This window comes from Pongo abelii, chromosome 20, assembly GCF_028885655.2.
Source record: "Pongo abelii isolate AG06213 chromosome 20, NHGRI_mPonAbe1-v2.0_pri, whole genome shotgun sequence".
Lineage (NCBI taxonomy): Eukaryota > Metazoa > Chordata > Mammalia > Primates > Hominidae > Pongo > Pongo abelii.
In genome coordinates, this window is record NC_072005.2 from 57,093,574 (window position 1) to 57,162,872 (window position 69,299).

The 69,299-nt window shown below is 49.4% G+C and overlaps 4 protein-coding genes across 7 annotated transcripts in view; all 4 read right to left on the reverse strand.

Annotated features, from left to right (window-relative positions):
* Nucleotides 1-13,380: 13,380 nt before the first annotated feature.
* LOC100434254 (peptidyl-prolyl cis-trans isomerase A) lies at nucleotides 13,381-13,911 on the reverse strand. The gene has a single exon (XM_002829626.6). It carries the CDS (start codon nucleotides 13,894-13,896, stop codon nucleotides 13,402-13,404), a length of 495 nt encoding a protein of 164 aa, XP_002829672.5. The 5' UTR covers nucleotides 13,897-13,911; the 3' UTR covers nucleotides 13,381-13,401.
* Nucleotides 13,912-29,644: 15,733 nt separating this feature from the next.
* Nucleotides 29,645-39,574, reverse strand: KLK5 (kallikrein related peptidase 5). The gene is made up of 6 exons (XM_024238016.3): nucleotides 39,466-39,574; nucleotides 39,105-39,188; nucleotides 36,376-36,637; nucleotides 35,224-35,480; nucleotides 35,005-35,138; nucleotides 29,645-30,133 (listed from the first exon to the last, which is right to left on the reverse strand). Exons 2-6 carry the CDS (start codon nucleotides 39,175-39,177, stop codon nucleotides 29,978-29,980), a joined length of 882 nt encoding a protein of 293 aa, XP_024093784.1. The 5' UTR covers nucleotides 39,178-39,188; nucleotides 39,466-39,574; the 3' UTR covers nucleotides 29,645-29,977.
* Nucleotides 39,575-44,797: 5,223 nt separating this feature from the next.
* KLK6 (kallikrein related peptidase 6) lies at nucleotides 44,798-55,696 on the reverse strand. Of its 3 annotated transcripts, none has more exons than XM_054541057.2 (7): nucleotides 55,551-55,696; nucleotides 54,574-54,661; nucleotides 54,098-54,145; nucleotides 53,219-53,375; nucleotides 49,348-49,595; nucleotides 47,814-47,950; nucleotides 44,821-45,482 (listed from the first exon to the last, which is right to left on the reverse strand). In XM_054541057.2, the coding sequence occupies exons 3-7, from the start codon at nucleotides 54,135-54,137 to the stop codon at nucleotides 45,330-45,332; spliced, it is 735 nt and encodes a 244-aa protein (XP_054397032.1). In that variant the 5' UTR covers nucleotides 54,138-54,145; nucleotides 54,574-54,661; nucleotides 55,551-55,696; the 3' UTR covers nucleotides 44,821-45,329. The 3 variants fall into 3 exon arrangements, with proteins under 3 accessions (XP_024093786.2, XP_054397032.1, XP_054397033.1); XM_054541058.2 differs by lacking the exon at nucleotides 55,551-55,696 and adding an exon at nucleotides 54,758-54,866; XM_024238018.3 differs by lacking the exons at nucleotides 54,574-54,661; nucleotides 55,551-55,696 and having other exon boundaries at nucleotides 44,798-45,482; nucleotides 54,098-54,319.
* Nucleotides 55,697-62,192: 6,496 nt separating this feature from the next.
* Nucleotides 62,193-69,299, reverse strand: part of KLK7 (kallikrein related peptidase 7) — a 7,950-nt gene continuing 843 nt past the window's right edge. The window contains exons 1-5 of one of the 2 annotated variants that reach the window (XM_054538441.2): nucleotides 69,168-69,299; nucleotides 68,608-68,755; nucleotides 66,013-66,260; nucleotides 65,523-65,659; nucleotides 62,193-63,404 (exon numbers count right to left, since the gene is read on the reverse strand). The exon at nucleotides 69,168-69,299 is cut by the window's right edge and continues 1 nt beyond it. In XM_054538441.2, the coding sequence (XP_054394416.1) occupies nucleotides 63,249-63,404; nucleotides 65,523-65,659; nucleotides 66,013-66,260; nucleotides 68,608-68,755; nucleotides 69,168-69,240 (762 nt within the window). In that variant the 5' untranslated portion in view covers nucleotides 69,241-69,299 and the 3' untranslated portion in view covers nucleotides 62,193-63,248. 2 annotated transcript variants of the gene reach the window in all.

Below are 69,299 nucleotides of genomic sequence, written 5' to 3' on the forward strand. Positions count from 1 at the left end.
TTTTATTTTTTTATTTTTGTAGAAACAGGGTCTCACTAGTTGCTTAGGTTGGTCTTGAACTCCTGGGCTCAAGTGATATGCCTGCCTCAGCCTCCTAAAGTGCTGGGATTACAGGTGTGAGGCACTGCACCTGGTCCAGGTTTCTTCTTAAATGTTTCCTCCTGACCACCTGTCTAGAATGGCGCCACCTCTTTACCCTGATTTTATTGTTATCAAGTATATAAGTCTGTATTCATTTCATTTCCCATTGCTGCTGTAGTAATTACCACACATTTAGTGGCTTAAAACAAAAGAGATGCATTCTCTTACAGTTCCAGAGGTCATAAGTCCAAAGTGTCTAAAGTGGGCTAAAGTCAAAGTGTCAGTAGAACTGATTCCTTCTGGAGGCTTCAGTGGAGGCTCTGTTTCCCCCTTGTTTCCAGCTTTAAGATGTCACCTGCGTACCTTGGCTGGTGGCCGCATCCTCCATCTTCAAAGCCAACAGTCGCCTGCATCATCCTGACCTCCGCTTCATGTACTCACCCTCCTTCTCTGACTGACTCTTCTGTCTCCCTCTTATAGGTGATCAAGGTGATCTTTGTGGTCACCTGGAGCCCCCTCAGGTAATCCAGGATCATCTCCCCATCTCCAGATCCTCCACTTAATCACATCTGCAAAGTCTGTTCTGCCATGTGAGGTCACATATGCACGGGGTCTGGGGATTGGGACATGGACATCTTTGGAGAGGGGGCATTATTCTGTGTACTCAAAAATCACGGCATATCAGTGATTTGCTCGTTTATTGTGCCTGCCTCTGCTAGACCATAAGCTCCATGAGGAACAAAACATGACTCTGTCAGGGTCACCATTGTATCCCCAATGCCAAGGACGATGCCTGGCACATAGTAGTTGATCAGTAAACATTCACTGAGGACTGGCCGGGCGCGGTGGCTCATGCCTGTAATCCCAGCACTTTGGGAGGCTGAAGTGGGCAGATCACGAGGTCAGGAAATCGAGACCAGCCTGGCTGACACAGTGAAACCCCATCTCTATTAAAAATACAAAAATTTAGCCAGGCGTGGTGGTGGGCGCCTGTAGTCCCAGCTACTCTGGAGGCTGAGGCAGGAGAATGGCGTGAACCCGGAAGGCAGAACTTGCAGTGAGCCAAGATCGCGCCACTGCATTCCAGCCTGGGCAACAGAGCGAGACTCTGTCTCAAAAAACAAAACAAAACAAAACAAAAAAAACCATTCACTGAGGACAAATGTTCCAAGGACAGAAAAATTCATGCTCTTATGAACAAGTGATTCACAGTAACAGAAACCGTTTTGAAATTGGCATTGCGTTTTACACTGATTAAGAGACAGACTCTGGAATACACACTGTCATAGTTCAAATCTCTGCTCTGCCATTCACTAGCCTGGCAACCTTAGGCAAATTGTACTGTCTATGTGCCTCGGTTCCTCATCTGTGAAATGGGGATAGTTACAGTACTTGTCTCGTAGAATGTTAGAAGGATTAAATGAATTAGTACATACAAGGCAGTTAGAACTCTGCCAGGCGCAAAGGAAGTGCTTCATAAGCGTTAGCTTTCATTGTCATTATTAATATTATTCTGCAAATATCTGAAATGATATTTAACAAAACATGATGCAAACCCAAGCATAGGGGATTCGTTTGTAGTTCCAAATAGATTAAAAATCTCAGCAGCACTTTGGAAGATTCTCATTGTTTCCACCTTGAGCTCACCATGAACTCAAGGAGCGAGAGAATACAGTCCGTAGAAGTTGTGAATCCTGAAAATCTGAGACAGGTCTCAGATTTTTTAGAAAGTTTATTTTGCCAAGGTTGATGACGTGTGCCCATGACACAGCCTCAGGAGGTCCTGATGACACGTGCCCAAGGTCAGCAGAGCATAGTTTGGTTTCGTACATTTTAGGAAGACAGGAAACATCAATAAACATATGTAAAATGAACATTGGTTTGGTCTGAAAAGGTGGGACAACTCGAGTGGGGAGGGGGCTTCCGGGTCAAAGGTAGATAAGAGACAAATGGTTGCATTCTTTTGAGTTTCTGACTAGCCTCTCCAAAGGAGGCAATCAGCTATGCATTTATTAATTATTATTATTATTATTATTATTATTATTATTATTTGAGATGGAGGCTTGCTCTGTCACCCAGGCTGGAGTGCAGTGGCGTGATCTTGGCTCACTGCAATCTCCACCTCCCAGGTTCAAGCGATTCTTCTGCCTCAGCCTCCCGAGTAGCTGGGACTACAGGTGCCCGCCACTAAGCCTGGCTAATTTTTTTGTATTTTTAATAGAGACAGGGTTTCACCATGTTAGCCAGGATGGTCTCAATCTCCTGACCTTGTGATCTGCCCGCCTCAGCCTCCCGAAGTGCTGGGATTACAGGCATGAGCCACCGCACCCCAGCCAGATATGCATTTATCTCAGTGAGTAGAGGTTGGGTTTGAATAGAATGGGAGTCTGGTGGGCTCTAAGCAGTGCCCAGCTGGACTTTTCCCTTTAGCTTAGTAATTTTGGGGGCCCCAAGATTTATTTTTCTTTCACAAACTCATTTCAAAACTGAGTGTGGATTTCATTCTCCTTGCTTGACAAATTCAGCTGCCAAATTGCTGATTAAAAGCAGATTTCCTTCTTAAAGAGGAAAGCCGTGGTTTCTTTCTGAAAGGAGCGGAGAGAGCCTTATCGTTTCTGTTTCATAAAAGGAAACTTTCATGAACCGCTTCCTGGCTCCTCTGGTTATGGAGTCAAATTCATTGCAATTTCTTAGGATCTGTACCCGGGCCACCCACAGAGGGCTCTTGAACAACATGCAGGCTGCAGACACATCTGGCCTGTCTTGTAGAGTCTGGACTTTTTTGTTTGCTTGTTTGTTTGGTTGAATGGATCACGAGCATTAAAAGGTCAAGAGATTACAAGTTTCTCTTGAAAAGGCCACGGTATCAGTCAATATCACGCCTGCATTCCCACGTGGCCATAATCTAGCATCAGCAGGTGCTGAGTGGCCACCCAGGGGGCACCCTGCGGTTTTCCTTGGCCCACACACAGTCAGCTTCCCTCATGTATACTTCCTGCCTGGCCCCAGGAGGTAGCTGAGTTTGTGACCTCGGTGGAGAAAAAAGTGGAGGCATGGACACACAGAGACATGGATATAAAGAGATCAGAGGGAAAGAAAGTCACAAATAATGAAACAACACAACAAAAGGAGTCATCCATCATCCTGATCATGAATGTCATCATCATCATAGCTACTCTCGTAACGTACTTTATCTTGTGCCAGGCATTATTCTGAGCTCTTTATACATGTGAACTCATTTAATCTGCTCAACATCCTATGAGGTAGGAACTATTATCACCCCCACTTTATAGATTTAAAGAGTCACAGAGAAGCTCCCGGGTTGTTTGCAGACAACAGCGGGCAGGTGAGAGCGCTGGGCTCTGCACTCCCCAAGCTCGGAGCAAGTGCGCCTACCACTGTGCAATACTGTCACCTAGTGGAGCCGGAGAGACATACTGGGAGAGAACGAGAGGTTGTGGGCCCAGGGTTCTCTTGCGCCAGTCACCCTGGGCCGCAGCATCCGGCTCTGGCTCCAGAAACGGGAGCAGAGGTGGCAGGAAGCAGGGCTGGCCGCCACCAGAGCTTTCCACCTGGGGACACCAAGTCCTGGTCCTGACTTTGGGTCTCTCAGATGTAAAGGGAAGGGTTCAAGAGTGACATCAGGCAAGGGCTGAGTATCTGGCCTCAGGGTCGGCTTTCCTCAGCTGAGGATAGCGACATCGCATGGGTTTATGTGAAGTTTCAATGGGGACGTCCACACAACACGTTGGACACACAAGAGCCCGGCAAATGGTATCTGCAATTATTGCTATGAATACAATGAAGTCACATGGTGACTATGGTTGTCCTTCGCCATCTCCCGCTCCTCTGTGCACCCATATACTCAAATAACAACCATGCAAATAATAATAATAATTAACTTCTCACATATATTGAGTGGCTATAGTCATTTTTTAAAAATAGAGACAGGGTCTCACTACGTTGCCCAGGGTGGTTTTGAACTCCAGGCCTCAAACATTCCTCCCACATCGGCCTCCCAAGTGCTGGGATTACAGGTGATTCACTGTACCCAGCAGATTCTTTAACTTGAGTTATTGTACTTAATCTTATAGGACAAAATCATAAGCCTGTCTTAAAAAAAAAATGGTGCAGGGCCGGGCACGGTGGCTCACACCTGTAATCCCAGCACTTTAGGAGGCAGAGGTGGGTGGATCACCTGAGGTCGGGAGTTTGAGACCAGCCTGACCAACACGGAGGAACCCTGTCTCTACTAAAAATACAAAATTATCCGGGCATGGTGGTGCATGTCTGTAATCCCAGTTACTCGGGAGGCTGAGGCAGAATCGTTTGAACCCGGGAGGCAGAGGTTGCACTCCATCCTGGGCAACAAGAGCGAAACTCCATCTCAAAAAAAAAAAAAAAGTGCAGATCCCAGCGCTCTCACCTGCCACTCTGTTGTTTGCAAACAATCAATTTCTGAATTGATTTATTTCCCCATTTGGAAAGGAAATCAGCTTTTCCCAGCAAAATTCTCACTGGCTAGATTTGTTAGATTGGGGAAAGGTGAGAAGAAAGCAAATCTTTCTTTGGTTCCACACTTACTCAAGGGGGAGAACACTGCCACTAATTGGTAACACATGCTAAGTGTGTGCTGTATAAAACAGTTTTAAGGGATTTGCAGAAATTAACTTGTTTATATTCCCAGCCACTCTAGGAAGTTGCTACTGTTTCTATCGCCGCTATAAATAGGGGGAAACTGAGGCAAAGGGAGGTTAAAGTCATTTTCTAAGTCAAGGTGCCATGGCTCACACCTTTAATCCCACCTTTAATCCTGGGAGGTGAGGAGGGAGGATTGCTTTAGTCCTGGAGTTCGAGGCCAGCCTGGGCAATATAGTGAGACCCCTTCTCTATTAAAAAAATTTTTTAAGTCATTTTCCAAGGTCACACAGTAAGGAGCAGCCAGGTTTGGACCCAGGGACTCTGGCACGTGTGTGTGTGTATGTGTGTCATCATTTCTATTTAATTTTTTGAATAGAAAATATTTTCGGCCGGGCATGGTGGCTCATGCCTGTAATCCCAGCACTTTGGGAGACCAAGGTGGGCGGATCACTTGAGGCCAGGAGTTCAAAACCAGCCTGGCCAACATGGCGAAACCCTGTCTCTACTAAAAATGCAAAAGTTAGCTAGACATAGTGATGCGTGCCTATAATCCCAGCTACTTGGGAGGCTGAGGCAGGAGAATCGCTTGAACCTGTGAGGCGGAGGTTGCAGTGAGCTGAGATCGCGCCACTGGACTCCAGCCTGGGCGACAAAGTGAGACTTCATCTCAGAAAAAAAAAAAAAAAAAGAAGAAAGTATTTTTACATGGTATAAAAACAAAATATGTTTATAAAAAATACAGAGTGATAAACCTCCACCTAACTTTGTTCCCCACCCTGTCCTGTCTTCATCCCTCTTCAAAACACAAAAACTAGAATATGTTTTTTTGGATCATCTTCCAGGGTTTTGTGGCACATGAACAAATGCATACAAAGTTGTGTTTTTATTTTTTTTCTCTTGCCTTTAGCCACCAGGCTGGATTCCAAGAAAGGCATCTCCTAGAGCTTAGACCACTTGGTGAATTCTTTTTCTTGTTATGAACATTGAAGACCTGTAATGCCTGGTTAGTGTCAAGGTTTGTGAAACACTGTTTGGATAATTACACAAGTTATAAAACAATAGCTGGTGTGAAAATTACAGGTGATTCATAATTACACATATGGCTGTCAAGCTTTCTGCTAGAGAGTCTTTCAGTCTGGGAGAACTCAGTGGGAGGAACATTTTTTTTTTTCCTAAAGGGATCTCATTGCTCATTCTGCAATGATTAGAGCTGGCCAGAAAATAGACACTGGCAATAAAGCAAATAAAATCAAAGGGAAAATGCAGTCAGAGAGATTTAGGAGGATGACAATATTTTTTACTGAGCACTTCTGATATGCCAGACACATTTTTATTATGACATTTTATTTTGAAATACTTCAAAACTCATAAAAAGTTGCAAAATAGTGCAATAATGCCCATGTACCCTTCATCCAGATTCTCCCAATGGTAACATTTTTTTATAAGGATAGTACACTGTCAAAACTAGGAAAACGACGTTGATACCATGCTGTTAACTCACACAGAGATCTTATTTGGATTTCATCATTTTTTACATCTCTCTCTCTCTCTCTGTCTCTCTCTCCACCCCATCCCCACCGTCTGTTTGTCTCTATTTCTCTCTGTCTCTCTTTTCATGTATATAGTTCTTATAGCTCTATAGATAGAGGTAACCATCACCACAGTTGGGATACAGAACTATTTCATCACCATAAAGAAATTTTCAGGCTGGACGCGGTGGCTCACACCTGTAATCCCAGCACTTTGGGAGGCTAAGGTGGGTGGATCACTTGAGGTCAGGAGTTCAAGACCAGCCTGGCCAGCATGGTGAAATCCCATCTCTACTAAAAATACAAAAAACAGCCAGGTGTGGTGGCATGCACCTGTAATCCCAGCTACCTGGGAGGCTGAAGCATGAGAATTATATGAGGTACCTAAAATAATCAAGTTCACAGAGACAGAAAGTAGTATGGTGGTTGCCAGGGGCTGCTGGGAAAAGGAAACGGGGAGTTGTTGAGTGAATACAGATTTTCAGTTTTGCAAGATGAAAAGGTCCTGGAGATTGGTTGCATAACAATGTGAATACACTTAACAATACTGAAGTATACACTTAAAAATGAATAAGGCCGGGTGTGGTAGCTCATGCCTGTAATCCCAGCACTTTGGGAGGCCGAGGTGGGCAGATCATCTGAGGTCAGGAGTTCGAGACAAGCCTGGCCAACATGGTGAAACCCCGTCTCTACTAAAAATACAAAAATTAGCTGGGCGTGGTGGTGGGCACCTGTAATCCCAGCTACTCGGGAGGCTGAGGCAGGAGAATCGCTTGAACCCGGGAGGTGGAGTTTGCAGTGAGCCGAGATCATGCCACTGTACTCCAGCCTGGGCAACAGAGCACTCCATCTCAAAAAAAAAAAAAAAAATAAATAAATAAAATAAAATATGGGAAATATTTTTAAATGGCAATTTTAAAGATAGTTTAAGTTCTGTGGACTATATGGTTTCTGTTATCAACCAGTCAACTCTGGTTCATTGAACAACTCATACTCACTCAATACATACATGAATAAGCATGGCTGTGTTCCAATAAAACTTTATCTACAAAAGCAAAACAAAACAAAACAAAAGACCACCTTTGAGTTGGTTACAAACTTTGTGAAACATCATTTAGTCAGTTGCATAAGTTATACAACAGTGACTAAGTGTGAGAACTAGTGATGACTCCCTTAATTGTTATCAGTGGAGATAGATGATGCAGCCCTGGCTTATTTCTTAAGGTGCGCTGTTTCAAAAAGCTACAAAAACTGAAGACAAGCTCCTAATTGTGAAGATGAACAATTTCACTCATCTTCATCTACTGCCTTGCAGGGGTGTTTTGGTAGAGTGGTTTCTCGACAGTTTTTCTTGAGACCCAAATCCAAATCCAAAGCTTTGCTGAGTAATCCATTATCCTTGAAATAACTCTGTGAGGTTATACTATTATTCTTGCATTTGTACTATTATTCTTGCATTTTGGCTTGGAAGACTGTGTGCCTAGCTGCTCTGCTATCCTGTCTCTGTCCAGCACACACACACACACACACACACACACACACACACACACACACACACACACACACGCACGCACAAAAACGTCAACATTGGTTTCCTCTGGTTGGTGAGATCATGGGGTGTTTTTTCATTTTTGTTTTTTGAGACAGAGTCTTGCTCTTTCGCTCAGGCTGGAGTGCAGTGATGTGACTTCGGCTCACTGCAACCTTCGCCTCTGGGGTTCAAGCGGTTGTTCTGCCTCAGCCTCCCCAGTAGCTGGAATTACAGTCTCCTGCCACCATACCTGGCTAATTTTTGCATTTTTGGTAGAGACAGGGTTTCACCATGTTGGCCAGGCTGGTCTCGAACTCCTGGCCTCAAGTGATCCGCCCACCTTGGCCTCCCAAAGTGCTGGGATTACAGGCGTGAGCCACTGCGCCCAGCCCAGGCTGGGGTTTTTATTATCAGAAATGCTTTCATGGAATTTAAATCCACCTTTTACATGTAGAGGGAAGCGGGAGGGGCGGTCAGCTACCCCATAAAGGGGAGGCCCCTGTCCAGGCTAGAATTCAGTTTCTGACCATGGTGCTGAGTGTGGGGCTTCCATAACAGAAGCTCACAGACACACACACAAACACACACTCACATACTCTTTCATGCTCACTCACGCACGTCTCACACTCACACACAAAATCACAGACCTACATAAAACACACGCCTACAAGCACACACTCACACTCTCACAGCACACTCAGACACGACCTCACACTCATATCCACGTACACACATTCACACTAACTCGCCATGAAGACCCACAGCTTTCGGGGCCAAGATCAGAATCAACCTGCCTCTTTCTTCTGTACTATTTCCAGAGGTTCCTGGATGACCCCTGGGCTGAACTTTCTATTTTATTTTGGTCCCAAGGAAATATAACACTATAAGATCCAACTGCTGCTTTAATCCAGGCTTAGTTGCAATGAAAGAAAACCTCAGGTCACATGCTAGGATGGGACTAATGAGGAAGTTTAGGAGGGACAAGGTTGATTAAGTGCCTTGGGAATATGGAGCGTGGGTGTCCTCCTTTGTTGAAAAGATAAGGTAGGTGGTTGAAAAGTATATTCAAACCAGTTATTAAGATTCAAAGAGAAACAAAGGCAACAATAAAACAATTTCACCAAATGGAATGAAGATCTTGGTTAAGCTGGATGTATTTATATTCAATGTCTTGCCATCACAAAATTATTTCCTGGATCTTTATTTGTTTGAAGCTCCCTGGTGAGCGTAGGTTTATTATTATCATCTATGAAACGTGAATGATCAATAATGATGGGGCCTGGCACGCTGGCTCACCTCTGTAATCCTAGCACTTTGGGAGGCCTAGGTGGGTAGATCACTTGAGGCCAGGAGTTCAAGACCAGCCTGGCCAACATGGCAAAACCCCATCTCTACTAAAAATACAAAAATGAGCCAGGCATGGTGGTGGGCGCCTGTAATCTGAGTGACTAGGGAGGCTGAGGCAGAATTGCTTGAACCTGGGAGGTGGAGGTTGCAGTAAGCCGAGATCGCATCACTGCACTCTAGCCTGGGCAACAGAGCAAGACTCTGTCTCAAAAAATACTATTACTACTACTAATGATGATGATTATGAAAACTTTGTCAGCATGCTCACTTTAGATAAGGACTTAACTGCTTGTGCCTCAGTTTACTCATCTCTACAATGAGCTTTTTCATGGTATCTTATTCTACAGTTTTTAAAGTGGTGGTTTTACAATATTTTATGTTTTCTGAAAGTTAAAAGCTATGTTTTTAAGCTAGTTTTTAGCTACTTAAAAGTGAAAAGAGCCTCAAAATCCTGAACAATCAGAGAAATGAGAGTTCAATACAGCAGAATATTACTTTACATCTGTTAGATTACAATGGAAAACTGGGCAATATTATGTAGTAGCAGAGACGTGAAAATTCACATATAGAAACCTAACCCCCCAAGGTGATGGTGTTAAAGATGGGAACTTTGGGAGGTGACTGGCTATGAGGGTGGGGCCCCCATGATGGGATTAGTGCCCTTAGAAAATAGACTCCAGAGGCCAGGTGCGGTGGCTCATACCTGTAATCCCAGCACTTTGGGAGGCTGAGGCAGGCAGACCACCTGAAGTCCAGGAGTTCGAGACCAGCCTGGCCAACATGGTGAAACCCTGTCTCTACCAAAAATACAAAAATTAGCTGGGCGTGGTGGTGTGCGCCTGTAATCCCAGCCACTCAGGAGGCTAAGACAGGAGAATTGCTTGAACCCGGGAGGTGGAGGTTGCAGTAAGCCGAGATTACGCCACTGCACTCCAGCCTGGGCCACAGAGCGAGACTCCATCTCAAAAAAAAAAAAAAAAAAAAAAAAAAAAAGTCCCCAGAGAGCTCTCTCCTCCTGTCTACCATGTGAGAACACAGTGAGAAGGTGTCATCTGTGAAACAGAAGGTGGCCCTCACCAGACACTGAATTTTCTGGCACCTTGATGTAGGACTTTCCAAATTCCAGAACCATGAAAAACAAATTTCTGTTGTTTACAAGCCACCCAGATTGTGGTATTTTGCCATGGCTACCTGAGCCGACTCAGACTGCTGGAGAAGTGAGATGCTAACAGGGCCCAGACCACATCAGCCCCTGAAGACTGCGGTGTTCAGTTTGGGCTTTATCTTAGAAGTAGTGGAAAGCCATCAAGAGCTTTGAAGCAGAAAAGGGACTTCCTCCAACCCTTCCCCTAATCCACATGAGGTTGAAATCCAAGTTTCCCACCCCTGGCCACCTAGAGCCCCTCAAAATCCTGCTGTCACCAAAGGAACACCCCTTCTGATTTCCAAACGAAATGCACCTCCAGGAAGTCCCAAATGCAGGTGGACGGAGGTAGCAGGGGGTGGTGTTTGCCAAAAATGGTCGACTTTGAAGTAGGGACTTTGTTCTTGAACTCTCAGCATTCTGGTTCTCGAAAGACAGTCCATAGGTAGAGTCCTCCCCTTCAGCCCTAGTGCTGCCTCTTCTCTCCTCTCCTGCTTCCCTCTTTTCCTCCTCCACCCTGCCTTCTGTGAAAGCCCCCAAGAAATTTGCAGCTCTTCTCATTATTAAGTGGAGTGATCCAGGCTTTTCCAACCCTATCACCATTGCAAGCCCTACTGAGCCAAACACCCCCTGCTGTTGACAGTCACAGCACAAGGCGCCTTCTTCCCCAAGAGCAGTACTCACCCTCCCCTGTTTGCTGTGTAGGGAACAGCTGAGGGACAGAGTAAGGCAGGAGGAAATAGAGACCAGTGCAGGGGCAAGTGGAGAGGTCTTGCAACCGTCCAACGTGTCTGCATTTGCTGTTCCCTCTGTGCCCTTCCCTCTATTACCTGCCTAACCTTCTCCCTTGATGTCTGCAGTCTGTGATCTGATTGACTTCCCTACCTGGCCTCTCCTGACCAGCGGATGTAAAATAAAACCCCTTCCAGGCACTCTCTGTCCACTTTTCCTGCTTTATTTGCCTTCATAGTATTTAACACCACTGTTGAGAGATAATATATTTATAGGTGTTTATTGTCTTTTTCCTCCACTAAAAAAAAAAAAAACAAAAAAAAAAACCTATATGAAAAAAGAACTTTCTCTTTCTCACCCGACTTGTTCAGTGTTGCGGTCAGGGGAGCTATTGTGCCTGGCACATAGTAGGTGCCCAATAAGTATTTGTTAAATGAAGGTGTGAATAAATGAATGTCCAGGGGAGAGAGGATAGTGGCTTGGGCTAAGGTGGTGGAAATATTTATTTATTTATTTATTTATTGAGATGGTCTTGCTCTATTGCCAAGGCTAGAACGAAGTGGTGCAATCTCAGCTCACTGTAACCTCTGCCTTCCGGGTTCAAGTGATTCTTATGCTCCTGAGTAGCTGAGATTACAGGCACACACCACCACACCCAGCTAATTTTTGTATTTTTAGTAGAGATGGGATTTCACCATGTTGTCCACGCTGGTCTCAAACTCCTGGTCTCAAGCCATCTGCCTCCCTCAGCCTCCCAAAGTGCTGGGATAACAGGAGTGAGTCACCACACTTGGTCTAATGTGGTGGAAATAAAGATAGGCAGAACTTAGCCATTGTGACGCAACCAGACACATGTCTGACTTTTTCCTTCAACATTTGATTGTGAACATTTTCAAATATACAGCAAAGTGAAAGAAATTTACAGTGAACACCCATATATCTAGATTCTACCATTAGCATTTTACTGTACTTGCTTTATCATAGTTGTTACTCTTTCATCATCAGTCATCCATCCATCTGTCCATCTGTCTATTTTTGATGCATTTTAGTGTAAGTCACAGACATATGTACACATTACACTAAACTCTTAAACTTATATCATTTATTATAATTCAATCTTCATTTTTATATAAAAGCCACATATCATGAAATGCACCAAACTTAAATTGCTCTTTTCCCTTCCTTCCTTCCTTCCTTCCTTCTTTCCTTCCTTCCTTCTTTCCTTCTTTCCTTCCTTCTCTCTCTCTCTCTTTCTTTCTTTCTTTCTGACGGAGTCTCACTCTGTCACCCAGGCTGGAGTGCAATGGTGGGATCTCAGCTCACTGCAAGCTCCGCCTCCCAGGTTCAAGCAATTCTCCAGCCTCAGCCTCCCAAGTAGCTGGGATTACAGGCGCTGGCCACCATGCCTGGCTAATTTTTGTAGTTTTAGTAGAGACAGGGGTTCACCATGTTGGCTAGGCTGGTCTCAAACACCTGAACTCAGGCGATCTGCCCGCTTCGGCCTCCCAAAGTACTGGGATTATAAGCATGAATCGCCACGCCTGGCCTAAGTTGCACTTTTCAATTAGTTTTGACAAATACTTACATCTGTGTAACCCAGACCCTTGTTACCATGCAGAACATCGACCATCACCTTCATACTAGTTCCCAGTCAATCCCCACCCCTACTGCAAGAGGCAAGCAGCATTCTGATTTCTGTTTACCATAGATTAGTTTTACTTGTTCTGGAGCTCTATATAAATGGAAACATAGGGATGTACTCTCTTGGTGTAAGGCTTCTTTCACCTGGACATTCACTCATGTTGTTTTTCATTTAGCAGCAGTAAAATTACTGGTAATGACCGAGGCAGATACTATTATTTGACTACACCGCAATTTGTTTCTCTGTCTTCCTGTTGATGGACACCTGGGTTGCATCCAGTTTGGGGCTGCGGCAAATAAAGCTGCTGTGAACATTTGTAACAAGTGTTTGTATGGACGTGTCCTTTTTTTTTCCATTGGAAAAATGCCTGGGAGTGGGCCATAGACTAGATCCTGTTTAACATCATCAGAAACTGCTAGACTTTTTCCTGAAGTGGTTGAACCATTTGACACTCCCTTCAACCAGGTACGAGAGTTCGAGGTGCCCCACGAAGTGTGCAACATCTTGGAGTTTTCATCTTATTTATTTGCTGAATTTATTGTAGTTTTTTGTTATTTAGTTTTTATTTCATAATCATAAACTTAACTCTGCAATCCAGCTAGGCATGGAAGGGAACAAGGAAAACATGCGACCCAAAGGGAACTGCAGCGAGAGCAGAAAGATTCTAGGACACTGCAAGCAAGTGGGGTGGAGGGGTGCTCTCCCGAGCTACAGAAGGAATGGTCTGGTCGTTAAGATAAAATACAAGTCAAACTTAGAGTTGTTCACAGTCAGCAATGGTGATCTCCTTGCTGGTCTTGCCACTCCTGGACCCAAAGTGCTCCATGGCCTCCACAATCTTCATGCCTTCTTTCACCGAGCCAAAGACCACCTGCTTCCCATCCAACCACTCCATCTTGGCAGTGCAGATGAAACACTGTGAACCGTTTGTGTTGGGTCCAGCATTTGCCATGGACAAGATGCCAGGGTCTGTATGCTTTAGGATGAAGTTCTCATCATCAAATTTCTCCCTGTAGAGGGGCTTGCCACTGGTGCCTTTATGGCGTGTGAAGTCACCACCCTGACACATAAACCCTGGAATAATTCTGTGAAAGCAGGAACCCTTATAACCAAATCCTTTCTCTCCAGTGCTCAGAGCACGAACCTTTTCTGCTGACTTTGGAAACCTGTCTGCAAACAGCTGGAAGGAGATGCGGCCTAAGGGCTCTCCGTCAACGGCGATGTCAAAGAACACGGTGGGGTTGACCATGGCTGATAGTACAGGGCTCGCGGCGGCAGCGTCTGCAAAGCCTATTTTAATTTTTTAAAGCCGATCTGATGGGTGGGTGGTAGCGTCTAATTGTGGTTTGAATTGGATTTCCTCTCATGATGAAAGAAGTTGAGCATTGTTTCATGTGCTTTATGGCCCTTTGTATGTTTGCTGTTGTCAAGTGGACCTGTGTACACCGAGAGCTGACCCGTTCATGTGTATCAGTTCCACGGGGCTGCTGTAACAAAGTAGCACAAACTGGGTGGCTTTAAACAAAATAAATGTATTCTCTCAGAGCTCCGGAGACTATAAGTCTGAAATCAAGGTCCCCACGGTGTCAGCAGGGCCACACGCCCTCAGGCTCTGCGTAGAGTCTTTCGTGGCTTCTGTTGATGGCTGCTGACCACTGGCCTTCCCTGGCTGGCAACTGTAATACTCCAATCTCTGCCTCTCTCTTCACATGGCCTTCTCCCTTTGTGTCTGTCTTCATATTTTCTTCCCTCTTTTTATAAGGACACCAGTCATACTGGATTAAGAGTCCACCATACTCTAGTAAGACTTCAACTACTTATACCTGAAATGACTGTATTTCAAACTAAGATCACATTCTGAGGTCCTGGGGATTTGAACCTCAACATATCAGCTGGGCACGGTGGCTCACGTCTGTAATCCCAGCACTCTGGGAGGCCGAGGTGGGTGGATCACCTGAAGTCAGGAGTTCAAGACCAGTCTGGCTAACATGGTGAAACCCCATCTCTACTAAAAAAAAAAAAAAAAAAAAAAAATACAAAAATTAGCCAGGCGTGGTGGTGGATGCCTGTAATCCCAGCTACTTGGGAGGCTGAGGCAGGAGAATTGCTTGAACGTGGGAGGCGGAGGTTGCAGTGAGCCGAGATTGCACCATTGCACTCTAGCCTGGGTGACAAGAGCAAAACTCTATCTCAAACAAACAAACAAACAAACAAAATCTTCAACATATCTTTTTGTGGGGGAACACTTCAACCTATAACTATGGATTCAGTAGCTTGCCCTTTAAATAATGTCCAGGCTCTAGACTGGCTCTAGGCTATATCTCAGATGCATCGGTGATGCATCCCAAAAGTGGTAGTGTTACCATGCAACAAGTGGGCTCACAGCCCCATGTGCATAGAGGCCAATACCGTAGCACTGGCTTTTGAGAAAAGAAAAACTTAATTGCACGTTGACCAGCAAAAAGACACAGGAGGAAACACCTGAATCTGTCTCCCTGAGCTGGGGGCTGAAGCAGGTTTTATAAACATGGAGTAAGGAGGCGTGATCTGATTGGATCTGGCAATAAGGTGATGCTGGAGAAGCACGATCTGACTGGATCCTGCCATGGGGTGACACCAAGGCTGAAATCTGATTGGATCCTGGATCCTGCCATGCAGTGTCCGCTTCTTAATTCAGTCCCTGCTCCTCCATCCAAGCACTTTGGTTCCCCCTGTGGTTGCATGCATGGTTCACCTGGGTGTACTCAGGTTATATGACCTGAAATACCATGGCAACTGAAGAACATCTCACAACTTTGTTACATAAAAGTGGAATCAGGCTGGGCACGGTGGCTCACACCTGTAATCCCAGCATTTTGGGAGGCTGAGGCAGGTGGATCACCTGAGGTCAGCAGTTTGAGATCAGCCTGGCCAACACGGTGAAACCTCGTCTCTACCAAAAATACAAAAAAACTTAGCTGGGCATGGTAGCACGCACCTGTAATCCCAGTTACTCGGGAGGCTGAGGCAGGAGAATCGCTTGAACCCGGGAGGTGGAGGTGGCAGTGAGCTGAGATCGTGCCACTGCACTCCAGCCTGGGCGACAAAAGCGAAACTCTGTTTGAAAAAAAAAAAAAAAAAAGCGAAACCAGATTGGTCTGTGCTAACTCTGGTGCAGGCACTGTGCATGAGGTGGAACTGTCATCCTGGTGTTACAGGTGAAGAGTTTGACCTATACACCATGGCTCAGAGAGGTCAAGGAACTTGCCCGAAACTAGACAGCTGGGAATGGCTCACAGGATTGTAGGACTCCAAATTTCTTTTTCTTTCTTTCTTTCTTTTTTTTTTTTTTTTTTTTTGAGACGCAGTCTCGCTCTGTCACCCAGGCTGGAGTGCAGCAGCACGATCCTGGCTCACTGCAACTTCTGTCTGCCAGGTTCAAGCGATTCTCCTGCCTCAGCTTCACAAGTAACTGGGATTACAGGCGCCCGCCACCACGCCCGGCTAAGTTTTTGTGTTTTTAATAGAGACGGGGTTTCGCCATGTTGGCCAGGCTGGTCTTGAACTCCTGACCTCAAGTGATCCACCGGCCTCGGCCTTCCAAACTGCTGGGATTACAGGCGTGAGCCACCGTGCCCGGCCCTGGACTCCAAATTTCACGCCCCTCCCACAACTTTCCCAGGTCCCAGCTCAGTTCTTTCAAAGGCCTCCAGGTGGCGCGATAGAGCAAATGGTGGATTCCGCTAACTTGGGTTTACAATTTCTTCCCCGGAGCCTTGCAGGGTGGGGCACTCGAACGTGCACACGAAACACCAGGGGATCTTATGGAAATGCTGCTTCTGGTTCAGTTGTTCTGGAGTGGGATTGTGTTTTTTAATATGCTCCCAGGGCATGTTGTTTCAGCTTTGAGCAGCAAGAGCTTCATTCAGTGGGATCAACAGCCCTCGCCACACCTGTGCAGGCAGCCAGCTCCAGAACGGTAACTAATGACGTTCATCACAATCACAGAAACAACGATTTCCACATGTTTATTCTGTGCCGGCCTCTGTGTTCTTGTCTTTGCCTTTAATGCTCAAGGCAGTCTTGTGAAGTAGCATCATTTTACAGAATAGGAAACAGGTAGGATTGAACCAGTGTGTGTCGACTGCACTCCTTCCATTTTTCCTACAGGATAGATGCCATCCCTGGGGAACTCAGCCCAAGGCATGGGGGAAGAGAGGCCCGGGCTCTGGGGGATTGGCTGCAAGGCCAATCGGTGGGACGAGGCCGCTTAGGCAGCGGGATTGTGGGGATTAGGAGGAAGAGTGAGATCAATAATATGCAAAGGGCCGGGCGCGGTGGCTCACGCCTATAATCCCAGCACTTTGGGAGGCCGAGGTGGGCAGATTGCTTGAGGTCATGAGTTCGAGACCAGCCTGGCCAACATGGTGAAACCCCGTCTCTACTAAAAATACAAAAAAAATTAGCCGGACATGGTGGTGAGCACCTGTAATCCCAGCTACTGGGGCGGGGGGTGTTGCTGAGGCAGGAGAATCGCTTGAGCCCAGGAGGCACAGGTTGCAGTGAGCCGGGATCGTGCCGCTGCACTCCGGCCTGGGCAACAGAGCCAGACTCCTCTCAAATAATAGTAATAAAAATAAAATAAAATAAAAATAAAATAAAATAAAAAGATCTGCAAAGGAACCCCAGATCCTGCACTACCTCCCTTACAACTCTCACCAAAGGAATCCTTTCTGTTTCCTTTTTTATTTCCTTTCTATTTCCCTTTTTATTTTAGAGAATAATCTGAAAAGAGAGCATCTGAACGCTCTCTCTTTCTCTCTCTCTCCCTCTCATTTCTCCCTCTCTGTTTGCCCTTCTCTTTCCAGATCTCTCTCTGGGTCTCTTTCTCTTCATCTCTCCTCCTCCTTCCCTCCTTTTCTTCCTCAATCTCTCTTGCTCTCCCTATATCCTTCTTCCATCACTTTCTCTATGATCAGTGTTTCAGTCTCTCTCTCTCTCTTTGTTTCTCTCTCTCTCTTTGAATGTCGCCAAAGCTAGCTCTTCCTCTGTTTCTGAATCTTTCTCTACCCTCCCCACCAACAGTCTCTTTAAACTTGAGTATTTCCGGTGAGGTGGTATGAGCCTACAGTCCCAGCTACTCCAGAGGCTGGAGTGGGAGGATCCCTTGAGCCCAGGAGTTTGAGTCCAGCCTGGGCAATACAGCAAGATTCTGTCTTAAAAAAAAAAAAAAATCTGAGTCTGTTTGTCTCTCTCTCTCCAAGTTGCTCTCTTTAAGTCTCTCTGAGTCCATCTGCCTTAAATCTATTCCAGTATATCTCTCTGTTCCTTTCTTTCTTCCTTTTCCTCCCTTCCTCTCTCCCTCCTTCCTCTCCTCTCCAAATCTGTCTCTCTCCATCTCTCTCTGTCTTTACATCTCTTTGAGTCTCTTTCTTTTCTTTTCTTTCTTTCTTCTTCTTCTGTTATTTTTTTTTTTTTTTTTTTTTTTTTTTTGAGATGGAGTCTCACTCTGTTGCCTAGGCTGGAGTGCAATGGTGCAATCTCAGCCCACTGCAACCTCTGCCTCCTGGATTCAAGTGATTCTCTGGCCTCAGCCTCCTAATTCACTGGGATTACAGGCACCCACCAACATGCTTGGCTAATTTTTGTATTTTTAGTAGAGACAGGGTTTCACCATGTTGGCCAGGCTGGTCTTGAACTGCTGACCTCAGGTGATCAGCCCGCCTCGGCCTCCCAAAGTGCTAGGATTACAGGTGTGAGTCACCGCACCTGGCCGAGTCTTTCTTTCTTTAAAGTTCTCAGAGTCTCCCTCCTTCCCCCCTTCCTACCCCTTCACCTCACATCCTTATGGCTTTGGCCCTATATACCTATGTTTGCTTTCACTGGCTCAATCTAGTGTTGTGGTTACCGGCACGGGCTCAGGACTCCTACGCCCTTGACTCAAATTCCGGCTCTGCCAAGTACCAGCTGCAGAAATTGAGCCAAATGCACCAAACCTCCCTGCTCCTCAGCCTCCTGCTGGCTGAGGGCCTCCCTCCTAAGGTTTCTGTCAGGACCAGGAGGAATAAGCATGCAATGAATGCAGTGAGGTGTCTGGCACTGGATGAATGGTAGATGTTGTCATCATCATCATTATTATTATTACTAATAAAAGGTAACCCACAGCCAGCCTCTCTGTAGCCAACAATTAGATGCTTATCTGGTGTGTGGAATGCATGGGGGGAGGGCCCTCCCACCAATAAAATTGGGGCCACTCCCTGACCTCGGTTTCTCACCAGGATCAACCACCCCAAGAGCGAGGACTGGGTGGAAGATGTGCCAGCTTTCTGAGCCACACCCGCTGACACTTTTCGCCCTCAGTCAAAGCCTATCTGAGATCTTCAGCCAATTCTGTGCATTTCATTTTTTTTTCTTTTATAAAAAGTGATTTATCTATTTCCCTTTTTATGTTAGAGATAGGTCTTACTATGTTGCCCAGGTTGGTCTTGAACTCCTGGGATCAAACGATCCTGCTGCCTTGGCTTCCCAAAATGCTGGGATTACAGGTGTGAGCCACAATTCTGTGTATTTCAGAGAGAGACGTATTCAAGTGAGAATCAGCCACCGCTGGGTTACATTAAGTGTCTGGTGTAACAAGGCAGGGATATAAAACAGCATCAGAAGGTGGCCACAGTGAGCAGGAACCACAGCACACACACACACACACACTCTCTCTCTCTCTAGTCTCTCTAGTTGACACAGGGGGCTCAGCCCCAGGTCAACATCCATGCAAGCTATGGCTTGACAATTTGACAAGCTACTTTTTACTCCGTTTATAGCTTAGGTGAAGAGGTTGAATATTAAATGTATTATTATCATCACTGGTTCACACAGATTCCTTTCTTCATTTTCTTTTCTTTTTTCTTTTCTTTTTTTTTTGAGATGGAGTTTTGCTCTTGGTGCCCATGCTGGAGTGTAATGGTGCAATCTTGGCTCACCACAACCTCCGCCTCATGGGTTCAAGCGGTTCTCCTACCTCAGCCTCCCTAGTAGCTGAGATTACAGGCATGTGCCACCACGCCTGGCTAATTTTTTGTATTTTTAGTAGAGATGGGATTTCTCCATATTGATCAGGCTGGTCTCGAACTCCTGACCTCAGGTGATCTGCCCACCTCGGCCTCCCAAAGTGCTGGAATTACAGGCATGAGCCACCATGCCTGGCCCGTTTCTTCATTTTCTCTCTCTCTTTGCCTGCCTTCTTATCCTCCCTCCCACTCTCCCTCAGTCTTACAAAATGTGCAGTGTGGTTCTTATGTATGTGTGACTTTAATTTACGTAATTGGCATTGGATGATATTCTTACTCTATCCTAAGCCACTTTGCAAATAGCACTATGTTTTTCAGGCCCATCCGTGTTGTTACGTGTTCATACATGTGTTCGTTGCATCTGACTGCTGCATAGGAACTTCATGGCGGGACATCCACCACATTTACACAATTCCCCTACTGATGGGCACTTGGTGGCTTCCAGTTTCTGGCCACTGCAAAGAACACTGCAAAGCACAAACTTGTACGTGTCCCCTTGTGGGTGTGTAAGAATTTCTTCGGGATGTATAGCCAGGAGAGAAATCGCTGAGTCATTGGGTGTGTGTATACTTGTTTGATGAAATAGCATCAGCTCCGTCTTCATAATTGGAGACACCACACTCAACCCAGCTGCACTTGAACATTTGAATGTCTACACATCCCTGACAGCCCTTGACCTTGTCTGCCCTTCTCAAAATGAGAAGACTACTTGATGTAAAGTCACATCTCAAGTTTCGGTATCTAAAAAGTTTGAACATCTCTCTCTCTCTTTTTAGAGACCAGGTCTCACTCTGCGATTACGGCTTATGGCAGCCTCCCAGGCTCAAGTGATCCTCCCACCTCAGCCTCAAGAGTAGCTGGGACCACAGGCTGACACCACCATGCCTGGCTAATTTTATTTTATTTTATTTTTTATTTTTTATTTTTATTTTTTGAGACGGAGTCTCGCTCTGTTGCCCAAGCTGGAGTGCAGTGGCGCGATCTTGGCTCACTGCAAGCTCCGCCTCCCGTGTTCACGCCATTCTCCTGCCTCAGCCTCCCGAGTAGCTGGGACTACAGGGGCCCGCCACCACGCCCGCACGCCTGGCTCATTTTTAATATTTTTTTTTATAGAGATCGTGTTTCGCCATGTTGCCCAGGATGTTCTTGAACTCCTGAGCTCAAGTGATCCGCCTGCCTCGGCCTCCCGAAGTGCCGGGATTACAGGCACGAGCCACCGCGCCTGGCCTTGAACATCTCTATGTGCATGTTAGCTTTTGGAATTCTGCTTCTGCAAATCACCTCTTTGTAGCTTTTATCCATTTACCTATAAGGATATCCATCTTTTTACTCATTAATTCGCAGGTGCTTCTTGCATATTATAGGTTCTAGTTCTTTGCCCGTTTTGGATGTTACAGATAACTTCTCCCATTCTGATAAATGCCTACGAATGGTCCTTACCTTCTCTTAAACCAAAATGTTTAATTTTTAAATAATCAAACTAATCAATGTTTTGTCATATGATGTGTGTTTTTTGGGTCTTAAGAAGTCATCCCTTATCACAGAGATTCAAAAATAGGCCGGGTATGGTGGCTCATGCCTGTATTCCCAGCACTTTGGGACACTAAGGCAGGCGGATCACTTAAGGTCAGTAGTTCGAGACCAGCCTGGCCAACATGGCAAAACCCCCATCTTTACCCAAAAATAGAAAAAGCAGCTGGACGTGGTGGCATTTGCCTGTAGTTACAGCTACTTGGGAGGCTGAGGCATGAGAATCGCTTGAGCCTGGGAGGCAGAGGTTGTAGTGAGCTCAGATCGTGCCACTGCACTCCAGCTTGGATGACAGAGTGAGACTCTGTCTTCAAAATAAAAAAATTATAAAATAAATAAATAAATAAAATAAATATCTATTCACCATGATTTTTTCTATTAATTTTATAATATTATCTTTCACACAGTGGTCTTTAATACAGCTGGAATCCAATTTCATGTGTAGTATGAGAAATCTAGGTTTCTTTTTCTCTGCACAGCAGACCAGTTTTTCTAATGCCACTTACTAAATATACCATCATTCTCCCATTAATTTGTGTTGATATTTTATCTTATATTAACTCCCTAATATATTATACGATGATACATCAGTTTCCTATGATTCTCTTTCTGGGAACTCTCTCCTGCCTCTCTGGTCTACTTGTCTGTTCTTGCACTGATCCCACCCTTTTTAAAAAACATTAATTTTGTCTTGTAGAGTGTCTTAATATCTAGTAGGGCAAGGAGCTTATTTCTCGCACCACCACAGCCCCATTTTTCTCACCACTTACATCACCGTGCGGGAAACACACTGATCTCCTCCACCCTTAATGGGAACAATTTACAGACATCTGTCCCCTCCTGGTTCTGGATCCAGCCTCCATGTTAAAAAGACATCTTCATCCAGGAAAAGAAAGTCAAGGCTGCCCAGGAAAATCTGCACAATGTCTTAGCTCATCTTTCAGTTTCTAGAAGCTTCATTTCCCATAGCATCCTCTCTATATCGGCATATAGAAAACCAACTACGGTAGCCCAGACACCCAAGATTGTATTTCGCCTGTTCCAAGCCCAGATGGAAGAAGTCCATGCATGGAGCTATTAAGGAAATCATCAGAAATGTGAGCTGCCTTTTGTAATCCCATCTTTATCCTGCGGCTTTTATTCTCATCGTGCAAGGTGGCTGGTCCGCCTCCAGGCACCCATGTTCCAGGTGAGAAGAGGTGGAAGGTCCAAAGGTCCAAACATTACTCTCTCTCCTATTTATTTATTTATTTCTTTATTTATATTTTTTATTTTTTAAAGACAGAGTCCTGCTCTGTCACCCAGGCTGGAGTGCAGTGGTGCGATCTCCGCTCACTGCAACCTCCACCTTCCGGGTTCAAGCAATTCTCTTGCCTCAGCCTCCCGAGTAGCTGGAATTACAGGTGCCCGCCACTGTGCCCAGCTAATTTTTGTATTTTTAGTAGAGATGGGGGTTCATCATGTTGGCCAGGCTGGTCTCGCACTCCTGACCTCGTGATCCACCCACCTCGGCCTCCCAAAGTGCTGGGATTATAGGTGTGAGCCACCGCACCCGGCCTACTCTCTCTCTTTTATCAGCAAAACAAAAACTTCCCCAGAAACTCCAGCCTTGTCTTATTGCTTATAACTGGATGACATGGCCACCCGGATGTATCCAGGTCATGTGCCAATCTGAGCAATACTCGGGCTCGTCAGTAATGCAGTGGGAAGAATGATAAGCACATCTCAGTTGCACCCAGCTTGCCCTGTGCCAAGTCTGACAAGTCACAAAACACCAACTTCTGCCTCTTAGTCCACACACATCTTCCCTCTGCTCTCCTGTTTGCCCTTGAGCCTGAACTTGATGGGAAAATGCATCCAGGCTCTGCCATTAGCAACAATCAGCGTGGGGATAGTGCTTGCATCTTTGGTGGGCAGAGAACCAAGCACACTGCTTCTCCTAAACTCTGTTGATTTTTCTTGAGACAGGGTCTGACTATGTTGCCCAGGCTGGTCTCGAACTCCTGGGCTCAAGCAATCCTCCTGCCTCAGCCTCTGAAGTAGTTGGGATTACAGGTGTGAGCCACCATGCCCGGCCTGTCTTCTTTTCATCACGGTTGTAGCAATTGTTCCACAGGCGTATTACCTTTACAACTGTTAAAGAAACTAGAAACTACCCAAATGTCTCCTCATAGTAAAAAAATGGATCAATAAATTGGAGTATATTTACACAATGGTATACTGTGCAATGATGAGAATAAAACATTTGCAACCATAAACAAAAACCTGGGTGAACCATACAATATATAATACTGAGAAAAAAAAAAAGCCCAACACAAAATAATATAAGACACTTTTTTTTTAGACGAAGTCTCACTCTGTCGCCAGGCTGGAGAGCAGTGGCGTGATCTCAGCTCACTGCAACCTCTGCCTCCCAGGTTCAAGCGATTCTCCTGCCTCAGCCTCCCAAGTAGCTGCGATTACAGGTGCATGCCACCACACCCAGCTAATTTTTGTATTTTTAGTAGAGACGGGGTTTCACCGTACTGGCCAGGATGGTCTCGATCTCTTGACCTCGTGATCCACTTGCCTTGGCCTCCCAAATGATTTTTTAATTATATAAACTTATTATACTTCTATATGTCTATGTAAATAAATTTATATTTATATGTTGTTCATAAATGGGCAAAATTAATTTATGGTGATAGAAGTCACAAAAGTTGCTACACTTGGGGAGAAGTCATGAAAGTCGCTACCCTTGCAGGTGAGGGAGTTAGGTAGTAATGGAAGCGGCTACACTTGGCAGGGGAGGTAGTGACTGCAAGGAGGACCCCACTGGTTTTTCTGAGGAGCTGCTTAGGTTCCGTGGCTCTGTCTGAATGCTGGTTACAAGGGTGTGTTCTGTTTTGTGAAAATTCACTGGCATTTATGATACTTCTGTGCAGGTTTCTTTCTTTCTTTTTTTTTTTCTTGAGACAGTCTCATTCTGTCGTCCAGGATGGAGTGCAATGGCGTGATCTTGGCTCACTGCAATGTCCACCTCCCGGGTTCAAGCGATTCTCTTGCCTCAGCCTCCCGAGTAGCTGGGATTACAGGTGCTCACCACCGAGCCTGGCTAATTTTTGTATTTTTAGTAGAGACGGGGTTTCGCCACATTGGCCTTACTGGTTTCGAACTCCTGACCTCGGGTAATCTGCCCGCCTTGGCCTCCCAAAGTGCTGGGATTACAGGCGTGAGCCACTGCGTGCGGCCCTGTGCACGTTTCTTTATATTCATTATCTTTCAATAAAAGTTAATTTAAAATATTGCTGCAAGGGCACCCATGGGGCAGACATCATTGGTTGTTCCTCTTCTTCTTTGATGTCAGAATCCTGATTTCTCTCAAGGAGCAGCTCTACATGCTTTAGGGGAGGTCCTCCACTCCGCCGTGAAGGAATAATCCTGTTTGGTTCAAATCAACCATGTTAACCTCTCCACCCCACTCCCCGCCCCACCCCACCAGTCTGTGACTGGTTTAGGAAAGGACACGTGACCCAATTCTGGCCAGTAAGAATAAGATAAAATTCTGCTGGGGTGGTTTCTGGAAAAGCATCATCCTTCTCAAAGACAGACCCACTAGGGGTGTTGATCTTAAGGATGATGACCCCCCACCGAGGAGAACCAAGAGAAGCAGAGAGAAACGGGACCGGAGCCCTGACGCCCTGTGTCTGGAGCCGCCCTTACCTGGATTTCTTGATATGTGAAATTAAAACTTATTTACTATTGAAGAAAGAGTGAATCTTCTCTTACTTGTTCCTCAAAGCAGCTTAACTGGAAACATCATTTTGGAAAACGTGCTCAAGACTGCTCCTTAGCTAGGATTCTGCTCCTATCTAGATTTTTTTAAGATTAAAAAAAAAATTGAGGCCAGGTGGCTCACGCCTGTAATCCCAGCACTTTGGGAGGCTGAGGCAGGTGGATCACCTGAGGTCAAGAGTTCGAGACCAGCGTGGCCAACATAGCGAAACCCTGTCTCTACTAAAAATACAAAAATTAGCCAGGCATGGTGGCTCATGCCTATAGTCCCAGCTACTCAGGAGGCTGAGGCATGGCAATCGCTTGAACTGGGGAGGTGGGAGTTGCAGTGAGCCGAGACTATGCCACTGCACTCCAGCCTGGGTGACAGAGTGAGACTCCATCTAAAGAAAAAACAAAAACGAACAAACATTGAATTACAACTGTCACCCAGTACTATCTGCCCCTATTTTCACACCACACCACACACCCTGGCACCCCAGCCTTTCTGGAACGTCCCCTAAAAAGTTGTGAGGACTTGTAAATGGCTAGGCACAAAGGGGAAGATAATGGTGACAATTATTGGATCATTTTGATGTTTGTGTCCTTCTCTCACACCTTTGACTGTTCATCAGGCAGACAGTTCTTATCTTTTCTTCCTTGCTGGTAAGGGCTGCACCCGTGACAGAGAAATGTCAGAAACTCACCATCTCAGCTTCTCTTAAAGCTAGAGTGTCAGCATTGGGACCTTCTCCAATGAGTGGTCATCGAGACCCAAGAACAGATCCAGGGCTGTGGGGGGACTCTGGAAAAGACTTTCTTTCCTAATGAAGAGAGCTCTGCCAACAGAGTCTCTCCTTCCTGCCTTTTGTCACGGTGCGTGAGGATGTGATGTCTGGAGCTGTGGCAGCCATTTTACGGCCACGAGATTACAAGCCTAAAGGAGAAAGCTGACATATTTTCTTCTTCCTGCTAGAACATAAGCTTAAGGAAGGCAGGAGTTTGGTGTCTGTTTTATTAATCAGTCTATCCCAAGTGTCTATAATATTACTTGGCTCTCATAGGTGCTCATGAGTTGAATAAATGGATGAATGAATGAATGCAGAGGGCAGTAGAGAAGAAAGATGGGTCCCTAATGACATAATGTAGGAATCACCAAACCACAGTACTTCCCTTTTTTGGGGCTTCTTATTATGTGAAATAATACACGTCCTTATTGCTTAATCCACTTTGAGTTGGGCATTTTGTTACTGATAAAATTTTCTAGTGTAATTCCTTTTCTAGAGTGCTCAATTTCCAAAGTATTCCCTGGAGTGACTTTCTATAACCACCCCTGAGTATCTTGAGGAATCTCAGAGCTGGATTGGCATGTGGGCATCATTACGTTTCAATCCTCCCATTTTACAGGTAGAGAAACTGAGGTCCAGAAAAAGTACAAATGACCTTTACACAGGTCACTCAGAAAGTGCTGAAGACTAAAATGTCCGTCCGTTGATGTGTTGTCCATTTCAATGACTACCATGCCCACAATCTTCTTAGGGGCCCTGCCCTGCCCCACTGCTATGGATGAAGGGGTGGCTGGGGGATCCATGTTGCACTCTGTGGGCCCACCTTTCAGACTGGAGACAGAGTCTGCATCTGACCCTAGGGCAGCTAACCAGGTTTTTTCTGTAGGGGCTATGAACTAAGAAAACCCAGTAACTGGAGCCAATTATGGGGGAGAGAAGAGATGCTTTGATAGGCAACAGGCAGTCAATGTAATGAGAAAACAGGTGGGATGAGAAGAGACCATGAAAGACACATAACTAGGGGAGAAGGGATAGAGATCCCACAGGCAGCTGCTTCTACCCTGACATTTTCCAATTTAAATTCATGGATATTCTTTTGATAACTGATATGGCCTGGCCCTGTGTCCCCACCCAAATCTCATCTTGGATTTTAATTTGAATCATAATCCCCACGTGTTGGGGGCGGGATCTCATGGGAGGTGATTAGATCATGGGGGCAGTCCCCCCATGCTATTCTCGTGATAGTAGTGAGTTCTCACAAGATCTGATGGTTTTATAATTTTCTCCCTTCAGTCTGACCTTCTCCTTTCTGCCGCCCTGTGAAGGACACGTTTGGTTTCCCTTCTACCATGATCGTAAGTTTTCTGAGGCCTCCCCAGCCATGCTGAACTATGAGTCAATCAAACCTCTTTCCTTTATAAATTACCCAGTCTCAGGTAGTATCTTTGCAGCAACTTGAGAATGGACTAATACAATAACCCACCTCCAGTTTCTACCCTGGCCAAGAAGCAGCTCCAGTTTGTTCTCCACAAAGAGCCAGAATGATCTCCTTTGTGCATGAACCAGATCTGGCTGAAAAACCTCCAATGACTTCCCAAATTCTCAGAGAAAACAAACAAATGTCCAGATCTATGGGTCTTCTTTCAGCTCCTGGAGAGCGTCCAGCATGCTCCCATCTCAGCACTTGGCACTTGACCTCCTCTCTGTCTGGAACATCAGTGCCCCAGATGTTCATGGGGCTGGCCACTTTTTTTTTTTTTTTTTGAGATGGAATCTCCTTCCATCACCCAGGCTGGAATGCAGTGGCGTGATCTTGGCTCACTGCAACTTCCGCCTCCCAGGTTCCAGTGATTCTCCTGCCTCAGCCTCCCGAGTAGCTGGGATTACAGGTGTGCGACACCACGCCCAGCTAGTTTTTGTATTTTTAGTAGAGACAGGGTTTCACCATGTTGGCCAGGCTGGTCTCAAACTCCTGACCTCAAGTAATCCACCTACCTCAGCCTCCCAAAGTGCTGGGGTTACAGGCATGAGCCACCGTGCCCTGCTTGGGGCTGGCCACTCTTTATCCCCTTAGTCTCAAATGCCACCTCCTCAGCAAGGCCCTTTGTGTTTGTTACAGTGGCTGCTGTAACAAATCACTGAGAGTCTAGTTGCTTAAACCAACACAGATTTGTTCTCTTGTAGTTTGGGAGGTCAGAAGTCCTAAAGATCTCACTGGGCAGAAATCAAGGTGGTCGGCAGGGCTGGTTCCTTCTGGAGGCTCTAGGGGAGGGTCCATTCCCATGTCCTCCTGCCTTCCAGAGGTTGCCCATATTCCTCGGCTCATGCCCCTTCCTTCATCTTCATTATTATTATTATTATTGTTAGAGATGGGGTCTTGCTCTGTTGCTCAGGCTGGAGTGCAGTGGTGCAATCACGGCTCACTACAGCCCTGAACTCCCGGGCTCTAGTGATCCTCCTACCTCAGTCTCCTGAGTAGCTGGGACTATAGGCACACACCACTACACCTGGCAAATTAAAAAAAATTTAATGTTGCCCAGGTTGGTCTTGAACTCCTGGCCTCAAGCCATGCCCCTGCCTTGGCCTCCCAAAGTGCTGGGATTACAGGCATGAGCCACCAGGCTCATCTTCCTCTGTCTTCAAAGCCAGCAGCATAGCATCTTCCAGTCTCTCATTCTGATCTTTCTGCCTCCCTCTTATAAGGACCCTTCTGATCATATTGGGTCCACCCAGATAATCCAGGATCATCTCCCTATCTCAAGACCCTTAATCACATCAGCAAAGCCCCCTTGCTATAGAAGGTAACATATTCACAGGCTCCGGAAATTAAGATGGCATTTCGAGGTGGGAGGGAGGCATTATGCTGCTTCCCATACTCTCCTTGATCATCCAATGTAGAGACCCCCCCCCCACCAACTCACGACATTTCTTCTCTTGCCTTATGCCCTGCTCTCATTGTGTTCATGTCACTTACATAATTACTATGGCACATACAAGTTTATCTCTCTCTCTCTCTTTTTTTTTTTTTTTTTTGAGCTGGCATCTTACTCTGTCACCAGGCTGGAGTGCAGTGGTGTGATCTTGGCTCACTGCAATCTCTGCCTCCCAGGTTCAAGCGATTCTCCTGCCTCAGTCTCCTGAGTAGCTGGGATTATAGGTGCATGCCACCATGCCCAGCTAATTTTTGTATTTTTAGTAGAGAGGGGGTTTCACCATGTTGGCCAGGATGGTCTCGATCTCCTGAACTTGTGATTCGCCCGCTTCCACCTCCCAATTATCTCTCTCCCTTTGTTGTCTGTCTTCCACTCCTGGAATGTGAGCTCTACAAGGCAGGAACTTTTTGGTCTGTTTGGCCCAATGCCTTATCCCCAGCACATTGAGCCATTCCTGGTGCAAAATAGCCACTTGGGGTCGGGTGTGGTGGCTCACGCCTGTAATCCCAGCACGTTGGGAGGCTGAGGCGGGCAGATCACTTGAGGTCAGGAGTTCGAGACCAGCCTGGCCAACATGGTGAAACCTGGTTTCTACTAAAAATACAAAAACTAGTTGGGTGTCGTGGCGGACACCTGTAATCCCAGATACTTGGGAGGCTGAGGCAGGAGAATTGCTTGAACCTGGGAGGTGGAAGTTGCAGTGAGCCGAGATTGTGCCACTGCACTCCAGTGTGGTTAACAGAGTGAGACTCCATCGCAAATAATAATAATAATAATTAATAAATAAAAATAAAAAATAGCCACCTGGCCAATATTTATGAAGAAGGTGAAAAGTAGTCCGACTGGACCTCTCTTTCTCACAACCCAAGTGACCTCATAGACAAAACACATGAGCCTGGAGGCGGAGATGTGACTTGTTCACAGCCACCCTGCACAGGGAGGAGACATAGGAAGATTCCACTTCTCAGTTTATTTCTGGGACTAAATTTGGGTCAGAGCTGCAGAGAAGGGATGGGCCCTGAGCTTGAGGATGAAAGTGCCCCAGGGAGGTTGAGATGCAACCCCCGCCCTGGACAGTTTTGGAAATTATTCCCAGGGTTCAACTAGAGAGACAGGGTCAGCCCACTGTGGGGGAAGCGGACTCTGAGTCCAGGAGACATGGGGTCAGGGGCTGGAGAGATGAACATTCTCAACATCTCTGGGAAGTAATGAGGTTCTGAAAGGAGTGTCAGGGCTGTCCCTGCAGCAGGTGGGGATGCTGGTGTGCTGAGTCCTGGGATGACTCAGGAGTTGGCCTGGATGGTTTCCTGGATCCACTTAGTGAACTTGCAGAGGTTGGTGTAGACACCCGGTCTGTTGGGCTTGGCACATGGGTAATCTCCCCAGGACACGAGTCCCTGCAGGGAGCCGTTGCAGACCACAGGCCCCCCAGAATCACCCTGCGGGAGAGAAAGGGAGGCACAAGAGAGGCAGAGGTTTGGCAAGGTGGGCAGAAGGAGACACGAGAGACCCAGAGACGCCCACAGATGGAGAAGGAGATGGAGACAGACACACAGAGATGGAAAGTACAGAGATGAAGAAATGCAGAAAAAGACAGAGATGGAGACGCAGGCAAAAACAGAGAGAAGGAGAATGTTATTAATATTTCACCCCAAATCCAACTTTTTTTTTTTTTTTTGAGATGGAATCTCACTCTGTCGCCCAGGTTGGAGTGCAGTGGCCTGACCTCAGCTCACTGCAGCCTCCATCTCCCGGGTTCAAGCAATTCTCCTGCCTCAGCCTCCCAAGTAGCTGCGACTACAGGCGTCCATCACCACACCTGGCTAATTTTTTGTATTTTTTTTGTAGAGATGGGGTTTCACCATGTTGGCCAGGCTGGTCTCGAACTCCTGGCCTCAAGTGATTCGCCCACCTCAACCTCCAAACTGTTGGGATTACAGGCGTGAGCTACCACGCCCGGCCTCCAAGTTCAACCTTTAGACCCCATTTGTCACTCTCCACTCCATCTTCCTCTTCCAGATTCCTGTTGTCCACACATCATTTCGGGGGGTCTGTGACCCTTCCTCTCCACATCTCGAATCTTTGTCTCTACTTTCTGTTCCAGCCTGTCTCCCTCACTGTGTATCTCTCCGCCTCCCTTTCTCTCTCACTCTCCCCTCCAGCCTGTGCAGGCTTTATTTCTCTTACTGGACACACACCTTCCTTCCTCATTCTCCACCAACCCATCCTTATACCGCCCTTCTGCAAAAATACAGTTCTCAGCCCCTGGATGAAGGCTTCTCGATCTGGGCTTTGTGGGCATCTGAAGCTGGATAATGGTTTGTTGTGGAGGCCTGCCCTGTGCATCATAGCACGTTGAGCAGCACCCTTGGCCTCTACCCACTAGATGCCAGTAATGCCCCTCCATAGAGTTGTGACAACCAAAAATGTCTCCTGGTATTGCCAACGTCTCCTAGGGGCAGAATCACTCCTAATAGAAATCCATTCGCTTGGACTAATTTGTGTTTCCTGTCCTCAATTCTCCATACCTCCCTATAATTACCCTCCTATAATAATAATAATAATACTCACTGCTCTTCAACAGTTATTTTTTTCCTCTTTTCCTTCCTTCCTTCCTTTCTTCCTTCCTCCTTCCTTCCTTCCTCTCTTTTCTTTCTTTCTTTGTTCTTTCTTTCTCTTTCTTTCTTTCTTCATTCTCTTTCTTGCTCCTTTCTTTCTCTCTCCTTCCTTCCTTCCTTCTTCACTTCCTCCCATCCTCCCTTCCTCCCTTCCTCTTTTCCTCTCTTTCTTTCTGACAAAAAGGTCTGCTTTGTCACCCAGGCTGCTGTCTGGAGTGCAGTGGTGCAGTCATGGCTTACTGCAGCCTCAAACTTTTGGGCTCGAGCAATTCTCCCACCTCAGCCTCCCAAGTAGCTGGAACTACAGGTGCTAGCCACCACACCCGGCTAATTTTTTTTTTTTTAATTTACTACATATTTATCTATCTCTTTATTGCCTGTCTTCCACTTGGGGAACATAAGGTCCATGTGGCAGGAAGTTTTTGGTCTGTTTTGCCCGATGCCATATCCGCAGCACCTGGAACCATTCCTGGCGCAAAATAGCCACTCGGCTAATATTTATGAGGAAAATGAAAAGTAGCTTGAGTGGACCTCTGTTTGAGGTGGAGAGAAATATCTATCTCCCAGCTGGGCACGGTGGCTCACACCTGTAATACCAGCAATTTGGGAGGCCGAGGCAGGCAGATCACTTGAGGTCAGGAGTTCAAGACCAGCCTGGCCAACATGGCGAAACCCCATCTCTACGGGAAAAAGAAAAAAAAAATAGCCAGGCATGGTGGTGGGTGCCTGTTATCCCAGCTACTTGGGAGGCTGAGGTGGAAGAAATGCTTGAACTCAGGAGGCGCATGCTGCAGTGAGCTGAGATGGTGCCACTGCACTCCAGCCTGGGTGACAGAGTGAGACTCCATCTCAAAAAAAAAAAGAAAAGAAAAGAAAAGAAAAGAAATAAATATGTACATACTACAATAATGATGTAAGTGGTATGAATAAAATCTACTAAAATAAAAACAATTAGTATTTTTATTTTTTTAATTTTTAGTTGCCCAGGCTGGTCTTGAACTCCTGAGCTCAAGTGATCTTCCCACTTCAGTCTCCCAGAGTGCTGGGATTACTGGCATGCGCCATTGCACTCGGCTTCATCTCTTACTCATATGCATGCAAAATATGAATTACAGAGTCCTGGTATCAATTATTAGGAAAGCCAAGACTTGCCTTTTTCTCAGTAGCAGACACTGTTTCAAGGCAAACAAGCTTAGCTGCCTGGACCTCTAAATTTCAACTTTCTTGTGGTTTAATTTCTCTCATTATTTTTTAAATTTAATATCTCTGCAGAGTTTCTTTTGAGAGGCTGTTAGTTAACTGCTCTGAGCCTTGGCTCCTTGTCTGTAAAATAGGGCCAATAATAACAGGTAAATGAGTTAATGAGTTGAGGCATGCAAACCACTTAAAACAGTGTCCAGCAATTAGCCAGATGCTATTATTTTTATACTATTAGTATTAGTATTGTTGTAGTTGTTATTATTTCTTGCTTGTAGCTTTTAGTGGCCACACCCAGACCACACACCGGTATGAAAAAACAAACAAAAAAACACCTTGAGGTCTGGAAAAACAAGATACTAACCTTGCCTACAGAAAGGCTAAATAGTTTTAAATGCCACCACTCGAATGAGATGTGCTTTCTTTTTTTTTTCTTTTTTTTTTTTTTTTGAGACGGCATCTCACTCTGTTGCCCAGGCTGGAGTGCAGTGGCGCAATCTCGGCTCACTGCAAGCTCCGCCTCCGGGGTTCACGCCATTCTCCTGCCTCAGCCTCCCCAGCAGTTAGGACTACAGGCGCATGCCACCACGCCCGGCTAATTTTTTGTATTTTTAGTAGAGACGGGGTTTCACCGTGTTAGCCAGGATGGCCTCATCTCCTGACCTAGTGATCCACCCGCCTCGGCCTCCCAAAGTGCTGGGATTACAGGCGTGAGCCACTGCGCCCGGCGGAGATGTGCTTTCTTCTGTTAAAAGTTTTTCCCCTCGCAACCCACCCCTACACCCAGGGCACAGAGAAGAAATGGGGAGAGCTGGGAAGGTGTTGCGTTTGTCAGGTTTGTACAATCTGGGGGGAGCTTTTCATAGCCACGGGACTGGAGTACTCCTGAATCCCCAGCTTCCTAACTACTGTTGAAACGCACACCCTGCTAATGAGAGCTTGTTAACTTACGTCCTTCTAGATTCCTTGGGAGCCTGAATACAGAGGAGGGTGCTGGTTGATGTAACAGTTTGATTTTAAATTCTGTCTTCCTCAACAGATACAGCTTCCATTAGAACATAGGGAAGCTCTGTGTTGGTGACCAAGAAATACTTGCAGAACATTCACCCCTGCCTACACCTCCAGCCTCACTTCCTACTGTTCCCCCTACTTTTGTTCTCCAGTCGCATTGGTTTCCTCTTCTTCTTTGAATCAGCCAAACTCCTTTCTGCCTCAGGGCCTTTGCATGTGCCTTTTCTTTCCCCTTAAACTTCACGAGTTTAGCTTCTTTGTGTCATCCATTCTCTGCTCAAATGCCACCTCTCCAAGGAGGCTCCCCTGACCACCTTTTTGAATATTGGCCCTTATTGTTTACTATCCTAAAACCATGTTTTATTTTGGGGTTAACCCTTACCACTCTCTGAAATTGCCCTATTTATGCAGATTCTTGACCACAGAGTTTTTTATTTTTTAACCTTGTTCCTCCAGCCCTTCCAGCAGCTTTGTAATTAATCCCCTGTATTAAATATTCTCTTGTAAAAATACCTACCAGGTTTCTCTTTTCCTTCCTCAAGATATTTTACCAGCACTTGCTAGAAAACTGTCATATTACAGATTTTGTTGAAACAAGACACTTAACTACCACATGCCTGAAAACTGCCAAAACTGACATCTGTAACATGGAGTGCCCCTATTAGATATGGTATCTTTATGCAGTGCACACCCTGCCCAACCATAGAAAACAGCCTTGATCTTTCCCTCTAGACCCGTGCCATCCAATACAGTAACTGCTAGCCACATGTGGCTACTGAGCACCTGAAATGTAGCTAGTCCAAATTGAGATGTGTTGTCAGTATAAAATATATACTCACTTTCAAAGACTTAATATGAAAACAAGAAAAGAATGTAAAGTATCTCATTCATAATTGTTTTATATTAATTACACTTTGAAATGATTGTATTTGGGATACATTGGGTTATTAAAGTTAACTTCACCTGTTTCTTTTTTACTTGTTCTTTTTTTTTCTTTTTGAGACAAAAGTGTCACTCTGTCTCCCAGGTTGGAGTGCAGTGGCATGATCTCAGCTCACTGCAACCTCCACCTCCTGGGTTTAAGTGATTCTTGTGTCTCAGCCTCCTGAGCAGCTGAGATTACAGGTGCCCGCCACCACGCCTGGCTAATTTTTGTATTTTTTTGTAGAGATGGAGTTTCGCCATGTTGGCCTGGTTGGTCTCGAACTCCTGACCAGAGGTGATCCGCCCGCCTCAGCCTCACAAAGTGCTGGGATTACAGGCATGAGCCACCGCGCCCAGCCTTTTTTACTTGTTTTAATGTGGCTGCTAGAAAACTGGAAATGACATAAGCAGCTCAGCATTATTTCTACTAAACACTGCTCTGTGAGAACGGGGTCCTGACTGTCTTGGCAATTGCTGGATTCTCAGAATTTGGCAACGCTCCATGTTATCGAGTTGGCACTCAGTGTGTATCTGCTGAATAAAGAGAGAGGTGTCCTCACCTGGCAGGAGTCTCTACCTGCTTTGTCACCGGCGCAGAACATGGTGTCATCTATCTGTCTCGGGTAGGCATCCTTGCACCTTTTCTGACTTAGCACACTGATGTTCAAGCACTGGAGGACCTTAGGGAAGTGCACTGTCAAACAGGAACACAGTGAGAGGTGGAGAAAGATGGAAGGCGGCAGAGATGGGTCGGTATCAAGAAGAACCTGGACACTCACCTTGGGGGCTCTTGGTTGTTCCCCAGCCAGATACCAAGCACTTTGTCCCAGCAGAGGGACAATGAGAGGAGACGTTGATGGGTCTGACATCTTTAGTGGAACGAATTCTTCTGTTCAGTTTGATGAGCATGAGGTCATTAGAATGGCTAGGGTGGGAGTAGCCAGGGTGGGGGATGGATTTGATCCCCTGGAACATCTGCTGCCCAGATTCATAAACTGGTGACAGGGAGTAGTGGCCGAGACGGACTCTGAAAACTCTGAGGAAGATGGGGCAGGTCACCACCAATCTCGATCTCTATCTCCATGTCCAGTGCCAATCCCAACCCCACACCCAGCCCCAGCCGCACCCCCATCCCCACCCCCAGTCCCCAAACTATCCTCAACTCCATCTTGGTCTCCAATCCCATGCCTGTCCACATCCCAGTCACAATTCCAAAACCATTCCGTTCCCAACCCTAATTCTTTCCCTACCCAGAAGCCATCACCATATGCATTCTCAAGTCCAAATCCAACCATCTCCAACCCCACCCAAAACTCCAATCCCCATCCTTCATTCTATATCTGCTCCCAATCCCAACCCTATCTCCATGCCATCTTTATTTCCACCCCAGCCTGATTTTCACCCACCCCCCAATTCTAAAGCCAATCCCCATTCCACCTCCATCCCAAACCATTCAACAAACATACACTCCTAACCCCAAATCCAACCCATCCTTAGCTCCTTCCCATTCCCTACCACAAAAATCTCCCCTCTCCAACCTCATCCTCCTACCTCGCTCCCCGGCAAAACTCCACCCTTAGTCCTATCCCCAACTCGACCTCCTCCTGCTCCCACATCCCCAACCCATCCCCACCAGCCCTCACCTCCATGCCCCCCAACCCCACTTCCCCGTCCCCACCAGCCCTCACCTCCATGCCCCCCAACCCCACTTCCCCGTCCCCACCAGCCCTCACCTCCATGCCCCCCAACCCCACTTCCCCGTCCCTACCAGCCCTCACCTCCATGCCCCCCAACCCCACTTCCCCGTCCCCACCAGCCCTCACCTCCATGCCCCCCAACCCCACTTCCCCATCCCCACCAGCCCTCACCTCCATGCCCCCCAACCCCACTTCCCCCTCCCCACCAGCCCTCCTCTTGGAACTCCCACTCACTTTTTCCTGCAGTGGGCGGCCGTGAGCAGCCACTGTGGATGCACCAACACCGCCCCGCAGTAGAGCTGGTTGGGCCTTAGCAACAGCGCAGCCTGCCACGGCTGAGTGTGCTCATCACAGTCGGACCCATTGATGATGCGGCTGCTGCTGTCATCCGACCGGGCGTCTTCCTCGGCCCCAGCTCCCGGGTCCTGGTTGCTCCCAGAGGGCACGGTGTTAGAGGGGTTGTCACAGGAGACATCATTGTTGGCGAGAACATGCTCTGGGAACGGAAAATGGGTTGGGCGGGGCTCAGAGGCGGGGCTTGGGCTGGGGGTGGTTTTCAGACTCAAGAGGCCACACCGGCTGGAGGGTGGGTGTCTGACCCTCTGAGGGCGCGGGGCCAGGGCTTAGGGGCGGGGCCTGGAGAATGAGAGTGGCATCGCTCAAGACCAGGCTCAAGCTCAAGGACAGAGCCCAGGCTCAGGTAGGGTTACTGGACTCTAACTGGACCTCACAGATTCCTGGAATTGGCTAGAACTAAATGGGAGGGTAAAATTGGGTACAGGATTCCTGGACAAGCTCAGGGGTAGAGCCAAAGCTGTGGGGGCTGGAGCCTGGGGATGGGAGGGAGACCAGGGCTTTAGGGATGGAACTAGTCTCAAGAAGTGGGGTCAGGCCTCAGTGAGTGGGGTCAGGGCTGGAGGCAGGAAGGGGTTTGGAATTGACTTGGTTAGGGCCAAGGCCAGGGTTACATGTTAGAGTCTCCTATAAAGAACTCTGACTTTGGACTGGAGGCAGTGGCTCACGCCTGTAACCCCAGCACTCTGGGAGGCCGAGGTGGGAGGATCACCTGAGGTTGGGAGTTCGAGACCAGCCTGGCCAACAAGGTGAAACCCTGTCTCTACTAAAAACACAAAAATTAGCCAAGCGTGGTGGTGCGCACCTGTAATCCCAGCTACTCAGGAGGTGGAGGCACGAGAATCACTTGAACCCGGGAGGCAGAGGTTGCAGTGAGCCGAGATCACGCCACTGCACTCCAGCCTGGGAGAAAGAGCAAGACTGTCTCCAAGAAAAAAAAAGCTCTGACTTTGAAGGGGGTTCTAGAAGGTACCCAGAGAATAGGGGGTGGAGCCTGGCCCAAAGGGGTGTGGCCTGAGGCGGGGTCGACTAGAGTCTGGCCTAGGGGCGTGGTTGAGGAAAGGAGGTGGGGTCAGAGCTCATGGGCGGAGCTAAGGTTCCGAAAGCAGGACCAGGAAAGAAGGGCTCAGCTTAGGGGGCCACGTGGAGGAGAAGAGCAGGCCTAGGTTTCTGAATTCTCAGATGAAAACATGCCTTCTCAATCCTGTCAATCCCCTCCTCCCACACACAGACCTACAGACTACATACATGCCCCACTCCATCATCAGTCCTCCCGTGCCCATTCACTAGTTCTTATCCCTTTTTTTTTTTTTTTGAGACGGAGTTTTGCTCTTGTTGCCCAGGCTGAAGTGCAATGGCGCGATCTCGGCTCACCACAACCTCCACCTCCCGGGTTCAAGCGATTTTTCTGCCCCAGTCTCCTGAGTAGCTAGGATTACCGGCACGCGCCACCACACCGGCTAATTTTTTGTATTTTTAGTAGAGACAGGGTTTCTCCATGTTGGTCATGCTGGCCTCGATCTCTCGACCTCAGGTGATCGGCCTGCCTCGGCCTCCCAAAGGGCTGGGATGACAGGCGTGAGCCACCGCGCCCGGCCTGGTTCTTACCCTTGCTGATGGCCCTGGCACCACCATCATTCACGAACTCACCCCAAGAACCACGCGCACAACAGCAGTAACAGCCAAGCACGCACGCAGTTCTGCAGACACGCACATGTTGCCTCCACAGGTGCAGCTAACAGTACAGCTCTGTCTCCAGGTACACACGCTCCTGGGCAGCCTTGCGGGATCGCACACCCTCATCCACAGTGTCTCAGTGCCACGCACAGATGCCGTGTGTGCACAGATGTTCAGACTGCCACATACTCTTCTGCACACAGGCACACACTGCAAGTCAGTCACCTAGCACCCATCTCCCAGAGACAGCTACCCCTGCACCCTCTATCCCTCCAGGCAGAGACAGAAACTCCAGACACACAGCTGCACCATCACACATACAGTAGCATTTACACGGCCTCACACAGACACACACAGTCACATACAGTCATCCCTACATAGAGCTTCAGGTAGTCACACGGTCACAAATATAGGCATCCATAATGTCACACTCAGCCACAATCACATAATCGCCTGCAAACACACAGTCACACCTGTCCACGGTGATGACCACTTTTGTTGCACACAATCCCGGGACCTCAGGGACAGGAACTGCAGATACCTGCAGTCATATACAATGCCAAGTCACCACACACAGCCAAACACACAGGAAACACCCCCAGTGCTACATGCATTCACCCACATAGCTGTGGAGCCACACGCAATCTTAAATGCACACACAATCAGAAAACCACACATACAGCCTCAAAGGGTCAGTGCCACCTGCTGCACAGTCACTTGACATGGGAAAGGGCATCCCCCTCCCCGACACACATCGTGGCAATCACAGAGCCACACACAGTCACACAACCACAAATACAGACAGAGACTCACATTCACCCGGTCCCGGAGTCATGCCCAGGCTCACACAGTTCCCCAGGGGACAGGCACTCTAGTGCCACAGAGGCAGTCCTCCCAATCCCACACCCCTCCTACCCCAGAGTTCTGGTTACCTGTAGCCCCCAGAAGCAAGGCTGTGATCAGAGCACAGAGAACCCACATCCAGGGGGGTCTTGCTGTAGCCATGGCTGCTGCACCTGGATGGGGAATGTCAGAGGGTTGGGAGGCCCAGGCGATCTGGGGAGCCCTTAACCCACTTCCCCTTCTTCCCCTACCTTATTTCCCCAGGTAGAGAGGAACCACAAGGACGGGCCACCATCAGCACTGTGCTGAGACCCAGGCACTATGGAATTCAGAAGATAGGAGTCTAGCAGCCTCCAGACAGGGCAAGGAGGGGACAGAGAAAGATGTGGGTGCAGGAGGCACAGACACCTCTCCTTCCCTGCCTGCTGAGCCACCCTCCCCAGGTCTCACCTGCCCTGTCCCCCAGGTAGGGGGTGGGGGATTTGCTCCCAGCTCAGCCGCAGACTTCTCAGGCCTGTGCCTTCCTGGCCGTCTCCTCCTGGGCTCTGGGCACCAGGCCTGAGTTATAACCACCCACTGCTCCCTGGGGCACATTCCCGGGCAATGAGGTGCTTATCGGGCCTTAGCAATAGCTCCTCCTGCTCCCCCTATCTCCACCCCCAGAGCACCCCCCACCCAGTCCGGAATGTCACTCCCTACCTCCCTGGCCTGGAGAATGGGGAGGGGTCTCGGGAAGCCAGGCCAGCCCCTTTCCTGCCTCCCCCAGCCTTAAGGATCTGGCTTCTCACCAACTCTGGGTCACTATTCTTGGCGCCTGGATTGCTTGCTTTCTTCTCTGCATTTTGCTCATTCCACCACTGTCTGTTCCCCCTCAATACTCCTCTTTCCATCTTTGTCTCTGGTTATTTTTCAGAGTCTTCTTCCATCTCTCTGTGGTTCTCCCTGGGCTATCTTTCTGAGTATCTCTCAATATCTTGTGTCTCTCTCCACCCCTCTCTCTCTTTCTGTCCCTCCCTCTCACCTCTCTGTCTCTCTGTCTCGCTCTCTCTGTCTTTTTCTCTCTCTGTCTCTCACTCTCTCTCTCTCTCTCTCCTCTTGTCTGTCTTAGGAGCCTTGTTTTTTTCTCCTTGGGCCACAGGTGTTTCTGTCTCCCTGTTCCTCCCTCTCTGTCTTTCTATGCCTCTGTGATTCTTTCTTTTTTAAAGGTTCTGAATGATTTGTCAAATATACCTTAGAGTTCTCAGCCCATTTATTTTCCTTTATTTCACTTCTGCTCTATTTGTTGACAGCATTTTTTTTTTTTTAGGTGTAACTAAGGTACAACAAACTGCTTGTTCGTTTGTTTATTTATTTATTTATTTGAGACAGAGTCTTGCTCTGTCACCCAGGTTGGAGGGCAGTGATGTGATCTCAGCCCACTGCAACCTCTGCCTCCAGGGTTCAAGTGACTCTCATGCCTCAGCCTCCAGAGTAGCTAGGATTACAGGTGTGCCCCACGACACCCGGCTGAATTTTTTTTTTTTTTTTTTTTTTTAGTAAAGACAGGGTTTCACCATGTTGGCCAGGCTGGTCTCGAACTCCTGGCCCTAGTGATTCACCCACCTCTGCCTCCCAAAGTGCTGGAATTATAGGCATGAGCCACTATGCCTGGCCCAAACTGCATATTTAAAGGGTAGAGTCTGATGGCTTTAGGTACTTGTCACATCATCAGCATAATCAAGAGGATGATCATAGACACCACCCTGAAAACTGTGCTTCTGCCCCTTTGCGTGTATCTGGGACTCTCTGTTAATCTCTCTTTCTTTACACCTCTGTGTCTCCCTTTGTGTCTTTCTCTATCTTCTCTTTTCTCTCTGACTCTGTGTGTCCCTGTGTCCCAGGCTCTCTGTGTGGTTTCTGTAGTTGTATTATTCTGTCTCCCTCTCTCTCTCTCTCTCTCTTTCTTCCCCACCCCTTCCTCCTTCCCTGTCTTTCTGCCTCCCAGTCCCTGCATGTTAAGCAGGGGAGACTCAAGCCGCTTTGTGGAGGGAGCCCTCAACTCCTTCTCTTGCCTTCACTCTGGGCCCAGGCCATGGAGCACAAAGAGGCAGGGACCCAGTCTGGGAATCCGCAGGTGCCGTGGCCCGGCTGGTGTGGCCAGGCATGGGTGAGATAGTTGGGCAGGGCTACTTGTTGTTGGGAAAATAGATCAAGAGGCCAGGAAAGGGGCAGACAGCTTGGGAAATGGGCATTGGGTGGGGAACCCGAAAGGTGGCTTCTCCCTCCCCTCTTCTGAGCCATCCGAGGCCACCTCTCCTGACCTCGTCTCTACGCCAGCCTTTCTTTCCATCTGCCGCCAGCTCTTTGCATCTGTCTTCATGTCTCCTTGTCTCTGTCCTCACTAGGAAGTAAGAGCTAATGAAACATTCATCTGTGATGTGCCAGACTCAGGTGTCCGTGAACAAAATGACAAAGACGCCTGAAGATGCTGCCTTCTTTGAGCCCTCATTCCTTGAGGGCAAAAAAACAACCGAGCTGCGTTGCTCACATCTATAATTCTGTTAAAGGGGAGATTTTAGAGCACTCAAGACTGATTTTAGTGCACAGGGAAAAAACCAAAAACCCCAAAATAACAAAAACCTATTCTGAGGTTTATTTTGATTATGAGAATTAATATTTCATTCATTAAAGTGACAAAACCGTGGCCGGGCGCAGTGTCTCACCCCTGTAATCCCAGCACTTTGGGAGGCCAAGCTGGGCAGATCACCTGAGGTCAGGAGTTTGAGACCAGCCTGGCCAACATGGTGAAACCCTGTCTCCACTAAAAATACAAAAATTAGCCAGGCATGGTGGCAGGTGCCTATAATCCCAGCTACTCAGGAGGCTGAGGCAGGAGAATCCCTTGAACTTGGGAGGTGGAGGTTGCAGTGAGCTGAGATCACGCCACTGCACTCCAGCCTGGGTGACAAGAGCGAAACTCCATCTCAAAATTAATTAATTAATTAATTAATAAAGTAACAAAACCAGCGACCTACTTCTTCCTTAGTCTTTTAAGTTGTTTGCAACCCATTTTGGTCTAGATAAATCTTTTTTTCTTTCTTTCTTTTAGCCATCAGTTGCTTTTAAGTTTTTTTTTTTTTTTGAGACGGAGTCTCACTCTGTCGCCCAGGCTGGAGTGCAGTGGTGTGATCTCGGCTCACTGCAACCTCCGCCTCCTGGGTTCAAACGATTCTCCTGTCTCAGCCTCCCTCCTGCGTAGCTGGGACTACAGGAGGCACACCGGCTAATTATTTTTTTGTATTTTTAGTGGAGACGGGGTTTCACCATGTTAGCCAGGAAGGTCTCCATCTCCTGACCTCGTGATCTGCCTGCCTCAGCCTCCCAAAGCGCTGGGATTACAGGCGTGAGCCCCCGCGCCTGGCCTATGGGGTCCTCATAATAATGCTTGGTCCTATTCACAAACTTAAGTTAATTAAACACCTTCAGACATTTTAAACTATGTTTCTAAAACGAACACATTCAATCTCTTCTGGAAGTCCCTTGATTTTTAGGCACCACTTCCAAAGCATTGAAGTGAGTTTGTACATCTGAGTGTATTACACTCATAAATATGACCTGTGTTGCATTCTTTCAGATATCCCAATGCTGGATATTAACTTGGTGTAACTCCGTCTTAAAAAATCACGGCTCAATTATTACACATTTAAAGCTGAAGTCACAAGGCTTTCCCTATAACAGGTGAAATTCTCTTAGACACACAAGCACGTAAAATACCAAAAGTGTAGAGATTCTGCTTCAGAAAAATAAAATTCATAAGAAGGGTTGGATGTCTAAACATTTTAATGCTCAGTTCCAAAACATATCAGAATTACAAGAAGACTTCAGTACAGAAGAGTGGTTAGGAGCCCAAACTGTGGCACCAGCCCCTAGCATTTAAATTCTGGTGCAGTCACCTACTAGCTGTGAGACTTTGATCACACCGTGGACCCCCTCTGTGCCTTGGTTTCCCTGTCTGTAAAATGGGAACAATAATGGTATCCACCTCACAGGCTGGCAATGAGGATCAAATGAGTTAATATATGTAAGGCACTTAGAATAGTACCTGGTAAGTGCTAATAAGTATATTTTACATTATTATTATTATTGTTGTCATGACTATCATTATTCTTATTGTCCATTCAGAAAGTCAATTTCTGAATTGGCTGAGCCGGACACAGTGGCTCGTGCCTGCCATCCCAACATTTTGGGAGTCTGAGATGCATGGATCACTTGAGGTTGGGAGTTTGAGACCAGCCTGGTCAACATGGCAAAACCCTGTCCTTACTAAAAAAAAAAACAAAAAAAAACACAAAAAATTAACTAGGTGTGCTGGCTCACAGCTGTAATCCCAGCTACTCGGGAGGCTGAGGCAGGAGAATTGCTTGAGCCCAGGAGGCAGAGGTTGCAGTGAGCTGAGATCGTGCCATTGCCCTCCACCCTGGGCGACAGAGTGAGACTCTGAGACTCCGTCTCAAAGAGAAAAAAAGAAAGCCAATTTTCTCTCAATTAACTGCAGCTGATTTTGGTCTGGACCATCATTGGCTGGGTTCCTCTTGATGACCCTGGTGACTTTCACGGCTTTTACGGAGAAGGTTGCTCAAGGGGGGCCCAGGTCATTCACATGACTTCATAATTCCATCAACTCACAACGTCAGCCACTTCCTTCCATCGTGTCCCCGTGATAGAATGTTGCATTTCTTTGATTCTTAAGACAAAGATCATAGGGTCTTTCTAAAGCCCAGATCTGACCACGTCCTTCCTTTTCTCCAGGCCCTCGGGATCGGGTCCAAGTTCTTCTGCCTGGCGCTCAGTGGCATCATCTTCCACTGACCTACATTTCCAGCCATGCCATTCATTTCTCCCACCTCAAACCCCAGCCTCCACCATCCAGGACGATTCACAGGTGTCCTCACACCCCCAGAATTTTCTACATGTTGCTCCTTCTGTGAGAATGCCACCCACCCGAACTTCTCCAAAGGGTGAACTCATATCCAGCCTTCCTTTCCAGCCCTCCCAGGCCCAGCCCCACCTCAACCCTCATCTTCTCTCCCTGCATCATCACCTCAACCTCCTCCCCAGCCCCAGCCTCCAGTGTCTCCCCTCTGGTTCATCCTGCACATGGCCCTAGGGCTGCCCCAGCTCACAGACTTTCCATGGCTCCCCAGTGCCCTCAGGAGAAGGTTCCAGCCTCTCACGCTGGCATTTGAGATCCTTGGGGATCTAATCGCTGCCCTCCTCTCCCATCACCGTTACCCATGCATGGTGGTCTTCCTACCCTCCCACCTTCCTGATTTGGCTGTGACAAAAGTTTAGGCTGGGCGTGGTGGCTCACACCTGTAATCCCAGCACTTTGGGAGGCCGAGTTGGGCGGATCATGAGGTCAGGAGTTCGAGACCAGCCTGGCCAACATGATGACACCCCATCTCTACTAAAAATACAAAAATTAGCTGGGGGTGGTGGCACATGCCTGTAATCCCAGCTACTCAGGAGGCTGAGGGAGGAGAATCGCTTGAACCCAGGAGGTGGAGGTTGCAGTGAACTGAGATGACGCCACTGCACTCCAGCCTGGGTGACAGAGCGAGACTCCATCTTGGGGAGGGAAAAAAAAATTAGGGGCAAGAGCCATCTTTGAGGTCTAGCACAAGGTGGAGGCATCAAGAGTGCCTTCCTGGAGGGGAGGAAAAATCAAATTGGGCTGTAAAGGAGAACTGAGAATATCTAGATTTCAGAAAGGTGGAAGTCAAATCAAAGCAAAAAGCACCACTCATAATAAAATTCATTCTTTATTGAGTGCATGGTGGGCCAGGCGCTATTCTGTGTATGTCATAGGTGTGAAACCTTAAATCTTTCCAACAGCCACTGCCTTATGGAGACTGTGTCATCCTTATCTTCATTTTACAGGTGAGAAATCTGCAGTGAAGAAAGGTACATCCCAAGGGGACACCGATAGTAAGCAGTGGAGCTGGGATTCCAGACACGTGGCCGGGCCTCTGCAGGAAGAAATCAAACGTGTGGAAGGGTCGGGGAGAGGCGATGCCTAGAAGGGATTTTCCCGTATTCTCTTAGTGGTGGGGGTAAGACCAAGGACCCAAGTCCTCACTCATCACATCCTCCCCAGTGATGCAAGGATGGAGCTGGGGTAAAACCAGGGAGAATCAAGGCCCTCACGTCACTGTGTTTATTAAGCATCAGGGTCAGAGCTGGGCAGGAGGGGAGGGGGGCAAGGTCTAGGTGAGAGACGTTCTGGAACCAGCCAGTGGGGTGGTAGGTCGGGAGGTGGATGTCACATGTCAGGGTCACTTGGCCTGAATGGTTTTTTGGATCCAGTTTGTGTATCTGCAGACATTGGTGTAGACTCCTGGCTTCTCCTTTGATCCACAGGGGATGTTACCCCACGACACAAGGCCTCGGAGGTGGTCTCCACACACCAGCGGACCCCCAGAATCACCCTGCAGGAAAGAGGGAGAAAGTCAGATACAGATAGAAACCCAGAGACTGTGTGTGTGTGTGTGTGTGTGCGTGTGAGAGAGAGAGAGAGAGAGGTAGAAAGGGACAGAGGTACTTACTGAAAGATGGAGAGAAAGACTCAGGGACAGAGAGACAGAGAGAGAGACAGTAAGACACACAAAGGCATAGAGAGAGAATGGTAGAGAGAGAATAAAGAAGACTCAAAGACACAGATAGGAATGCCAAGATGCAGAGGAACCTAGAGAGCAAGAAAGAAAACAATTTAAGAATGGAGACTGAGAGGTGTGGAGAGAGGCAGAGGTGTAGAGACAGATGGAGAGAGAGAGAAAAGAAGAAGAAGATGAAGACGAAGACGAAGGAGGAGAAGGAGGAAGGGGAGGAGAGGGAGGAGGGGAAGGAGAAGGAGGAGGGGAGGGGGAGGGGGTCAGGGAGAGGGAGGGGGAAGAAGAGGAGGAGGAAAAGAGGGAGTGGAAGAGGAAGAGGAAGAAGGAGGAGGGAGGAGGGGAAGGAGAGGGAGGAGGAGGAGGGGGAGAGGGAGAGGGAGGAGGGGGAGGGGGAGAGGGAGAGGGAGGAGGAGGAAGAGGAGAAGAGGCAGTGGAAGATGAAGAGGAAGAGGAAGAAGGAGGAGGAGGAGGAAAAGAAGATGAATAAGAGGAGGAGGAGAAGAGGAGGAAGAGGAGGAGAAGAGGAGGAGGAGGAAGAGGAGGAGAAAAGGAGGAGGAGGAAGAGGAGAAGGAGGAGGAGAAAAAGGAGAAGGAGGAGGAGGAAGAGGAGGAGGAGGAGGGGGAGGAGAAGGAGGAGGAGGGGGAGGAGAAGGAGGAGGAGGGGGAGGAGAAGGAGGAAGAGGGGGAGGAGAAGGAGGAGGAGGGGGAGGAGAAGGAGGAGGAGGGGGAGGAGAAGGAGGAGGAGGGGGAGGAGAAGGAGGAGGAGGGGGAGGAGAAGGAGGAGGAGGGGGAGCAGGAGGAAGAGGAGGAGGAGGAGGAGGGGGAGGAGGAGGAAGAGGAGGGGGAGGAGGGGGAGGAGGAGATGATAAGACCCAGGTGGGAGAGGTAGGGAAGGCCCAGGGAGAGATATGCCTGGCACTATTCTGTCCAGGGACACCTCTCCACCTCATGTCTTGAGGACAGTCTTGCCCGCCTGCCCTTTCTTTGTGTCCAACTTGCTATGTATCGCTTTCCCTGTCTCTGTCTCTGTTTCTGCCTCTGTCTCCCTCTTGGTTGGTCTCTGCACATCCCTCAATGCACTAGTCATTCTGACATAAAGAGGAGAGCCTGGATGGATGACAATGGAGGAAACCCAAGTTAAAGTACTCAGGAGGGCGTCCCCTTTCCCCAGCTAGTGTCTCCCTCCTCCAGAGCCTGGTTGTTTCTGAGCAGGACTCGTAGGGGCTCTGTTTGAGGAAGGACAGTCCCCTCACACCATCTGCCTCCTTACTGCCTCTCTTTGGTTCTTTTTGTTTTTAGACAGAGTCTGGCTCTGTCCCCAGGCTGGAGTGCAGTGGTGCAATCTCAGCTCCCTGCAGCCTCTGCCTCCTGGGTTTAAGCAATTCTCCAGCCTCAGCCTCCCGAGTAGCTGGGACTACAGGTGTGTCCCACCATGCTTGGATAATTTTTTTTTTTTTTTGAGATGGAGTCTTCCTCTGTTGCCAGGCTGGGGTGCAGTGGCACGATCTCGGCTCACTGCAACAACCTCTGCCTCCAGGTTCAAGTGATTCTCCTGTCACAGCCTCCTGAGTAGCTGGGACTACAGGCGCCCGCCACCATGCCTAGCTAATTTTTGTATTTTTAGTAGGGATGAGGTTTCCCCATATTGGCCAGGATGGTCCTAATCTCTTGATCTGGTTATTCACCCACCTCGGCCTCCCAAGGTGCTGGGATTACAGGCATGAGCCACTGTGCCCGGCCTAATTTTTGTATTTTTAGCAGAGATAGGGTTTCACCATGTTGATCAGGCTGGTCTCGAACTCCTGACCCCAAGTGATCCTCTCGCTTCGGCCTCCCAAAGTGCTGGGATTAAAGGCATGAGCCACTGCGCCTGGCCTCTCTGGTTCTTGATCCCGCCGCCTCCATCCTTGTCTCTGCACTTCCTGTCTCTGCCGACTGTGTCTTTATATCTCTGCATGTCCCTGACTGTGTCTCTGTGTGTTGAACTAAGTCTCTCCTTTTCAGGGCTTGGGTTCTCCCTCAGCCTGTCTCTATCTGTCTCTGTAAAGCTCTCTTTTGGCCTGTGTCTCTCTCTTCCTGTGTCTGGCCATGTTTTTGTGCCTTCGTCCTGTCTCTGGCTGTGTAACTGGCAGATCCGGGTCACCTCACCTGGCAGGAATCCTTCCCGTACTTCTCATCCCCGGCACACAACATATTCTGGGTTATCTGGCCGGGGTAGGCATGCTCACACTCCTCACGGGGCACCAGGTGGATATATGCACACTGGATGGTGTCAGGGAAATCACCTGTTAGGAGAGAGATGGGCCAGACTCAGCCCAGGCCTTGCACTCCCCATGTCCTCCCCAGCCATCCCCCAACCCCTATAAGTCCTCCATTCCCTATTGGTCCCTCTTTTCTATTGGTTCCCCTCTTCCTTTTTGTCTCTCATTCTTATAACCCTGCCTCCTAATTGGGCCCTCTTTCTATCATTCTTCCCTCCCATTGGCTGTCTTCCTCATTAATAGTCTCTTCTCCAGGAGTCCTCATTTCCTATTGGTTTTCCTTTTCTCTTAGGTCCCTCCTCCACTTTTCTCTCTTCCACTGGTCCCACCTTCTTCAGTAGTTTCAGTTGACCTGGAGGACTCTTCCTCTATTAGGCCCTCCTCTACTGTACCCCTCCTGATCAGTAGTCTATTCTTCATTGGCTACTTCTTGCCCGTTGATTCATCTTGATTGGTCACTGTATGACCATTAGTCTTTTCCTAACTGGCCATGCCCTCTCCCATTGGTTCTTCCTTTCTACTGGTTCTTCATCCAATGGTCCACCTCCGTCATTGGTCCTTTTCTAACTGTCCCCACCCTCCTTCATGGGTCCTCCCTTTCTATTGGCCCTTCATCCAATGGTCTACCTTCCTCATTGGTCCTTTCCTAACTGGCCCTGCCCTCCCTCATTGGCTCTCTTTTCCTATTGGTCTGCTTCCCTCCTTGGTCCTTTTCTAACTGGCCTCACCATCCCCTACTGGCTCTCCCTTCCTATTAGCCCTTCATCCAATGGTCCACCTCCCTCATTGGTCCTTTTCTAACTTGCACCATCCTCCCCCATTGGCTCTGCCTTCCCATTGGCCCTTTATCCAATGGTTCACCTTTCTTATTGGCCCTTCACACACAGGCTCACCTTCATGGTTCCTGCTGATCTATTGGACCTGTTTTTTCCTCTAGTGACCATTGATCCTTTCCCCTTAGTCCCTCTTCCATCAGCTCTACCCCCATTCACTGTCCCAATTCACATCCTTCAGTTGGCTTTTGTGCTTTATTGGTTTCTCTTCTTCCATCAGTTCCTTCTCCATTATTCCCTCCTGCTCTTCAATGAATCCTGATCAGTCCCCTTTGACCTTTGGCCTCCTTCCTGATTAGCATCTCCCCACTGACCTTCCCTCTTTATTGAACCTTCATCTTATGTTCCATCTCTCCCATGCTATTCACCCATTGGTCTACATTTTCCACTTGCTGTTCACTCACTGGCCCAGCTCCCAAATTCACTCTCCCTCCCCCTTGACGTTTCTCCCATTGAAACCCTGTCCCATTGGTCCTCACCATTAGCCCATCTTCCCATGGCCCCTCACCAATCGTCCCACCTCCCACCCTTTGGCCCACTTTCCCCAGTAGCCAGTAGCCTGCTCCCCACCAGCCTCCCACTACTGACCATCTGCTGTCTTGCCCCAGCCCAGGATGTGGCAGCTGGTGGTGTTGGCTGAGCAGTCCCTCTCCAGGGGAAGGGGCTGGATGAGTTCAGAGAGTTTGGCTGGGCGTGCCAGGCGCAACAGCATGATGTCCTGGTCATGGCTGGCGGCATCATAGCCAGGGTGGATCACAGCCCGGACAACAGAACTCTGCTCCTGGGAACTCTCCCTTTGCCGAAGGTTATGCTTCCCCAGGAAGACCTGAAGATTCCTGGGAAGGAAGAGGGCTAGGTCTCACCTGGAGCCCTTGGGCTAAAGTTGAGGCTTCAGAGAGGGCTGGGAAGTCATGAATCAGCTGGCCTGCTCCTCCCACAGTCTTCCCCAGCTGGGTAAATGGCAATTCCATCCTTTCAGAATAATCTTGGGGGCTATTCTTCACTCTCTTTATTTCATGCCTTACATCCAAGCTGTCCAGAAATCCTTTTGCCTCTCTGAAGCATATCCAGAATCTGGCCACGTCTCACCTTTCCCACAGCTACCATCTTGGTTTGAGCTGCCTTTTCACTTCCTACCTGAACTAGAGCAGTAGCCTCCTCACTGGGCTCCCTGCTCTATCTCTGGCCCCCCACAGTCCATGCTCCACAAAGCAACCAGAGATATTTTAACAGCGTAAGTTGTTCCTGTGCCTCCTCTGCTCAGCCCCTCCTACGACTCCCATCTCACTCAGAATCAAAGCCAAAGTTCTCAACGTGGCGCACCAGGTCTTGCAAGCACTGCCCCATCATCTCTCAGACATCTTCTCCTCCCACTCTCCCCTTCTGTCCCTCTGCTCCAGCCAAACGCTAGCTTCCCTGTCTTGCTTTGAACACAGTAGTGGTCTTCCCACCCCAGGGCCTTTGCACTGCTGTTCCCTCTGCCAGCAAGTCTGTCCTCCAAGTATCTGCATAGCTCACTCCCTCACTTCCTTTAAATGTCGCCTCTCAGGGAAGCCTTCCTTAGTTGCCCAATTAAAATACAAATACCTATTCCAGTAGGCAATTCCTATCTCCCTCCCCTGCTTTCTGTTCCACCAGAGAACCTATCACAGTCATCTGACATGCTGTATGTTTATTGTTAAATATTTACTCATTGTATTATTTCTCCTCCTTGCAGAGCAATGCTGTCCACTAAATGCTACGATGCTATGATCTCTATGTGCACCGTCCAGAGGTGGCTGGGGGAACCACAAGCTACAGGTGGCTGCTGAGTACTTGAAATGTGGCTTGTGGATTTTCCATTTCATTAATTTCAATATAATTTGCTATATGTGGCTGATGGCTACCATATTAGACAGTGCAGCTCTAGGATGTCAAGATGGGGATTTTTGTTCTATTCAGATATAGTATCTCCAGTACCTTGATCAGCACCTGGCACATGATAGGTGTTTGATACATATTCCTGAAACAAACAGAGTCACTCCCTTGCTCAAACATCACCCATGGCTCCCCATTGTCCTAAGAATAAAGCCTGGGCTCCTCCACTTGGCACTGGAGCCCCTGTGTGATCTGGCTGTAGTCACTTTCCAACCTTATCTCCCAGCACCTTCTGCTCCGCAGTGAACGGGAAATTTTCTTTTCTGAGAATACTCAAGACGGTTCTCACCTCAGGGGTGTTATCACTGCCTTTCCTCTGCCTTGAACACTCTTTTCCCATCTTCATGCCTCTGCTTGGATTTTATCTCATTAGAAGGTCCTTACTGACCCTCCTCCATCTAAAGCAGGTACACCTATTCTTTTCCTTCATAATTTGTAATTATATGGGGTTTTGAAGGGTTTGCTTCTTTTGTTTGTTTTTTTGAGACAGGGTCTCACTCTGTCACCCAGGCTGGATCTGCAGCGGTGCTCTGTAGATGACAGCTCACTGCAGCTTTGAACTCCTGGGCTCAAGTGATCCACCCACCTCGGCCTCCCAAAGTGCTGGGATTACAGGCATGAGACTGTACACCACAGCCAGCCCAATTTGCTTCTTCTTTCTTTCCTTTTTTTTTAGACAGAGTCTCATTGTGTCATTCAGGCTGGAGTGCAGTGGCACAATCTCGGCTCACTGCAACCTCTGCCTCCCAGGTTCAAGCGATTCTCCTGCCTTAGCCTCCCAAGTGGCTGGAATTATAGGAGCCCACCACCATGCCTGGCTAATTTTTTGTATTTTCAGTAGAGACAGGGTTTCGCCATGTTGGCCAAGCTGGTCTTGAACTCCTGACCTCAGGTAATCCACCCACCTCGGCCTCCCAAAGTGCTGGGATTACAGGCATGAGCCACCGTGCCCGGCCTCCACTTTGCTTCTTAAATAACTGCTTGTCTGCACCTTTCTGTCCTTGTGCTCCCGAGGGCAGGGATGACGTGTGTGTCTCATCCATTGCTGAATCTCCACTGCCCAACTCAAATGTGGCACTTAGCAGGTGCTCTTAGTCAATGTGCATCAAAGGAATGAATGATGGTGGAGAGAGTCATCCCAGGTCTCCTTGGGGTCAGGGGAACCACCCCAGGGATTGTCACTTGCTATTTCGCTGCACCTCAGTTTCCTCATTTGCAAAATGGTGCCAAGAGTCCCTTGTGGTGGGCATTCCGGGAAAGGTGTATAAATGATTTCACTCAGCATCTGATTGGTAGTTAGCATTAAACAAGTGGCAGCTGTTGTGAATCTAACTAGTGAGAATCAGCGCCCAGGGTATTCATCCTGGGCCCTCCAGCTCCTCCAACTATGCCAGCTTTTTGGATGATCTCATCTAGACCCATGGCTTTAAATATACCTGTTTGCTGATGATGCCTTCATTTTAACCTCCAGCCCTGACCTCTCCTCTGAGCTCCAGAGGCCTCCCTGGCCTCCCTGCTGGGACATCTCCCAGGCATCTCAAACTCACCGTGGCTAAAGCAAAATGTCAGATGCTCCCCTGCCCACACCCAGCCTGTTTCTCTTTCCCTCTCCCACAACTCAGAGAAAGATGTGGCAAAACACCCAGTTGTTCAGGACAAATACCCGGAAGCCAGCCCTGCTTCTTCCCTCTCCCTCCTGTTCCTCGTTGCCAAATTCTGCTGGCTCAGTCTCAGAATTCCACATCCCAAGATATTCAACATCCCTCCATCCCCACTGCAACCGCCTGGGTTCAAGCCACCCTCCTATGTTGCCGGATGAAAGCAACAGCCCCCACGTGGGCCTCCCTCCCTCTCTCTTGCCCAGACCACGTTCCACGTGGTAGCCAGGGTGCTTGTAAAAATGTAAATCAGGCTGGGTGTGGTGGTGGCTCATGCCTGTAATCCCAGCTCTTTGAGAGGCCAAGGCGGGCGGATCACCTGAGGTCAGGAGTTCGAGACCAGCCTGGCCAACATGGTGAAACCCCGTCTCTACCAAAAATACAAAAATTAGCCAGGCAAGGTGGTGCATACCTGTAATCTCAGCTACTTGGGGTGCTGAGGCAGGAGAATCGCTGGAACCCGGGAGGCAGAGGTTGCAGTGAGCTGAGATCATGCCACTACACTCCAGCCTGGGTGACAGAGCGAGACTCTGTCTCAAAAAACAAACAACAAAAACAAAACTGCCCAGTGGCTTCCTACTGTGCTCAGAATTAAATCCAAATGCCCGTCATGCCCTGCAGGTCCCCAAATGATCCAATTCCCCCATTAGAAAGTAAGTTCAGGAAAACAGCAATTTTGCTTGTTTTCTTTTTTCTTTTCCACTGCTATGCCCGCAGGGCCTGGCACACATTAAGTACTCAATTAAGCAATGGCCGAATGCACCTGGCTATCAGATGGCCTCATGCTGGGATGGGGGGGATGCCTGTGTCACCTCCTGCCTGACATCTACAAGACACCCTTGGGGTTCAGTCGCATCCGCTGTTCATTTACGGTGTAGACTCACGGTTTTTTGCAGTGGGCAGCTGTGAGGACCCACAGTGGATGGATAAGGACCCCGCCACAGAGCAAGTGGCCCGAGGTGTAGAGGGCAGCTTGGTAGGGGTGAGATGTCTTGTCGCAGGGTCCGCCATGCACCAACTTATTCTGCTCCTCTGCCCAGGCTGAGGGAGACAGGATCTGAGTCAGAGAGGAGTTCTGGAGAAACCAAGCTCATCCCCCTCAACATGAACTCCAGTCAAGATTGGTCAGGTGCAGTGGCTTATGCCTGTAATCCCAGCTGAGGCAGGAGGATCACTTGAGCCCAGTAGTTTGAGACCAGCCTGGGTAACACAGTGAGACCTCATCTCCACATACACACACACACACACACAAATTAGCAGGGTATGGTGGCATATGCCTGTAGTCCCAGCTACTTGGGAGGCTGAGGTGGGAGGGTCGCTTGAGACCCAAGAGTTCAAGTCTGCAGTGAACTATGGATCATGCCACTACACTCCAGCCTGGGTGACAGAGTGAGACCCTGTCTCAAAAAAAAAAGCTTCTCTGTATTTCCACTCCCAAACTTACCCCATTCCCACTACAAACCCAACTGTATCCCCTATCCCCGGGCTCTCTCCAACTTTCCAACCTACCTCCTATCTCTTCTCTGTTTAGATCCCCATCCCTAAAGCCAACCCCACCCCAAACCCTCATATCTTCAAACCCACCTCCCACCACCCTCCCCATCTGTATTCCCCACCCATAGCCTAATCCCCAACGTCTTCCTCATTTCAAAGCTCCCCCACTCCAACCCTGTGCATATCCCCATCCCCAATACCAGCCTCTTCTCCATCAACAAGCCCAACCCTGTCTGCAAGCCTCCCCCATCTAAATGCCCTTTCCCCACCTGCAGCAATCAGACTCAGCACCACCATCAGCTTCTTCATGGCCGCTCCTGAAAGGGGAAGCCACATGGTCCATTAGTCACTGCCTCGACCCTCCCCCCATCCTTCTGTCTGCTCCCTCTGCATCCTCTCCTTCCTCCCTGGCCTGCTACACTCTCCTGCCTTGACCTCTGTCCTTCCCATCTAGCCTCCTGATTTATTCTTCCCCAGCCCACGTCTTCCATCAGAGGATCCCACGAAAACAGTGCCAAAGAGAATTCAGAACTACATCCACTGGTCCAGTAACCTACGGTGAGATTCTGATTAAATCTTTCTACTTTCTTGGGCACTGATTTGCCTTCCTGTCGACAGGAGAGGGTTACCCTAGGGGGCCCTAGCGTTCTTCCTCTGTATGGCAGTTTTCCTCTGAGCCTGGCTCTGTGCGCAATGGCCACCCACCCCGCCCGCCCGGCTGGTTCTGTATTGCCTGTGATCTTACCTACCGCAGGCCTCCAGGCCTCCGGGGATTCTTGAGTCGGGGGAAGGAACAGCTTTGAGACGAGCAGGCAGAATAGAAATACGGGGAGCTGTGAGGAGAGAAGACACTCAGATGTAGTGGCAGAGTCAAGCGGAGGACGCAGGGACAACAGAGCCCAGGGCTGCAGGCACTGCCAGACACACACCCCTGGCTCCCAGGCCTCCCTGGAAGAGGCTGGTTCTGTCCCCAGATGCTTCTGGAACGTCCTTTTAACCCCTGTCTCTCAGGTCCCTGAGCCAGGAGACTGGCTACACCCTTTTCCTCCTTACCCAGGCCTCCCACACACATTCCTCCCGCCCCCACGCTCTGCTCCTGGTGACCCCTGACCAGACCTCCCGGGAGGGGAGCACTGGTCCCTGAGTGCAGTGAGGGCCTGGACTCCTGGGTCTGAGGGAGGAGAGGCCGGGGACCTGGACTCCTGGGGCTGAGGGGCTGAGGGTTGGACTCCTGGGTCTGAGGGAGGAGAGGCTGGGGGCCTGGATTCCTGAGTCTGAGGGAGGAGGTGGGAACTTGGACTCCTGGGTCTGAGGGAGGAGGAGCTAGGGGCCTGGACTCCTGGGCCTGAGGGGTTTGAGGGAGAAGGGGCTGGGGGCCTGGAATCCTGGGTCTAAGGGGCTGAGGCCTGGACTCCTGGGTCTGAGGGAGGATGGGCTAGGACCTAAACTCCTGGGTCTGAGGGAGGAGGGGCTGGGGCCTGAATCTGAGGCAGAGGACGTTGTAGTCGGCTCAGTCCTTAGACCTCCAGGTCTTGGAGAAAGAAAGTGTCTGAAGACAAATTCCGGCCTCTGGGGCAAGCAAATGGTGCCCCAGGCCTCCCTGCACCCCCAGCGCTCTCTGTGCCACCCAGGGACCTGCAGGCCCTCACTCCGGGCTCCAGAGCCCTCGGGCACTGGGAACCAGCCTGCCCAGGTTCAGTGCGGTTGGGGTGACTCACACACCTGCCCGTAGGTCCCTCTGTGTGCTGCCTGCCGACCTCCGTGTCCCCAGGAGAGAGCGAGCCAGCTAGCCAGGGAGACACTGTGTGTCACCACACTGGCCCCCGCCCCTGCCCCGGGCTGGGGAGCAGGCCCAGGCGCTATGGGGAAAGGGCCCAGGAACAATCGGGCTTTGTCCGCCCCCAGCACCCCAGTGCCATGCTCCCAGCAGCTCCACGCCTCAACCTCTCTTCCGGCGGGCAGGCGGGAGGGCAGTTACATCAATGGCTTCCTTTTGTCCCTGTCTGACAGTCCTCCTTTGCAGTCTCTGACTGACCACCCGGCCCTGACTGGAGATTTCGGCGCTCCACATCCTCCTGGTCCTTCTCCTCCAAGTCTGCCCATCCCTGAGGTCTCGTGCTCCATCTGTCTCCCTGGCCATGGAGGGGAGGGGGCTTCCATCTCTCTCTCTCTCCCATCTCAGTCTCTGTATTTGTGTCTCTCTACCTTTTTCTCCACTTTATTTTGTCCCTGTCTCTCTCCCTCTTTTTTTTCTCTCTCTCCCTTCCTCTCTCCCTTCCTTCCTTCCTTGCTTCCTTCCTTGCTTCCTTCCTTCCTTCTTTCCTTCCTTCTTTTCTTTCTTTCTTTTTTTTTTTTGACGGAGTCTTGCTCTGTCACCCAGGCTGGAGTGCAGTGGTGTGATCTCAGTTCACTGCAACCTCCGCCTCCTGAGTTCAAGCAGTTCTCCTACCTCAGCCTCCCAAGTAGCTGGGATTAGAGGCACCCACCACCACGCCTGGCTAAATATTTTTTGTATTTTTAGTAGGCAAGAGGTTTTACCATGTTGGCCAGGCTGGTCTTAAACTCCTGACCTCAGGTGATCCACCCACCTTGGCCTCCCAAAGTGCTGGATTACAGGTGTGAGCCACTGTGCCCGGACTCTCTCCCTTTCTTTCCCCTTGATTCTCTGACTCTCTGTGCTTATCTTCTCCTGGGTCTCTTCTTAGATTTCCCCGGGGGTAGCACTGTGTGTGCCCAGAAGGGAGTCAGGTTCCCCAGGAAGTAGCGGGGATGATTCCTGAGCGATGAGGAAGCTAGCAGGATGCAGGAGGACTTGAGGACTTATTGATGAGATGCGGACACACAGCGAAAGGCATGCAGTTAAGCAGAAATCGGAGAGTACTTGGGAACGACGTGGGGCTGTGATGAGATGGTGGTGCCGGGCAGTAGCAGGGAGATCCGGGAAGACTTGGGGAGGTGCCTTTGAACTTGGGCCTAGAAAGCTGAGCCAGGCGTAGGTCAGGAGGAAAGGCTGTGAAAATGCCTGGCCTGCATGCACATGGGAAACCGCAGGCAGTGGCTGGAGTGGTTGGTATGGGCTGGAGGGTGAGGGTGTGTGCGTGGCAGAGTGGAGAGAAATGAGGAGGGGGAAGTCACTGAGTAATAAGGACAATGATAGGAATGAAGTCTGGCTCAGCACCTGCTTGGGCTGGGCACTGCAGGTAACTTAAAAAAAATTCTTTTTTCTTTTGAGACAAGGTCTTGTTCTGTTGCCCAGGCTGGAGTGCAGTGGCACGATCCTTGCTCGTGGCAGCCTCAACCCTCCTGGGCTCAAGCGACCCTCCTGCCTCAGTCTTCCCAGGAGCTGGGACCACAGGCATGAGCCACTGTTCCCAGCCAACCCTTTTCTTTCTCTTGCATTGAACCTAATTGTCATCTTGCATTGCCCATCCCCCATCACTCCAGGGATGAAGACTACTTTGGTATTCAGTATACTCTCTGGGTGCTCCCTCTCACATTTGGTCCCCACTGACCTCAGCATCTTCTTCTCAGGACGTGCTATCCTCACAGACAGCAAGTCTGATGTTGCACAGCCCAGTCACCAGGCCCTATCCCTCTGCCTCCTCTCTCTGGGGGGTCTCTTCCTCTCTGTCCCCGCATCCCCAACCCAAACTCAGAGCTGCACCTCTCCCACCTGGACCAGGATCCCTCTGTTCTCTGTATCCCTTGCCCCAGAGAGATCTTCCTGTGCCTTGTGCTGACCTTGCTCCTCCTATCACAGACCTGCCCTGGGTCCCCATCTCCCTTGGGACCAAGTCCCAGTCCCCCAGCCTGGCATTTGAGGACCTTTAGCATCCAGAGAGATCCTGGCCAATGAAATGTGATGCCAAGCATGCATGCATATTTACGTTTTCCAATCACCACACATTTTTTTTTAAGTCAGAAGATTTTTTAAAAGTGTCCTTACCACAAAAAATAAGGGTGTAAAATAATGCATATGTTAAATAGCTTGGTTTAGCCATTCCACAATATATACATACATATATCAAACATGATGTTATACACCAGAAATATACACAATTTTTACTTGTCAATTAAAAAATAAATTTAAGGCCAGGCATGGTGGCTTATGTCTGTAATCCCAGCACTTTGAGAGGCCAACGTGGGTAGATAGCTTGAGTCAGGGAGTTCATGGACCAGCCTGGGCAACATAGTGAGAAACCATCTCTGCAAAAAGTAAAAAAATTAGCCAGACGTGGTGGCGCACACTTGTAGTCCCAGCTACTCAGGAGGCTGAGGCAGGAGAATTGCTGAGCCTGGGAGGTCGAGCCTGCAGTGAGCTGTGACTGTACCACTGCACCCCAGCCTGACATGGCTGGACAAGGTGGCTCATGCCTGCAATCCAAGCACTTTGGGAGGCAGAGGTGGGAAGATCACTTGAGCCTAGGAGTTCAAGACCAGCCTGGGCAATATAGCGAAACCCTATCTCTAAAAAAAAAAAAAAGAAAGAAAGAAAAATATTACCTAGGTGTGGTGGCACACATCTGTGGTCCCAGCTATGCAGGAGGCTGAGGTGGGATAGTTGCTTGAGCCTGGAGGCCTGGGTTGCAGTAAGCCATGATCACGCCACTGCACTCCAGTGTGACAGAGCCAGACCCTGTCAAAATTTTTTTAAAAAGAGTCCTGAGTGGTGAGTGGCCCTCACACTGCATGACACAGCTATGCCTACGTCTCTGTATGGCTCCAGCTTTCTAGAACACATCAAGCTTCCCCGACCCATGCCATGCCCTCTGGCCTCTGGCCCTTCACTGAATGCTATTCCGTCTTCTTCTTGAGATGGAGTCTCGCTCTGTCGCCCAGGCTGGAGTGAAGTGGCACGATCTCTACTCACTGCAACCTTCGCCTCCTGGGTTCAAGCAATTCTCCAGCCTCAGCCTCCCCAGTAGCTGGGATTACAGGCACACACCACCATGCCTATATTTTTAGTAGAGCTGGGGTTTCACCATGTTGGCCAGGCTGGTCATGAACTCCTGACCTCAGGTGATCTGCCCGCCTCGGTCTCCCAAAGTGCTGGGATTACAGGCATGAGCCACTGCGCCTGGCCTTTTCTCTCTTCTTAGCATGTTTTCCCCACCTTTTCCTGGCAATAACCTGTTCTTCAAGTCTTTGCTTGGACATTACCTCCTCCAGGAAACCTTCCCTGAACACCACCCAGCCTCCACCTGCTGTAGTTGGATTACTCATTCTCTCACATAGGTTCCCACAGCAGGTGTCTCCCTTAACCCACCCTGGATGGGGGCCACCTGGATTGACATTCGTTGCCTCTTCCACTGGACCGTGAGCTCCTTGAGGGCAGGTACGGAACTGACTCATCCCTGTGTCCCGAGCAACCACACAGGACCTGGCCCAGAAGAAGCCTTAGGCAAGACTGACCAAATGACTAAATGACTTTATCACACCCACTCCCATTTTACAGATAAGAAAACTGAGGCTCAGAACACGAAGTTCATTGCTCAACATCAAACATCCAGGAAATGGTGGTGCCTGAATGGGAACTCAGCTTCCAACATGGCAGTGGACGTGGCCCATCCCTTGGTGGCCTGACTGGGTCTATCTTATGACAGTACGAGGTGAGTGAACTTGGGAGGAATTGTTGAGAGCTGGGTGGGGAGAGGAGGGAGGTGTTAGGCTGTGGGGAGTGGAGGGACTTTGAAGAGAAAGAAATTTCTAACCCTGCCTCTTCTCTGGCGACCCTCATGGTTTGCCATCTCTGCATAATTTGAATGCTTATTTCCTGGATATTTTGCTCTAGATTTACTTGCTCTGCAAAGCTCTTCAATAAATAAATTCTTCTGTCTGGGTGCAGCAGTTCACACCTGTAATCCCAGCACTTTGGAGGGCTGAGGTGGGAGGATTACTTGAGCTCAGGAATTAGAGACCAGCCTGGACAACATAGTGAGACCCCGTCTCTACTGAAAAAAAAAAAAAAAAAATCAGCCAGGCATGGTCCCAGCTACTCGAAAGGCTGAGGCAAAAGGATTGTTTGAGCCCAGGAGATTGAGGCTGCAGTGAGCTATGATCGCGCCACCACACTCTAGCCTGGATGATAGAGCAAGACCCTATGTCAAAAAAAGAAAAAAAAATCTATAAGGAAACTTCATGAGACTGTAAGCAGAAAAAAGTGCCAGAAGTCATAAACAATAAAAACCAATGCCTGGGCTGGGTGGGGTTGCTCACACCTGTAATCCCAGCACTTTGGGAGGTCAAGGCGGGCGGATCGCCTGAGGTCAGGAGTTTGAGGCCAGCCTGGCCAACATGGTGAAACTTGGTCTCTACTGAAAATATAAAAATTAGCCGGACATAGTGGCAGGCACCTGTAATACCAGCTACTCGGGAGGCTGAGGCAGGAGAATCACTTGAACCTGGGAGGCAGAGGTTGCAGTGAGCTGAGATCATGCCATTGCACTCCAGCCTGGGTGACAAGAGCAAGACTTTGTCTCAAAAAAAAGAAAAAAGAAAAAATACAAAACTAAACTAAAACCAATGCCCATTGAAGGAAGGCTTACCTTGTGCCACACAATGTTTGAGCACTTTCTGTATATTAACTTATTGAATCTCTGTAATAACCTTAGAAAGTAGGTGCTTTTTCTCCCATTTCAAGGATGAAGGAACAGGGACGGGGGAAGTAATGAGCTTAAAGGAAAATAGCTTGTAGGGACTAGAACTGGGATTTGAACCCAAGAAGCCAAGGTCCAGAGCTAGTCCATTAACCACCACTCTATACTGCTTACCCAAAGAAAAATGAATTACTTAAAAAAGAATCAACATTAGTACCATCTCAGTCATTGCAAACCAATCTACCTGTAGCTTACATATAGGAGAGCAGAGGGCCAGGGCCAGGGAACTCCAGGCTGACTTAGTGCAAATTCAATGTTTTGTTACTTTTTAAAATTCTAGATTGAATGTTGGAGTGGCTTGCAGAAGAGAGAGAAAATGTTGCTAAAACTTCAGGGGAATGACTGGTCGAAAATGTTTGTCATTCTTTAAACTTGACAGGCCCAGAAACAGAAGGGGCTGGGGACCAGGACTCCTGGGTCTGAGGGAGGAGGGGTTGGGGGCGGGGAGGTCTGGACTCCTGGGTCTGAGGGAGGAGGGGCTGGGGGGAGTCTGGACTCCTGGGTCTGAGGGAGGAGGGGTTGGGGCGGGGGATCTGGACTCCTGGGTCTGAGGAAGGAGGGGCTGCGGGTGGTCTGGACTCCTGGGTCTGAGGGAGGAGGGGCTGGGGGGAGTCTGGACTCCTGGGTCTGAGGGAGGAGGGGCTGGGGGTCTGGACTCCTGGGTCTGAGGGAGGAGGGGCTGGGGGTGGTCTGGACTCCTGGGCCTGAGGGAGGAGGGGCTGGGGATCTGGACTCCTGGGTCTGAGGGAGGAGGGGCTGGGGGGTCTGGATTCCTGGGTCTGAGGGAGGAGGGGCTGGGGGGAGTCTGGACTCCTGGGTCTGAGGGAGGAGGGGCTGTGGGGGTCCTGCACTCCTGGGTCTGAGGGAGAAGGGACTGGGGGTCTGGACTCCGGGGTCTGAGGGAGGAGGGGCTCGGTGGGGGGGCCTACACTCCTGGGTCTGAGGGAGGAGGGGCTAGGGACCTGGACTCCTGTGTTTTCTGTGTTAGCCTCCTATATGGGAGAATCAGAATTAGCGGCTGCAGAATTTCTGCAGTATGACAGGGCCGGGGTGCCTGGGTTAGGAGAGACTCAGAGGGAGATGAGATAAGGAGGGGAAGGATCTGGAGGAAGGTGGGGAGGGAATTCTGGGAGAAAAACAGGAAGAACAGGTAGGAGGGTGTGTCCTGGGCTGGAGTGGCTCCTCGGTCAGCAGCGTCTGAGGTGTGACCACACAGAGGATCTTTGATGTTAGATGGCTGGTGGTGTGGCCAGGCTCTGAGTCACAGAGGACTCCTCCCTCATCCTACCCCCTTCCAGGTTCCTTTCCCTCCCTTCTTGGGGAGCAGGTGCCACCATCTTCCTCCGGCACTGTTTGCTCACTTCTGGCAGACCCCTGTGGGACCCCTGTGTCCTGTCTACGGTCATCCCAATCCCTCTGAAAACTGCCAGCCTCCCTCCTCACTTGTCACTCCTGAGATGCTCAGAAACACTTTCACACCCCTTCCCACGCTGATGAAGTCGGTCTGTTCTCTCCTCCCTCCTCCCCTCCTTCTTCTTCTCTCCATCCTTTCCTCTCTCTCCCATTTTACAGACAGGAAAAACTGAGATCTGGGAAATGGAAATATGCCCTGGAACAGGGCGGGCAGGACCAGGGCTCAAAACCAGGCACATTTTTCTTTCTAGTCTCCCTTCCCGAGAGGTCACCTTTCTCCAACCTTACATCTTCAGACTTTTTTCCCCACCTTTATTTTTCATGTTATAAAAGCGCACATTCAAGGAAAAGTACACAGAAGGAAGGAGACACCTCATGACGACCCCAGTATGCAGTCTGGGACATGTGTTTTCAGATTTGATTCTGTGAATATTTCATTTTTTATGGGTAGGGTCACATACATATATATTTTTGTCTCTTCCTTTTGTCATTTAACATCATATAGCCTAAACATTCTTGCATAATACTGACAATTCTGTCTAAGTATCATTTTTAATAGGTTTATAATATCATTGTGGGCTGGGCGCGGTGGCTCACGCCTGTAATCCCCGCACTTTGGGAGGCCGAGGTGGGTGGGTCATCTGAGGTCAGGTGTTCGAGACCACGCTGGCCAGCATGGTGAAACCCTCTCTGTAGTAAAAATGCACAAAAAATTAGCCTGGTGTGGTGGTGCACACCTGTAGTCCCAGGTACTTGGGAGGCTGAAGCACGAGAATCACTTGAACCCAGGAGGTGGAGATTGCAGTGAGCCAAGATTGCATCACTGCACTGCAGCCCGAGCAACAGAGACTCTGTCTCAAAGAAAAAAAAAATTGTTGTGCCAAGCCAGACTATTATTTAAGCCATCCAGTACTTTTGGAACATGTTTGATGTTTTCACTTTATTTCTGTGATAAATAATAATATGGTAAATTCGAGTCTTGTTCTACATATTGGATTTCTTTTTTTTTTTACTAGGTTCTTCCTAAGATTAGAGTTACTGGGTCAAAGGTGGTGAATAAGGGTCTCGGTGTACATTGACCAACTGTCTTCCATAAAGATTGTACGAACGTCCAGTTCCAGTGTCTGAGAGTGCTGGTCTCACTGACTCTTCTCCAGCACTGAGGGTTTTGTGTTTCTTTATTTGTTTTGGTTTTAGGTCTTTACCAATTTGATTGGTTTATAAACAGGGCATGAGGTTTAAATATATCTTTGAGGATAGGTAAAGTCAAATACGACTTCATAGGTCATCAGCGTCCTTACTCCTGTGCGTTTTCTGTTTGAAGCACACAGTTAATTAACTCGGTGCAGTGTTAGCGATGCTTTTTTATGGTGTCATTTATCCACTTGGTGAACTTGCAGACTTGAGTGTAGACTCCTGGGTCATTGGGTTGGCCGCAAGGGAAAGTTCCCCAGGACACCAGACCTTGCAGGGTACCTCTGCACACCAACGGTCCCCCTGAGTCACCCTAGAGGGAATAGAGCTGGAGATTAACTTTGGCTTCAGATCAAAGCCCAACTCATTCTCACACATTCCTCAGTTATCGGTCTTTGTCTTGCAGATTATGGACTTCCACCACAGCCAATGCGAAGGGACTCATTGTCTCTGGGGACCAGTGGGAGAGCTAGTGCTAGGGACACACTAGGTCCTTTGAAGACACTGGTTTGACCCTTGGCCAATGAGACCAATTGCAGAGTAGGGGTGGGGCTTCCAGGATCAGAGCACTCTTTATTTTCCAATGTTAAGGACCCTGCTCCAAGCTAGTGGGAGAAGGAACATCATCTCCAAGGGGTGGATGCGTGCCCTGTGGCGCAGGAAAGGGGGACATGATGATCTCGGAAACCAGGGTCAAGACCAGTTACATAATTTGCAGGGCTTGGTGCAAAACGAAAATGCAGGGCTCTTTGTTCAAAAATTATTAAGAATTTCAAGACAACAACAGGAATGCGTTAGACTAAGTTTGAGACCCTTCTGAGTGTGGGGCTCTGTGTCAGTGCAGAGCTTGCACATTCATGAAACTGGCCCTCACCAGAGGAGAAGGGGAACACCCTATTCTCTAGGACAGTCATCTCTCTCCCATCTCCTCTATCCCTAACACTCACCATCCCACATCCCCTGAGAGCTGAAGGTGCAGATGTGAGCAAGGAGGATGGGTGTGGAGAGACAAAGAGAGTTGGAGGTGGAGAAGAAAGAGGGAAAGGAGAGAGAGACAAAGAGATGAGGAAGAGGGAAAGGGTATGGGGAGAGAGAGAGACAGAGAGATGAGGGTGGAAAAGAAGGAGGGATAAGAGAGAGAGACAAAGAGATGAGGGAGAGGGGGAGGGTGTGGGAAGAGAAGAGAGAGACAAAGAGATGGGGGTGGAGAAGAAAGAGGGAGAAGAGAGAGACAAAGAGAAAGGGGGAAGGGGGAAGGTGTGGGGGGAGAGATGGGGTGGGGGTGGGGAAAGGAGAGAGAGACTGGAAGAGAGGAGGAGAATAAAGAGAGAGAAAGACAGAGATGGGGGAGAAGGTGGGGAGAGGAGAGAGATAGAAGAAAGAGAAAGAGACAGAGACAGAGTAGAAAGGAGGGGGCAAGGAGAGAAGAGGGAGAGAGATGAAGAGAGACAGAGAAGTAGGGGAGAGAGAGAAAGAGGAGAGGGCCAGAGAGGAGACAGAGAGAGAGGAAAAAAGAGAGAGCAGGGGGGCAGGGAGAGGAGAGAGAGGGAGGGGAGGAGAGAGAGAGAAGCAAGAGAAAGAGGGAGAAGACAGAGCAGAGAGGAGGGTGTGGAGACAGAGCAAGGGAGAGAGAGCAAGCTAGCTCAACACAGAGAAAAAACAAAGAAGAAAAGAATGAAATGAAATTATGTCACAAAGAGAAATGTGGGAAGATTGTTCAGAAACAGAGGGGATGACAAAAGGCCAGGAAGAGGGAACAGAGAGGAGGTGGAGGGAAAGAGTGTTTTCCCTGGGACCAGGGCCAGGGCCAGGGCCAGGTGAGTGAGTCATCAGCTTCAGGCACAAAATCTCAGTAACTGCAATACATAATACTTCAATGCAGTACTTAACGAAATCAAATGTAATACATAAAAGCTGTACGACGGGCATGGTATCCACATTTTAAATGAAGACAGTGCCAGTAGAGCTCTGTGCTGAGCCACGCTGGTGCCTACAGCAAGGGAAAATTCAGTAAGATCCACCTGCTCTTTATTTAAAATGGCGACATTTTGTCCATCGTGGACTTCTGCATGAATTTTTATTTTTATTTTTATTTTTAAATATTGCATTATGATTTATCTCAATCACTGAGGTTTTCAGTGCCCTCTTAAGGTTTGGGCCTGGGGCCAGCACCTCAGTCTCCTTCCCTGGTCCCACCCCCACTTTCTCACCCCTATTAAACTCTCTGTCCCATCCCCAGGGTCACATCGGCCCCTAAGTAAACTCCCACCCCTGACCTAGGTAGATAATGAGGTGAAAAAAGCTGAGGAGGCCAGGCCTGGGGGGAGGGCAAGGCCGGGCTTGGTGCCCAGTCACTCGGGTCAAGCTCTGTCCCTGGGGCATGCAGACAGGATACCCAGGACTGGGGAGGAATTGGGGGGGAGGGTCTCACATTGCAGGCGTTTTTCTTGGAGTCGGGGATGCCAGCGCACAGCATGGAATTTTCCAGTAAGTCCTTATAAACCTTCGTGCAGTCCTGGGGGGAGATGAGCTTGACATCCACGCACATGAGGTCAGAGGGAAAGGTCACTGCAGGCAGGAGCAGGGAGAGCTGTTAGTCAGAGAGGATGGGGGCGAGGACCAGAAGGGCTGTTGTTCAGGCTCCTGGGCCTGAGGACCAGAGGGGCTGTGGGCCCAGGCTCCTGGTTCTGAGGGAGGAGGGTCTGGGGCCCAGGACTGCTGGGTCTGAGGGAGGAGGGTCTGGGGCCCAGGACTGCTGGGTCTGAGGGAGGAGGCGCTGGGGTCTGGACTCCTGGGTCTGAGGGAGGAGGGGCTGGGGCCTGGACTCCTGGGTCTGAGGGAGGAGGGGCTGGGGTCTGGACTCCTGGGTCTGAGGGAAGAGGGGCTGGGGCCTGGACTCCTGGGTCACTGAGGCCACCTACCATCTGGGCTCGTGGTAGTGCCCCAGCCGGAGACAGTACAGGTGGTTCCAGGGGGTTCGCAGCGGGAGGGCAGCCTGACTTTCTTCACCATGGATGACAGCCTGGCCTGGCTATTGAGCTTCACGAGCATGAGGTCATTAACATGGGTCTGTGTGGAGTAGCCAGGGTGGCGGAATGATTTCGAGGCCTTGATCCTCTGAGCTCTCCTGTCGCCCAGCGTATCACTGCCCAGGTGCACGGTGTACTCACTGGGAGGAGAGAGTGACATTCACAGATTCAGAAGAGACACTGTGACAGAGAGGGTGTGCAAAGACCCGGGGGACGGGGTGGGGACAGAGACCCAGAGAGGGGGGGACAGAGACCTAGAGAGAGGAGGGGGGACAGAGACACAGAGAGAGGAGGGGGGACAGAGACACAGAGAGAGGAGGGGGGACAGAGACACAGAGAGAGGAGGGGGGACAGAGACACAGAGAGAGAGGGGAACAGAGACCCAGAGAGAGAGGACAGAGACCCAGAGAGAGAGGGGGACAGAGAGCCAGAGAGAGAGGAGGACAGAGACCCAGAGAGAGAGGGGGACAGAGAGCCAGAGAGGGGGACAGAGACCCAGAGAGAGGAGGGGGACAGAGCCCCAGGGAGAGGGGGACAGAGACCCAGAGAGAGAGGGGGACAGACAGCCAGAGAGAGAGGGGGACAGAGACCCAGAGAGAGAGGGGGACAGAGAGCCAGAGAGAGGGGAACAGAGACCCAGAGAGAGAGGAGGACAGAGACCCAGAGAGAGAGGAGGACAGAGACCCAGAGAGAGAGGAGGAAAGAGACCCAGAGAGAGAGGGGGACAGAGACCCAGAGAGAGAGGGGGACAGAGACCCAGAGAGAGGGGGACAGAGACCCAGAGAGAGAGGGGGACAGAGACCCAGAGAGAGGGGGACAGAGACCCAGAGAGAGAGGGGGACAGAGACCCAGAGAGAGGAGGGGGACAGAGACCCAGGGAGAGGGGGACAGAGACCCAGAGAGGGGGGGACAGAGACCCAGAGAGAGAGGGGGACAGAGACCCAGAGAGGGGGACAGAGACCCAGAGAGAGACGGGGACAGAGACCCAGAGAGGGGGACAGAGACCCAGAGAGAGGAGGGGGACAGAGACCCAGAGAGAGGAGGGGGACAGAGACCCAGAGAGAGGAGGGGGACAGAGCCCCAGGGAGAGGGGGATAGAGACCCAGAGAGGGGGGGACAGAGACCCAGAGAGAGAGGGGGACAGAGACCCAGAGAGAGAGGGGGACAGAGACCCAGAGAGGGGGGGACAGAGACCCAGAGAGAGAGGGGGACAGAGAGCCAGAGAGAGAGGACAGAGACCCAGAGAGAGAGGGGGACAGAGACCCAGAGAGAGAGGGGGACAGAGACCCAGAGAGAGAGGACAGAGACCCAGAGAGAGAGGAGGACAGAGACCCAGAGAGAGAGGAGGACAGAGACCCAGAGAGAGAGGAGGACAGAGACCCAGAGAGAGAGGAGGACAGAGACCCAGAGAGAGGGGGACAGAGACCCAGAGAGAGAGGAGGACAGAGACCCAGAGAGAGAGGAGGACAGAGACCCAGAGAGAGAGGAGGACAGAGACCCAGAGAGAGAGGGGGACAGAGAGCCAGAGAGAGAGGAGGACAGAGACCCAGAGAGAGAGGGGGACAGAGAGCCAGAGAGGGGGACAGAGACCCAGAGAGAGGAGGGGGACAGAGCCCCAGGGAGAGGGGGACAGAGACCCAGAGAGGGGGGGACAGAGACCCAGAGAGAGAGGGGGACAGAGAGCCAGAGAGAGAGGGGGACAGAGACCCAGAGAGAGAGGGGGACAGAGAGCCAGAGAGAGGGGAACAGAGACCCAGAGAGAGAGGAGGAAAGAGACCCAGAGAGAGAGGGGGACAGAGACCCAGAGAGAGAGGGGGACAGAGACCCAGAGAGAGGGGGACAGAGACCCAGAGAGAGAGGGGGACAGAGACCCAGAGAGAGGGGGACAGAGACCCAGAGAGAGAGGGGGACAGAGACCCAGAGAGAGGAGGGGGACAGAGACCCAGGGAGAGGGGGACAGAGACCCAGAGAGGGGGGGACAGAGACCCAGAGAGAGAGGGGGACAGAGACCCAGAGAGGGGGACAGAGACCCAGAGAGAGAGGGGGACAGAGACCCAGAGAGGGGGACAGAGACCCAGAGAGAGGAGGGGGACAGAGACCCAGAGAGAGGAGGGGGACAGAGCCCCAGGGAGAGGGGGACAGAGACCCAGAGAGGGGGGGACAGAGACCCAGAGAGAGAGGGGGACAGAGACCCAGAGAGAGAGGGGGACAGAGACCCAGAGAGAGAGGGGGACAGAGACCCAGAGAGAGGGGGACAGAGACCCAGAGAGAGGGGGACAGAGACCCAGAGAGAGAGGGGGACAGAGAGCCAGGGAGAGAGGGGGACAGAGACCCAGAGAGAGAGGGGGACGGAGACCCAGAGAGAGAGGGGGACAGAGAGCCAGAGAGAGGAGGATAGAGCCGTAGGCACAGAAAGACTGCCCCTCCACCCCCATAGCGAGTTGGAGACGCTGGCGCACCTCCAGCAGAGCCTTGGGCGGCACCTACTTCATCTTGCAGTGGGCGGCAGTGAGCACCCAGCGCTCATTGACCAGGACGCCTCCGCAGTGGAGCTGATTGCCACTGAGCAGGGCCACCTGCCATGGGTGGGAGCCTCTTGTACATGGGGCACCATCAATAATCTTGTCACCCTGGCCTGGATGGAGACATGGAGGAGCATGTGGGTAGCTAGCATCAGGGGAAGGCTGACGCTGCGCCTCAGGGATTCCCGGAGTCAGAGATGGAGACAGACAGATGAAAATGCGTGGAGAAATACAGAGAAAGCAAGAGATAGGGACAGAGACAGACAGAGGGAGCCCACTCAGAAACCCAGGAGGCACATCTCATCGGAGGAACCACAGACAGACACTGAGCACAGGAGGCAGGGCCTGGAGGGGACAGAGACCCCCCAAGTCAGCAGAAGCAGGAAGAGTGGGGGCTTCAGCTGACAGTCTGGTCCTGCCAGGATGGAATCTGTTTGAGGAGGGAGGGGTTCTGACTCAAGGACTCCTTGGAGAGGGTCAGTGGGGGCCCCGAGGTGAGGTCAGGCCTCCCAGTCCAGCTTTCACCTTCTTCTCCAGCAGTTTCCAGGGCTAAGGATAGCAGTAGGATCTGCAGGGGCAGGAGAAGGGATCTTGCCATGGTGCCCTGCTGAGCCGCTCAGGGGCTGCCAGGTGAGGAAGGGCCTCTCCTGCTGGAGC

Bases quoted from the DNA above. Each gene is read 5' to 3' on its own strand.
- LOC100434254 (XM_002829626.6), bottom strand. From the start codon at position 13,896: ATGGTCAACCCCACCGTGTTCTTTGACATCGCCGTTGACGGAGAGCCC.
- KLK5 (XM_024238016.3), bottom strand. From the start codon at position 39,177: ATGGCTACAGCAAGACCCCCCTGGATGTGGGTTCTCTGTGCTCTGATC. The intron at 36,638-39,104 runs GTAACCAGAACT...TTCCGTTCCCAG, and splicing joins CTTGCTTCTGGGGGCTACAG to AGCATGTTCTCGCCAACAAT. The intron at 35,481-36,375 runs GTGAGTGGGAGT...CATCTTCCTCAG, and splicing joins GCCGCCCACTGCAGGAAAAA to AGTTTTCAGAGTCCGTCTCG.
- KLK6 (XM_024238018.3), bottom strand. From the start codon at position 54,164: ATGTGGCTTCCCCTTTCAGGAGCGGCCATGAAGAAGCTGATGGTGGTG. The intron at 53,376-54,097 runs GTGGGGAAAGGG...TGTCTCCCTCAG, and splicing joins GCTGAGTCTGATTGCTGCAG to CCTGGGCAGAGGAGCAGAAT. The intron at 49,596-53,218 runs GTGAGTCTACAC...CTTCCTTCCCAG, and splicing joins GCTGCCCACTGCAAAAAACC to GAATCTTCAGGTCTTCCTGG.